Source organism: Salvelinus fontinalis, chromosome 9 (genome assembly GCF_029448725.1).
Source record: "Salvelinus fontinalis isolate EN_2023a chromosome 9, ASM2944872v1, whole genome shotgun sequence".
In the NCBI taxonomy this organism is placed as follows: domain Eukaryota; kingdom Metazoa; phylum Chordata; class Actinopteri; order Salmoniformes; family Salmonidae; genus Salvelinus; species Salvelinus fontinalis.
Window position 1 is genome coordinate 29,420,401 of NC_074673.1, and position 55,076 is coordinate 29,475,476.

General features: G+C 42.9%; 3 protein-coding genes across 4 annotated transcripts; all 3 read right to left on the reverse strand.

Annotated features, from left to right (window-relative positions):
- Positions 1-20,356: 20,356 nt before the first annotated feature.
- Positions 20,357-26,039, reverse strand: LOC129862395 (probable polypeptide N-acetylgalactosaminyltransferase 8). Of its 2 annotated transcripts, none has more exons than XM_055934017.1 (11): positions 25,672-26,039; positions 25,037-25,283; positions 24,698-24,864; positions 24,432-24,612; positions 24,134-24,331; positions 22,835-22,949; positions 22,462-22,647; positions 22,138-22,275; positions 21,348-21,443; positions 21,095-21,262; positions 20,357-20,704 (listed from the first exon to the last, which is right to left on the reverse strand). In XM_055934017.1, exons 1-11 carry the CDS (start codon positions 25,961-25,963, stop codon positions 20,570-20,572), a joined length of 1,923 nt encoding a protein of 640 aa, XP_055789992.1. In that variant the 5' UTR covers positions 25,964-26,039; the 3' UTR covers positions 20,357-20,569. The 2 variants fall into 2 exon arrangements, with proteins under 2 accessions (XP_055789992.1, XP_055789991.1); XM_055934016.1 differs by having other exon boundaries at positions 24,432-24,615.
- Positions 26,040-26,721: 682 nt separating this feature from the next.
- Positions 26,722-32,696, reverse strand: LOC129862396 (NADH dehydrogenase [ubiquinone] 1 alpha subcomplex subunit 9, mitochondrial-like). The gene is made up of 11 exons (XM_055934018.1): positions 32,597-32,696; positions 32,055-32,225; positions 31,282-31,379; positions 31,048-31,139; positions 28,764-28,905; positions 28,554-28,656; positions 28,136-28,206; positions 27,989-28,065; positions 27,531-27,626; positions 27,207-27,273; positions 26,722-27,020 (listed from the first exon to the last, which is right to left on the reverse strand). The coding sequence occupies exons 1-11, from the start codon at positions 32,649-32,651 to the stop codon at positions 26,850-26,852; spliced, it is 1,143 nt and encodes a 380-aa protein (XP_055789993.1). The 5' UTR covers positions 32,652-32,696; the 3' UTR covers positions 26,722-26,849.
- Positions 32,697-34,723: 2,027 nt separating this feature from the next.
- Positions 34,724-48,382, reverse strand: LOC129862397 (dual specificity tyrosine-phosphorylation-regulated kinase 4-like). Its single transcript, XM_055934019.1, has 13 exons — positions 47,645-48,382; positions 44,773-44,847; positions 42,927-43,079; positions 42,333-42,647; positions 40,803-40,939; positions 40,148-40,288; positions 39,164-39,302; positions 38,890-38,971; positions 38,577-38,749; positions 38,382-38,442; positions 37,332-37,461; positions 36,900-37,081; positions 34,724-36,791 (listed from the first exon to the last, which is right to left on the reverse strand). The coding sequence occupies exons 1-13, from the start codon at positions 47,666-47,668 to the stop codon at positions 36,559-36,561; spliced, it is 1,845 nt and encodes a 614-aa protein (XP_055789994.1). The 5' UTR covers positions 47,669-48,382; the 3' UTR covers positions 34,724-36,558.
- Positions 48,383-55,076: the final 6,694 nt, after the last annotated feature.

The following is a 55,076-nucleotide window of genomic DNA, read 5'->3' on the forward strand; positions in this document are numbered from 1 at the left end:
TGCTTAGTTCAGGCTGGGTTTAGAGTGACCGCCGAGTCAGAATGTGTGAGCCGCTGTGAAGCAGCTATTTACTGTTGATAAGTTGACCTGGTTTTTCCCTCTTGTGCTGTTGGTAAATCCTTAAGGGTTAGAATTAATTTGACAATTATTTTAGAAGCGCTTGAATTCACTAGTATATTGTTCCCAAAGGAAATTTCTGAAATGTTTTGGCAAAGTATTTAATTAATCGGAAAAAGTTCAAATTAATCGAAAAAGTTAAAAGCAATAATAACTTTCGAATAAAAGATCCTATAATTGTCATTCCAATTATATCAGGAGCGCTTGAATTCATTAGTATATTGTTCCCAAAGGACAGTTCTGAAATATTTTGCCAAAGTATTTAATTAATTGAATAAGCGAAAAGCAATAATAATTTTTTTAATATAAGTACCTATAATTGTCATTCCAATTATATCAGGCGCGCGTGAATATATTCGTATATTGTTCCAAAAAGTTATAGCTGAAATATTGTTGGAAAACGAAAATAATTCATCGAATACACGGTAATAAAATTCTTTGTGCACGCGGGTCGGACACGAGATTGGTGGGTGTTAGAGCCAAGAATACATCGCTGGTTTCGATCAGTGACGGGCTAAAGTATACAAAGATATTAATAGACCCAGACATAGCTTAACAACAAAATGACTACGACTATCGTCCCCAAACACAAATTCAATGAATACTTAGATCAGAGAATGAAAGACAGAGCCGGGAGGAGATTACATTACAAGGCCGTTAAGAGAGTTTGGGAAGAAGTGAGGCTAAAATGGACGCAGGCAGGTTATCTTAGTGGGACGACCCCATCAAAAGGGCAACTCCTCACTATGGAGAAAGAATTAGAGGAAGCAGTGAAGGAAGGGATAGAAAGTGAAGTTGAAAAGAATAAGAGTCACTTATTTAAGAAGGAAGGAACAAAGCATAGGGAAAAGGCAGAGGCTGAGATGAAAATAGGATTGTGGGCAATTGAAGAGATTAGGAGAGCTCTCCCTTACAGGAAACCTGACACGATGGGGGTGGTCACTGGAGCACCAACTGACACCAAAGAGGGCAGGCCCAACAATAATGATGCCCCACCTACCACCACAGCAACCCCATCGGCCCCCACCCATCTATACCCAGAACTGCCACAGGGAGAGAAAAAAACACCACCTCCCTATTTTCAAAATCCATTCACTCACCTCCCTCAAAACCCTTTTTTGACCCCTGCTGTGGTACAGGCACCAGTGTTTGTGGTGCATGAAGGACACCTAAAAGGAAGCATGACTTTGGGGATCCAAGAAGGGCAACTCGTGTGTGAAGAGAGGCCTGATCATCAAGACAGGGAGGAAAGGGATAGAGCATACACACAGGGACGTGGGGGGGGTTCGAACTCCGCCTCACTACAGGGACACGGTGAGTCTCTACCAACCTACCCACAAGGACGGGGTGGTGGGTCTCAACCAGGCCCTTTGAAGAGAGAAGACAGAGAGCTGATTCAGTTTTCTTCCACTCCAAACCCAGACTGGTTCAGAAACAGAACACGGGGGGATAGTCAAATAGTCTCTGAAGGGTCATGGTCGCCACCAGGACAATGTTCCTCTGGGGCCTCATTAAGAGGGAACCACAGCAAGGACGATGAAGGTGAGAACAGAACAGGACAAGATGAAGAGGAGGAGGAGCGAGACCTCAGGGAGTCACTGGCACGGGCCAGATCTATGATAGAAGATGCTGAACGTGGAGAGGGCTCGTACCATATAAAAGGGGTAATGATGGGGAAGGTGACGGATTTGGTCGAACCTATTAGACAGTCCGTTCGTCTCAGGGAACAGAACAGCAGAGGTGTCTCGTCCAGGGCAGACTGGGATCCCCAACATGGAGGACGAGAAGGGTCGGAGATGCAGATGCCGTTGAGACCCACTCCGGACGGAGGGCATGAAGAATACCAACCCTGGAAAATAACAGACCTTACCACTTTGATGGGACAATTACCCAGCCTGCATGGGGGTGCCTCTGCATGGCTCCTTCAACTGCAAACACTGACGTCAGGCCTACGGCTCTGTCTAGGTGACATGAGGGCCCTTCTGGCTAGAGCAACAGACCATACCACCCTGAGTGCTCTGATAAGAGAGGCAGATCTTGCCACAGCCCCGGCTGCACTGGCCCAGGAAGACTTCCGAGCAGAATTGTGGGCAGTGTTGAGAAGGGCATATCCCACAGAACGAAACCATGCAACCCTTTCATCATTCACCATCAATCAAGGGGAACAACCAGCAGCCTACCTCGACAGAGCGAAGACCACATGGAGAACTGTTCATGAAGAACCATATGACCATACTGGCCCCACGGTCAGCATGTGGAAGGAGATGGTGGTGAGCGGTGCCCCAATTGAGGTCCGAACTAAACTTAGGGCCACGGTGGGGTTAATGGCACTTCCCCAGGCTCAGTTCAATTCCCATGTGCATCACCACATCACCCAATACAATAAGGATAAGGGAGGGGCTGAAACACAAGTCCAGTCCCTACAGGTACAACTTTTGAAACTACAATTGAAAGAGGCCCAGAAAGGAGAAAAACCCAAGAAACAGATGGTGGCTGAAGATCAACAAGACATCTCACAAATCATTGAAAAAACGGTTTCACAAATGATACAGCAACAACAACCACCCATGGCACCACAGGGACCTCCCATGCCAGCACCCGGGATGGAACAACCTGTCCCGATGGCCGCACAACCATACTATTACCCACCACAACCAGGCTATTCGTCTACATGGGGACAACAACCAAGGAACACTGGACCCTGGGGGAGCTGTTACAATTGTAAGCAGACAGGACATATGGCTCGTCTGTGTCCATACCCAGTGACAGCGGCCCAAAACCAGTGGATGGCAAACAGGGCACGAGGATACGCCCCTAGACCAAGAGGGGGAGTAAGGCCAATGATGTATCAACCACGTGCATCCCAGCAACCTGCATACAATCACCCTAACACAGACCTAAACCAACAGCCGCCTCCTCCTTTCCAGGGCATGTCAGATGAATATGCCCCATGGCCCTGAAGCTGCCCACCACCACAGAACGAGAATGGGGGTCAACATTTTCCACTACACACCGAACCAACTATCATGTGTGAGGTGGAGGGAGTGACCCACCAATTTTTGGTAGATACAGGATGTACGTATTCTGCCATAAGATCTCGTCAACCACTCTCTTCGGAAACAATACAGGTGGTGGGGGTATCAGGAACACCCGAAGCACAAAACAAGACCATTCCATTGCTTTTCTCATGGGGCCCTTCCAATTTGAAGCATCAGTTCCTATACTGTCCCAATTGTCCAATCAACCTCCTAGCAAGGGATCTACTATGCAAACTGAAATGTTCAATTTACCTTACTGAGAAGGGCGTGGAGGTCTCCATTGATCCTATTCCCTCAACACCTGCCCACCCCGTCAGTGTACTGATGTTACCTATCATCCCAACCCCTGTGTTGTCAGCAACACAAGAAATCTATTGGCTAAAATGCATTGAGACAGGTCCTGGGACCCCGGAGGTCCAGTTTAAGTTCAATCAACTGAAATCACAGATCTATGCATTACACCCATACAAGACCCCACAAGCTGAAATTCACTGTACATTGAATGTGACAGACAATGACGTGAACACATACACCGATGACTGGGATGAGAACATGATGCACCTAACGCCATCCATCAGGTGTTGCACCATTGTGTGTGGACAAGAGGGGGTGGCAGCACTAGTCATCCTACCACCTCATTTGAAATCCTGGTACCTACTAGGGGAGGAGTCAGCTCCCCATGTTACACTGGCAGTGGGTAACGGTTTTGAAGCAAGGAGCCTGGGCCCTATGATCAGACGAGCATCCAAACTTCAGTGGGAACCCACCCAAACACCGGGAATACACAAGGCCACCACTGAAAACATGTGGAGGTTCATGACTGTTGACACTGAAGAACACTGTCTTCCAGAACGACTGACCCTGCCAAGACACCATGGTAAGCCATACACCGACCACCCATCTACCAAAGCATTGATCTCCACCATAGATGAAAGGTTATGGACTCACACCCCTTTTGATGTGGGCCAACTACAGGTGACACCGGTCACCATCACCCTACTAAATCCAGATCAAATACCTATCTACCGAACTCAATACCGTTTGAAACCCGAACAGATCATGGGGATCCAACCGACCATTGATGGGTTACTGAGAGCACAGGTTATCTATCGAACTGTATCTCCATGGAACACGCCGATCCTACCAGTGCTGAAAGCCGGAGGAGAAACATACCGGATGGTTCAAGACTTCCGAGCAGTAAATGACATTACTGCACCTATAGACCTACCTGTCCCTGACCCTCACATCACTCTGAGCAATCTGTCTCCAAAACACCAATACTTCACGGTGGTGGATCTGGCTAATGCTTTCTTCAGCATCCCATTTGATGAAGCCTCTCAGCCACTCTTTGCTTTCACGTATGAACATCAACAGTACACTTATTTTGTTCTTCCACAGGGTTATAGGTGTTCACCCGGAATATTCAATCATATCCTTAAGACACACCTGGCAGAGTTGAAAATCCCAGAAGGTGTGATACTGATCCAATATGTAGATGACCTTTTGCTGGGGGCTCCCACGTCTGATCTCTGCCTACAGATGACAAAAACATTACTGGACTTTCTGGCCGTCAAAGGATACAAAGTCAAAATGAGCAAAGTCCAGACCTGTCGCAGAACTGTCCTTTTCCTTGGCAGAGAAATCTCAGGAGAAGGAGCAGGACTCTCCAAAAGCCACAGAGACTCGATACTTCATCATCCACGCCCCATCATGGTGTCGGGAATGTTGTCTTTCCTTGGCTTGACAGGTTACAGCCGAACACACATCTCAAACTACACTGCCAGAACTGAGCCACTGAGAGAAATAGTGCGAGAGGCGGGACCAAGGAACCTACACTCGTCATTGACATGGACCACTGAAGCATCAAAGGCGTTTGCACTCTTGAAAACAGATCTCTCAGTGGCAGCAGCATTGACATCACCTGACTACAAAAACAAATTCCATCTGGATGTTTCTGAAAAGGAAGGATTCACATCATCCATCCTTTTCAGAAACAAGAGGGGGAGAGAAGAGTGTTGATGTATCACTCCTCCAAATTGGACCACATTGAAGTAGGACAAACCACGTGTTCCAGGTATGTGGCTGCAGTGGCAAAAGCTATTGAAAAAACAGCCCACCTGGTAATGTGCCATCCATTGGAAATCCACACCCACCATGGGGTTGCAGCATATCTGATGAGCAAAGAATTCACGTTCAGCGCTGAAAGGAAAACGAAAATCCAGAATAAATGCACACAATCACACATCACATTCGTCAACACTGACAAAAACATGGCAGACGCACTCAATGCTGAAGAAGGTCTGCCCCACTCCTGTGCAGAAAGAGCTGCACAAGAACTGAAACTGAGACCTGACCTGGGGAACGAACCACTCACCAACCCGGACCTATGGTTATACACAGATGGATGCTGCTATAGAGGAGAGGAAGGGAACATAGCAGCATACGCAGTGGTGCAGCAGCTCCCGGATAGATCACATGTGACTTTGGAATCTGCCATCATCACACAACCTGCATCAGCCCAGTTAGCTGAAATCATAAGTCTGACACAAGCTCTGGAAAGAGCTGAAGGAAAGACTGTAAACATCTACACCGACTCAGCGTATGCTCATGGAGCAGTCCATACTGATGGACCACAATGGGTTAGACGCAACTTCACCACCACAGGAAACCTGCCAATCAAACACAAGACACAGATGGAAAAACTGATTAAATCAGTCTCACTACCTAAGAAGGTGGCCATCATGAAGTGTAAAGGACATCAACAACTGAAAAACAGAGTCAGCGAGGGAAATGATGCAGCTGACAAAGCAGCCAAGAAAGCTGGTGGATACACCCCGAGACAAATGATACTTCAGATCCAACCAGCTCGGACTGAGCTCACAGGGCAACACATAAAAGAACTCCAGTTTTCAGCAGGACCCTATGAACACTCAGTATGGGGACAGAAAGGGGCCACCAAAGGACCTGATGAACTGTGGAGATGCCATGATGGCAGACTAGTGGCCCCTGCAAACCTCTGTCCAGAACTATTACGAGAAGCTCATGGGCCCACACACGAAGGCAAACTGAAGACTTTACAGAAGGTGTCCCACATCTGGTGGCACCCCCACATGAAAGACATGACAGATTTGTTTTGTGACAAGTGTAGCATTTGTGGTAGCCACAATCCAAAGAAACCATATCAAACGCCCATGGGTTCATACCCAGTCCCAAATGCTTGTTTTCAGGACATCAGCATAGATTACACAGATATGGGGCAAGACAATGTGACAAATGGGAAAAGGTACCTGTTAGTTATGGTAGACAGGTTCTCTAAATGGGTTAAGGCAATACCAACAGCAAGGGAGGATGCAAAATCGGTCATTAAGTGGCTGCAAACCGAACTCATACCAAGGTATGGAGTCCCCAGGCAAATCAGATCCGACAATGGATCCCACTTCAGTAACAAACACCTGAGACAGGTGGAGGAAAGATTTGGCATTGTACACAAATTTGGGTCAGTGTACAAGCCCCAATCGCAGGGCCTCGTGGAACGCTCAAATCAGACCCTTAAGGCTAAGATAGCTAAGGTATGTGCAGGTTCGAAGTTGACGTGGGTTGAAGCCCTGCCCCTGGCATTGATGGCCATGAGAGCCTCGCCAGGTGCAGGCACCCATCTCTCTCCTCATGAGATAATGACTGGAAGAGTCATGCCTGGTCCACCAAGGGAGGGAGGTCATATGCCCGCCCTTGATGTACAACAAATTGTAATGTCTGAATATGTGAGAAAACTGACAGAACTTTCTGCAGCTCTCTCCAAACAGATTCACAAGGTCCAGCAGGGGGAGCTGACGGGAGATCCGGCATCACTGAAGGTAAAATTTGGTGACTGGGTAAGGGTGAAAGTCCACAAGAGAAAGTGGCTAGAACCCAGGTGGACTGAACTGTACGAAGTGAAGGAGGTTACTTCACACTCAGTCCAGGTCAAAGGTAAATCGGGCGCACCTTGGCATCACCTTACACATTGTACACCAGTCCCAACTCCTTCCAGAACTCTGACTGAAGTCAGGGCCGATTTGGCCAATCTCAATTCGACTCCAAACAAACAAACCTTAGTTGGTGAAAATGGGACGCCAGCCCCAGTTTCCACGAACTAAGGCTATTCACTTAGGACCGGGATATCTCACTCCCTGGGAAAGAATGGGAATTTCAGGTCCCTTGTTTGTTATTTTCATAATCATTATTGGAGTGTCCCTAGGAACTTTCACATGGCTCATACAACAGCTCACACATCCACCCCTCTCACATCATACAACCACTAATGTCACGTCTAATATTACCCTCGATCTCACCAGTCCCGTTATACACAAACGTAGCACTACAACCACAGACCAACCATGCACTCCAACAAAGGTCAGAAGCATCACCTTATGTGTACCCTCTAATGCGACCACCACCATTACACTGACTTGGGGAGTATTGGGAAAAGCTATGAATGGCCTGGGAGGGCATGCTTTGGAGTACACCAGATTTAACTGGTATATGACAAAAGGGGGGTATCAGGAGTGGTCATGGAAGAGCCTGGTCGCTGAGACTGGTCCTGATTGGTCCAGATATTCATCAGGGCAAGCAGTTCTTATCTGGCGACAAAGATTATCATTGACTAGGACTAAATTGCGTAATTGTTTTTTTTTACTAATTATCCGACCAGGTACTGAGACGGGTTGTCAGGATTTTATACTAGCACCTCAGGTAGAGTCTAGCAAGGATCTACTCTATTGGCCATTAAAAATCTGCATTACACAGCAGGCTCAGCCCTCTGCTATTTCTGACCGGTTTACTGTTTTAACATCTAAGGGGAAGGGTGAGTGGGGTCCTATTAATATGGTCACCACTCCTACCACCCCTGATGATACCATTCTTACTGTCACCGGAATCTCAGGTTTCACTAACAATTGGCTTTTATTGACTGAACAAGCAGCTAACACAACCCTGAAAAGCTGTGTTGTTTGCATGGGAGCTAGACCATTGCTCCGCATAGTCCCAGCCGCTATTAGCAGAGACTGTCTAATGCCCCTTATGGACAGAGACAACCCACCTGAGAAGTGTTCACACGGGGACGCTGTTTATCCAGTAGTCACCACGGCGGTCAAGAAACCGATATTCTCCTCCAGTGTGGCTAGAGCTAATTTTACATGCATAACTATGACAGGTGGAGGGACATTGTTGGGTAAGCTCCCTGGTAGTTGGTGCTTGTACACTCACATGCTCACGGCAATCTTTAAACCAAGAGCTAGAGCTGATGTGTGGTGGTGGTGTGGGGGAACTAGTCTGTTTGACAGACTTCCCCTCAATGCCACTGGTACCTGTGCACTTGTAACTCTTTTGTTGCCCATCTCTGTTTACCCCATAGGCGTCCAAGATCTGCTCACCCGTATACAAGCCCTGGGTCCTGAATATTGGCCTATCAGGACCAAGCGCACGGTGGGCCCTTCTGCTGGGGACCCAACTTACATTGATGCAATTGGCGTCCCCAGGGGGGTACCAGATAAGTATAAATTGGTTGACCAAGTGGCCGCAGGTTTTGAATCATCATTTTGTTGGTGGTGTACAGTTAATAAAAATGTGGACAGAATTAACTACATTCATTTTAATGTCCAGAAACTGGGCAATTGGACTCAACAAGGCTTCGAGGCGGTCCATGGACAATTGGCAGCTACGTCCCTGATGGCATTTCAAAATAGAATCGCAGTTGATATGTTATTGGCTGAACGGGGGGGGGGGGTCTGTGCAATGTTTGGTGAACAGTGTTGTACTTTCATTCCCAATAACACAGCTACGGATGGGAGTCTGACTGTAGCATTGGAGGGACTTCGTACCCTTAATGGTAAGATGAAACAGCATTCTGGAGTGGACACTTCTATGTGGGACTCATGGATGGATGCTTTTGGTAAATATAAGACGTTGGTTTCCTCCATCCTAGTATCAATTTCCGTTTTTGCGGCCATTCTTGTACTTTGTGGATGCTGTTGCATTCCATGTGCGCGCACGCTTGCTAGCCGTGTTATAACTGCTGCCATAGACCCTAATCAGGAAAGGGCCCAAATGTTCCCATTGCTTGATGATGGGGAAGCTGGACCTGTCTATCTATTTGAGGACTAAGATATTTTTATGTCACGTCTCTTGTGAGACGTGAAGAGAGGGAATTAAAATTTGTCTTCTGACAAATTTTATCCCATAGCTTTGTCTTTTTTATACTTTTATGTCACGTCTCTTGTGAGATGTGAAGAGAGGGAATTAAAATTTGTCTTCTGACAAATTTTATCCCATAGCTTTGTCTTTTTTATACTTTTATGTCACGTCTCTTGTGAGACGTGAAGAGAGGGATTTGTAAGAAATTGTAATAGATACTGGAAACTAGTAATAACAACATTTCAACATAAGCCATCTTTTATACAAAATACACATACTCCTCATCTCTCTTGGACATATGCTGGACTCATTAAGACAACAACCACAGACACACACAACTCCCCTCCCCCATGACAACCACAGACACACACAACTCAAGGTTGGAGCACAAAACAAAGAACTATCTCAGGAACCAATGGAACGTTGACACCAGGCCTGATCAGGACTACCCAAGACCCAGATCGACCAATCGGAAGGCCAGACTACAAGATTCAACCTACTTTGCTTGTTGTCTATATAACCTGTACAAACTTTTTAGACTGTCTCTTTTCCTGACGATTCCATACGAATCAGACAGAAAGAGCCGTGATGCACGATTTTACTAAGATATCTTTACATGTGATTAAACGGCCTTATTATAAAATTATCCACCTCGTCCTATGTCTCCTCTTGTTCTCCTGTCTCCAGTAAACGTTTTATCAACACAAAGTGTGTGGATTCATTAAGAAGATCAATCTTTGGGAGTTGAAATGTGAAGATGGGGATATAAGTTGTTTCCAGCAGCTTGACACCTACAGTGGGCTATATTTCTACAGGTGATGTTGAAAGAGCTCATATGGTGCAAATAGTGAGCTTACAGTTATCCAAAATCAGTGAGTACAATTTCTACTTCCCTGACATTGAAAACAAGTCTGCCAAACTCGACTGGGTGTGTCATTTGTTATTTTTTAACATCTCATGTTGTAATCATGCCGGTCGCACGTGCATGAGGGGGTACTTCAGGCAGGTCAAAGGGTTTTAGTGGTACAGTACCCCAAAAAGTATGGATACCACCGTTCTAGGGCACACTGGCATAATGGAGTTTCTCTAGATCCCCGCAAGGTCAGAGTTCGCGCTCTCTCCCAGCTTGGATAGAAAGTTGTGCGTAAAACCAGTCTATTAATGCTCAATAATAGGCTACAGTCAGTACACCCTCATAACACTGGTGGGCTGCAACACTAATTTACTAGGGAGTGTTTCATTACGCAGTGTAGGTCTACGATCTATAGCTGTATACCGTATTTGGATGCTATTTATACACTTTTTTTTTTTAAACGAGCCATCAAATAGCCAGTCGGCATAGCGGGGCAAGAAAGAGGGTCATGTCAAAAGCAAGCCAGCGCGATGATTCTCACTCATTGAAAAGTATTGCTTTTATTTTTCTAATTAGTCCGTTGAATAGTCAGCACTTTAACTTTTCAACTGTGCTCCAAATCGTTTTCAAAATCGGAGCATCTGCACCTACAACTTAACATCACGAGCTGAACCTCTATCATTGTCTTGTCTTTCCGCAGTACTGTAAATTGCAGCACATTGAAGAATATGATTGGTCTAGTTATGTAAGGGATCAAAGGGACTGGGTGCATGTTTTATACTTCTTAGGGATCGTCTTAGTTGTAAATCATGCAGCGCCTTTTGTCACGATCGCAGATTTTAGAGAAACAACAAATGTCGGTACATATACAGATCTGCATGGTAGAATGGGCCAAAATACCAGCAACAGTGTGTGAAAACCTTGTGAAGACTTACAGAAAATGTTTGACCTCTGTCATTGCCAACAAATGGTATATAACAAAGTATTGAGATAAACTTTTGTTATTGACCAAATACTTATTTTCCACCATAATTTGCAAATAAATTCATAAAAAATCCTACAATGTGATTTTCTGGATTTTTTTTCTCATTTTGTCTGTCATAGTTGAAGTGTACCTATGATGAAAATTACAGGCCTCTCTCATCTTTTTAAGTGGGAGAACTTGCACAATTGGTGGCTGACTAAATACTTTTTTGCCCCACTGTAAGTGTCTTATATCGCCTGAAAGCTTAAATTCTTGTTAATATAACTGCACTGTCCAATTTACAGTAGCTATGCGAAAAAATGCCATGCTATTGTTTTGGGGAGAGCTCCTATCAACACTTTTTTTCATCACGATAGGTTTGATAAATTCACCTCTGAAGGTGAAATGTGTACTTATATTCGGAAATCTTGCTCTGATTTATCATCCAAGGGGTCCCAGAGATAACATGAAGTGTCGTTTTGTTACATAAAGTCATTTTTCATATCCTAAAAAGGTCCATATAGCATGCACGATCGATTTTTTATTTCCACTCGTTCAATTTGCAAAGAAGGGAATCTGTGAAAATCTCACCCTAAACGTTGTTTGAACCAGTCAAATCACGTTCGTATGTATTCCTCAGAGATCCCAGAAGGTAACAAGACTTCACTATTTCATTAGAGGTGTAGTATATCCTATAGAACACCATATTTGTTCAGAGAGCGACGCCTTCATGGCACGCCGATGACGCAGCCGGTCTTCATTTGATCAACTGTATCTTTGTCAAATAACCCCAATCATGGTCAAACAAAGCTAGCTAGATAGCCAATGAAACCCTATATCTGTCGCAAAATGTAAGTGCTAACCTTTTGCAACAGCATGCCTTTTCCTTTTGGACAAAAATTCTACGAATATTTAGAGTTATGAAGTTATGAAAACTGGTTGTTTTGCAAATGTTGAACTTATAATATGGCTACTAATTCTGGAAAAGCTAAATCAAAGTCCAAGTATACATATTTGACGATATTCTTTCAGAAAAATATAATATGAATGAAAATGTCTCCTTCATGATTTGACCAAATGTACCTGGGTGACTGTTATGGGATTTTTGTGTTTAATGAGTAAAATATGTTTACATTTGACTTATAACTAAACAGAATACTACTATATTACTGTAAGAATGAATCTTATTATAATCATAATGTTGAATGTTATGTGTTCCTTGTTAGAAAGAATGGGTTTATCTTCAGACAGGCTAGAATGATGTCTCTACCCAGGGAGGGGAAAGACCTTGGGTTGGTTGCAGATAGTTTAACAGGTTGCAGACAGTAATGAGAAATCTAACTATACTGCCATTGTATCCGAGAGGAGGATGGACATTAAAACCTATGACATCATCTTTATTATATAACCTGATGTAACATGTTTTATGATCAGTACTCTCGAGAATAAACGCTTGATTGATTGATTGATTTTAAGACTGGTTTCTGTCCATTTAATGCTGATAATTATCTTACAAATTCTTATTTATGGGCAGAGTGTTTTAATTGAATTGGTTGATAAAAAGGAATCAAAATTCCTTTAACAATTTGGTCCTTAGAGTCGGAACTCAAGATCTGCCTCTGTCGTTCCAAGAAACTGCTGAAAACCGTGCACGGGCGGATCCAGGATCCGTAAGACAAAGACCTGACCTCTGACTTGAGGGTTTATTTCAGGCCAGTGGTGAACTGGTACACGACAGAGGTGGTGACGAGATCCAACGAACAGTGCTTTTCCCAGTCAGCGACTAGGTCAGTAGCCTATATTCTCGATTCTGGGGGGAATGATTTAAGTTATCCTTGATTTAATGTTCTAAAATGTTTAGAATTGATCAATAATAGGAGCTTTACTATTCCAAACAGATCCAATGGGTTTTGTATGACCAATATACATGTATCGATAATGGGGCAGGTCTGAAATGACCTTAGGTAAGGTGTACTACCATTAAATAGAAATACCTTAATAGATCCGGGTGCCTTAGGGGCCAGAGGGGTTATTAAGATGGAATACTGAACAGGTGTTGACAGGTGCAGTCGTGTTGTGCAAATAGGACAGCCATTCATTCAAAAGACATACCTAAATAATATATCCCTAGAAACACCCCTCAAGATTAGAGCGGAGTTGAATGGAGCGAGAGAATGATCTGTTGAGATTAGAAAACTAAAAAGAGTAGAACGGTAGCGCTGTTTTATGTACAATGTTGTCAACAAAATTAGGTTGCTGATACTACAATCCCTATTGCAGAATGCAGCCTTTTGACAGCATGTACTAAAGTCGATTTAATCCACTTGCATTAGTCCCCTCGTTTGGTGATTGGAATTTAGACTGTGACAACTAAAAGGCTGCAGACAGACCTACATACAGTACGTTTTAGCAGGGAGGTTTGGTAGGGTGACCTGATTTGTAACTGAAAATCATTTTGTCAAACAGATTGTGAACAAAAAAGTGCAAGTTTGATTCTAGAGGAGGGACAATTAATAGAAGCGTGATTTGATTAGGGTGTAGGGGCCGATTTGTGATTTTGTCTTCAAGAGATTTCATTATTTATTTAATTTATTTAGTCTGATCAGTGGAACAATGGGGGATTGGGGGGTGCCCGGCCCTCCTTTTCCTGTAGTCCACAATCAGCTCCTTTGTCTTGATCACCTTGAGGGAGAGATTGTTATCCTGGCACCACACTGCCAGGTCTCTGACCTCCTCCCTATAGGCTGTCTCATCATTGTCCGTGATCAGGCATATCACTGTTCTGTTGTCGGTAAACTTCATGATGGTGTTGGAGTCGTGCTTGGCCAAGCAGTCATGGGTGAACACTGAGTACAGGAGGGGACTGGGCACGCACCCTTGAGGGGCCCACGTGTTGAGGATCAATGTGGCAGATGTGTCGTTACCTACCCTTAGCACCTGGGAGTGGCCCGTCAGGAAGTTCAGTTGCAGAGGGAGGTGTTTAGTCCCAGGGTCCTTAGTTTAGTGATGAGCTTTGAGGGGCACTATGGTGTTGAACACTGAACTGTAGTCAATGAATAGCATTCTCACATAGGTGTTCCTTTTGTCCAGGTGGGAAAGGGCAGTGTGGAGTGCAATAGAAATTGCATCATCTGTGGATCTGTTGGGGTGGTATGCAAATTGGAGTGGGTCTAGGGTTTCTGGGATAATGGTGTTGATGTGAGCCATGACCAGCCTTTCAAAGCACTCCATGGCTACAGACGTGAGTGCTACGGGTCGGTAGTCATTTAGGCAGATTACCTTGGTGTTCTTGGGCACACGGACTAAGGTGGTTTGCTTGAAACATGTTGGTTTTACAGATTCGGTCAGGGACAGGTTGAAAGTGTCAGTGAAAACACTTGCCAGTTGGTCAGCGCATGCACGGAGTTCACGTCCTGGTAATCCCACTGGCCTTGCGGCCTTGTGAATACTGACCTGTTTAAAGGTCTTACTCACATTGGCTATGGAGAGGGAGATCACACAGTCATCTGGAACAGCTGGTGCTCTCATGCATGCTTAAGTATTGCTTGCCTCGATGCGCCTATAGAAGTAATTTAGCTTGTCTGACAGGCTCGTGTCACTGGGCAGCTCGCGGCTGTGCTTCCCTTTGTAGTCTGTAATAGTTTGCAAGTCGTGACACATCCGACGAGCGACGGAGCAGGTGTAATAGGAATCAATCTTAGTCCTGTATTGACGCTTTGCCTGTATGATGATTCGTCGGAGGGCATAGCGGGATTTCTTATAAGTGTCCGGGTTAGAGTCCCGCTCCTTGAAAGCGGCAGCTCTATACCCTTTAGCTCAGTGTGAATGTTGCCTGTCATCCATGGCTTCTGGTTGGGGTATGCACGTACGGTCAATGTGGGGATGAAGTCAGATGCACTTATTGATGAAGCCAGTGACTGAAGTGGTGAACTCCTCAATGCCATCGGAAGAATCCCTGAACATATTCCAGTCTGTGCTAGCATAACAGTCCTGTAGCTTAGCATCTGCGTCATCTGACCACTTCTGTTTTGAGCGAGTCAATAGTACTTCCTGCTTTAGCTTTTGCTTGTAGGCAGGAATCAGGAGGATAGAGTTGTGGTAAGATTTGCCAAATGGAGTGCGAGGGAGAGCTTTGTATGCATCTCTGTATGCGGATTAAAAGGTGGTCTAGAAGTCTTTCCCCTTGGTTGCACAAGGAACATGCTGGTAGAAATTAGGTAAACCAGATTTAAGTTTCCTTGCATTACAGTCCCCGGCCACTAGATGAGCATTTTCTTGTTTTCTTGTGGCCTTACGCAGCCCGATGAGTGCAGTGTTAGTGCCAGCATCGGTTTGTGGTGGTAAATAGACAGCTATGAAACATATAAATGAAAACTCTTGGTAAATAGTGTGGTCTATAGCTTATCATGAAATGCTCTACCTCAGGCGAGCAAAACCTTGAGACTTCACAAATAGACACAGACCGCCACCCCTTGTCTTACCGGAGGCAGTTGTTCTATCTTGCCTATGCACGGAAAACCCAGCCAGCTGTATGTAATCCATGTCGTCGTTCAGCCACTACTGTGTAAAATTTAAGTTATTACCGTTTTTAATATCCTGTTGGTAGGATCGTCTTGATTGGAGCTCATACAGTTTATTATCCAATGATTTCACGTTGGCTTATAGGACTGATGGTAGAGGCGGGTTAACCATTCGCCGTCGGATTCTTACAAGGCACCCCGACCTATGACCCCTTCATCTCAATCTCTTCTTCATGCGAATGACGGGGATTTGGGGCTTGTCCGGTGTCTAAAGTAAATCCTTCGTGTCCGCCTCGTTTTTGTGCGCAACTGTTTGCGCCACAGCCTGTAGGTCCAGGTTGCGGGTCCGACTGTATTCTATACTGACTATTGCCAACCCAGACATTCTTTCCTGAGACATTATGCATTAAACTGTATGTCAATTGCGCTGCACACAATTTAAATTTAGTCTTGAATGATGCATGCCAAGATATACCAGAGATAAGGGACTGCTGATATTGCAACCACACAACTCAAATGCCGATTCACCAGTACGCTATGAACGAAATTGCAAACTGCTTTTTTTCTTCAAGTCCTCAAGAACAGTTGTATGTTGAAGAAGATAATCTGCTTGCCTCTGACAATTTATTGGCTGTCCAGTATGCAGACAACCATTCCTGACTACACAGAGCTTCCTTCCTATATAGTTCATCTCTTTCCGTAATGTGTTGAGTGTCAATTAAAGATGTTACAGAACTGCTGTAGATTGAGTACTGCTAGTGAGACACTTTCTGAAAATGTGCTTTGCGGAACACTTTACAGAATCATCCCATTGTCTTTACCCGCAATATGATAAAGGATTAGGGGTGGCGGATCTAGTGGCGGATCTAACTGCGCAGGTCGCCTTTTTTTGCAGGTAACCTACTTTCTCAAGTGATTTGTTTGACAATCAGATGAAAACATCACACAACAACCAGGATATATGAAACTGAGCCTGTGAAGACAGCAAAAAAAAAGTACATGTTTACATGCCACAGCATGTCCTCTGTGTTTTTATGTGTATGACTCACGTCGGAGAGTTTGTAAAATTCAAGCATAATCCTTTACTCACGTTACACATCCCAATCAGACACTCATAATGCACCTGTTTATATATCCTAGATAGGTGTTCCACTAGAGCCATCTCTGGGTTGGCATTATGCCCATTATCTTAACATTCGGCATCTTATCTGGGTTTCTTATAACCGGGATACAAGCTTTTTCGAGTTATTGTAAACGGGATGACGTTTATATGTGTCAACTAAAAAACAGAATATGTGGTTGAAAACTATGTCAGTGTCACCACACTCACACCAAAAAGTCAAGTTTGGCAGACATGTTTTCAATGTCAGGGAAGTAGGAATTGAACTCACTGAGTTTGGATAACTGTGAGCTCACTATTTGCACCATAGGAGCTCTGTCAACATCACCTGTAGAAATATAGCCCACTGTAGGTGTCAAGCTGCTGGAAACAACTTATATCCCCATCTTCACATTTACACTCCCAGAGTTTGATCTTCTTTATGAATCCACACACTTTGTCATACATGTTTAGGATTTGTTTTTCTTTAACTTGCACAGTTGTTCAGATTGATGAACACATCAGCAAGATGGGCACGGCGGGCTCCCCAGTCTGTGTCGTCGAACACAGCCACAAGAGGGTGTGTGAGTGCTCAGACAGAAAATCATTACTTCAGATCGCAGCTCAAAAAGCCTCTGTAGCGTTTTCCCTTTAGATGTGTTAAGCAGTAGCAGCTGGTGCTCAGTCCCACTGTCATCACAGAGCTTTTCAAACAGTCGGTGATTCAGAGGCCTGGACTGGATGGATAAAGTTCACTGCGTCATTCAAAACATCATGTAACTCAGGACTCATTTTCTTGCTGGCCAATGCCTCTGGGAATGATTTACCTTCTTTGTGTGGGCAATTAATTATTTCACTCTCCCAGGTGTGCACACGAACACAGGATTTCCAATCCAGATTGTGCTCTGAGACAAAGCTGTCAATAATGTGAAACACATCCTCACCTGTAGTTCTCCCCATTAGCTTCTTGCAGAACAGAATGTGCTCATTAATTTCCGAAATGTCTCAATCACAAAAACGCAATCAACTGGGCGAATCAGTAGATTCGTCCAACAACTGCAGAGAAAATTGACCGGAATTATTATAATTTTTTCACCACTCGACAATATTAACTTCATCGATCCTACGGCACACCATATTATTTGACAATGGAACAGTCTTCAGTACATCAGCTGCTGTCTTATAAATCATAGTTTCTGCGAGTACAACAGAAGCATGCGCACGGAGCAAAGGATCAAGTGCACTTGGCACAAGCAGAGGATCAACCATTGAGCCAACGGGTAGACAGAGCAATGCAGACGCACCGAAACTAAACTAAAGAAGTAGGCCTATACATATAAAATAACTAGAGATTTCACACCAGTTGCCTCAGTAAATGTTTTCCTGCCTGTTAAGATTTGTAATAACTTTAACATGTTTTTTGGGGTAATATTTTTCCCATTTTTTTCCTTAACATTTTTTAAAATCATCCCACCTACCCCATGGGGGCTGCCGAAGTACCCCTAGGGCTACGTTTACCCCCGGTTGGGAAACACTGCTCTAGAAGACTAAATTAAATAGTGCTCACCAGAATGTCTTACATGGATAGAATGCAGGGGCGCAACTTTGGATTTAGAAGTGTGGGGGACATACAGTGGGGAGAACAAGTATTTGATACACTGCCGATTTTGCAGGTTTTCCTACTTACAAAGGATGTAGAGGTCTGTAATTTTTATCATAGGTACACTTCAACTGTGAGAGACGGAATCTAAAACAAAAATCCAGAAAATCACATTGTATGATTTTTAAGTAATTAATTTGCATTTTATTGCATGACATATGACATACCAAAATCCCTTACTTTGTGGGCTTACAGTGCATTGCAAAAGTATTCACCCCCTTGGGGTTTTTCTTATTTTGTTGCATTACAACCTGTAATTTAAATAGATTTTCATTTGGATTTCGTGTAATGGACCTACACAAAATAGTCCAAATTGGTGAAGCGAAAAAAATTACTTGTTTCTAAAAAATGTTTTTTAAAGTGGTGCGTGCATATGTATTCACCCCCTTTGCCATGAAACCCCTAGATAAGATCTGGTGCAACCAATTACCTTCAGAAGTCACATAATTAGTTAGATTGCACACAGGTGGACTTTATTTAAGTGTCACATGATCTCAGTAGATATACACCTGTTCTGAAAGGCCCCAGAGTCTGCAACACCACAAAGCAAGGGGCACCACCAAGCAAGCGGCACCATGAAGACCAAGGAGCTCTCCAAACAGGTCAGGGACAAAGTTGTGGAGAAGTACAGATCAGGGTTGGGTTATAAAACAATATTCAAACTTTGAACATCCCACGGAACACCATTAAATCCATTTTTTTTTTAAATGGAAGGAATATGGCACTACAACAAACCTGCCAAGAGAGGGCCGCGCACCAAAACTCACGGACCAGGCAAAGAGGGCATTAATCAGAGATGCAACAAAGAGACCAAAGATAACCCTGAAGGAGCTGCAAAGCTCCACAGCAGAGTTCGGGGTATCTGTCCATAGGACCACTTTAAGCCGTACACTCCACAGAACTGGGCTTTACGGAAGAGTGGCCAGAAAAAAAGCCATTGCTTAAAGATAAAAATAAGCAAACATGTTTGATGTTTGAAAAAAGGCATGTGGGAGACTCCCCAAACATATGGAAGAAGGTACTCTAGTCAGATGAGACTAAAATTGAGCTTTTTGGTCATCAAGAAAAAAGCTATGTCTGGCGCAAACCCAACATCTCTCATCACCTCGAGAACACCATCCCCACAGTGAAGCGTGGTGGCAGCATCATGCTGTGGGGATGTTTTTCATCGGCAGGGATTGGGAAACTGGTCAGAATTGAAGGAATGATGGATGGCGCTAAATACAGGGAAATTCTTTAGGGAAACCTGTTTCAGTCTTCCAGAGATTTGAGACTGGGACGGAGGTTCACCCTCCAGCAGGACAGGGACCCTAAGCATACTGCTAAAGCAACACTTGAGTGGTTTAAGGGGAAACATTTAAATGTATTGGAATGACCTAGTCAAAGCCCAGACCTCAATCCAATTTAGAATCTGTGGTATGACTTAAAGATTGCTGTATACCAGCGGAACCCATCCAACTTGAAGGAGTTGGAGCAGTTTTGCCTTGAAGAGTGGGCAAAAATCCAAGTGGCTAGATGTGCCAAGCTTCTAGAGACATACCCCAAGAAACTTGCAGCTGTAATTGCTGCAAAAGGTGGCTCTTCAAAGTATTGCCTTTGGGGGGTGAATACTTATGCACGCTCAAGTTTTCTGTTTTTTTCCAAAGTGGTAGGCATGTTATGTAAATCAAATGATACAAAGCCCCCAAAAATCTATTTTAATTCCAGGTTGTAAGGCAACAAAATAGGAAAAAATGCCAAGGGGGAGAATACTTTCGCTAGCCACTGTATTTTATGAATGACATAACATGTGGAACAATGACAAGAAAGCAACGCTAAGACCTCCAAAAATATTTTTGTGTGTATGCATTCAATATACAGTGCATGGTACATGTTAGTTTATTATGTACACATTGGTAGCTAAAAGCTGAAAATCAGAACCACCATCAACAAGATTATTTTACAATGCAATCTTTTATTCTGTCTGTTTGTGTCATGTTTTTCAAGAGAAAGAGAATAATGCAATAGTCTACATTGGATGTTTGTTGTCAATCAATTTTGTATTTTCTTTTAGCAAGATATTGTTTGAAACAGTTATGATAGATAACACAAATGTCAAATCTAGAATTTCAGGAATGTGACCCCAACAACTTGTCCATGGCGGTGTTTTAGAACTCTCTTATGACATGTTGAATTCTCCAGTTTTGCCCAGTGCATTGTTGGATGACCAGCATATAGTATGAGTTTTGTCCCTGGGCAATCTCAAGACACCTATTTGTGTGTGTGTTCCTGATGGCTTGACCCTGGAAAAACAAATGTATACATAAAATAACTTTGGATGAACTTTACATGCTATAAAAAAAAATATATTCTCAAAGCTTTCTCTGATAGTATTGTTGTTTGTTCTTTTTCTTGCACGAAACCTGAAAAGTTCCTTCAGTTTATATCAATGTATATCAATGTGAAATAATCTACAGTGGATCTACTGTTTACAATACAGACTGGAACATGGGCTTTGTTTATAATATATTGAATGCTGTTATGAATAAGGCTTTGATGGAACTGTGTTTGGGTGTGGTGCATAGACCACTGTTCTAGAGCACGGCTTAGACAGAACCGAGTTTAGGAAACCCTGCTCCAGAAGATAGCTCTAAAATGTATGATCTTGACCCACAGGTCTGATTACAGGTTACCTGTTGGAAGTCCCAGTGCTTGTGTAGTCCCCTCTCCGTTGCCAGTTTACAATCATGCAGCGTTGGTGTATTTCCAGTGCCAGGATCCACTAGACACCGGTTGTTGTTGTACTTGTGAGACTTAATGCCACCCACGTAGATCTCCCCATCAGTGTTGTAATAACATTGCTGTGGATAAGAACATTATTCAACAGACAGGGAGAACGGATTGTTTGGCACAATACACAGACACATACATAGAATACAAACATACCTGTGGTTGATAGAAATGACATCCATAAAGAAGGGGTATATTCCCAGGGACAGTCCCCTCATCAATACAATGGCTCTGCAGGAGGTCATTCTGCAGCTGGAGGTGCAAGAAGAAGGTGTGTTTAGGCAAGAATATTTGGTGGTACACTAATTCCCTCTTTACACTATCGTGCCCAGCCAAACCAAACTGTACCGGCTCTTGATATTTTCTTTTCACATTGCCCTTTAAACCATGGTGGATGTGTAACCAGGCCTTCTCAATACAGGTAGGTTTGGCTCCATAGTTTGAAACAGTAGACAGTATGCTATGCGTTCACTAAGAAGATCTGTTTCCATAACTCTGCTACATTTAGACTGGCAGCTCAATACTGATTTGTAAAAAAAAAAAATGTGATTATTATTTTTTTTGTTGACAAATCAGATCAGCTCTGAAAAAGATCTGATGTGATTGGTCAAAAGATCAATTAGTGGAAAAATATCAGAATTGGTCTGCCTGTCTAAACGCAGCCTGATTGTTTCATTTTATGACTGCTTAATAAATATCCACCATCAAATTAGAACATTTGATTGTTACAACTGTTTGTAATAATGTGTCTTTGTTTTAGTGTGCTGCTACTGCAACCATGAAAATAATGGAATGGAATTATATACAGTTAGACCTTAAAACTCATTTGGTTAAACATTGTTTGGCATTTACCTAGCATATTTCAGAGTTATAAAGAGTTGTCAAAGTTATAATTCTATACATTGTATTAATCTGGTGAGGGATTTAGTAATAATGTATCCCTTACTCCTCCATAGGCCACTAGCTCCTCCCAGGTGGCTAGTGTAGGATACACATTATCCAGGTACCACTTGAAGGGCTTACATTCAAGCTTTTCTCTGAGCTTCTTCCTCTCTGACACATCACCGATATCAATCCCATGATCCTAGGAGGCATACATCACAAAAATAATACTGTTAGAAAAACATCTCATCAAAATGATTTCCACAGGCTATTTATAGGAAAGAAAGATTGTCTTGTTTTTTCGTTGCTCGACCCACAGTGGTTTATGGGCAATTCCAGTCAGTGTAATCCCATTTCCATGGAATTGCCCTCATCTCAATTTCCCTACCTTCAACGGAAGATTCCAAGCAATGTTCACATTACTTTTGTAGTCATCCATCCAGATCGCAGCTACCCTCAGTGCATTCCTTCTCATGATGTAACTCAGGTCAGGTGCGTAAGGTTTGTGTGCCCTCTCAATGTGTGCGATCTTAGAACAAGGCACTACCTCTATGCTTCCTCCACACAGCCACACCTGGAATAAAACAGACCAGATCACCGCAAAATGTTATTGAAGATATGAGACAAAACATACTCTAATATGTGCTTGTAAAATGACACAAATCTAATACATACCCAACTGAGGACAATTTCCTTAGCTACTTGACATCAGATATTGTAATTTGTGCAGCCATTACGCCATGGTAACCAGCTCAACCTACCCTGATCCCCAGCTCAACATTCTCTCCTCCATAGATTTTCATTCCACCATCAAGTACCCCAATCTCTCCAAGGAAAAGTCGATGTGCCACAAAAATACCCATGACAGAAGGACTCCTATAAAAAGAAAAGTCAGTGAGTGATTATGTGGAACCAATCAGCAAGTAAAAGCACTGCTACAAGAAGCAGGAGCTACAACAGACACACAATACACATCATTGAAATCAATTCTACATTGAAAAAACATGCAACAATTTTAACGATTTTACCGAGTTACAGTTCATATAAGGAAATCAAGTCAATTGTTCACTGTAGCTTATGCCTGCCCATACCAAAACCCCACCGCCACCATTGGGCACTGTTCACAATGTTGACATCAGCAAAACGCTCAACCCACACGACGTCTGCCATCTGCCTGGTACAGTTGAAACCCGTATTCATCTGTGAAGAGCACACTTATCCAGCTTGCCAGTGGTCATCGAAGGTGAGCATTTGCCCACTGAAATCGGTTACGATGCCAAACTGCAGTCAGGTCAAGACCCTGGTAAGGACGATAAGCACGTAGATGAGCTTCCCTGAGACAGTTTCTGACAGTTTGTGCAGAAATGTTTTGGGTTGTGCAAACCCACAGTTTCATCAGCAATCTGGGTGGCTGATCTCAGACGAACCCGCAGGTGAAGAAGCCAGATGTGGAGGTCCTGGGCTGGCATGGTTACATGTGGTCTGTGGTTGTGAGGCTGGTTGGATGTACTGCCAAATTCTCTAAAACGACGTTGAAGGTGGCTTATGGTAGAGAAATGAACATTAAATTATCTGGCAACAGCTCTGGTTGAAATTCCTGCAGTCAGCATGCCAATTGCACGCTGCCTCAAAACTTGAGACATTTGTGGCATTGTGTTGTGTGACAAACTGCACATTTTAGAGTGGTCTTTTATTGTCCCCAGCACAAGAAGCACCCGTGTAATGATCATACTGTTTAATCAGATTCTTGATATGCCACACCTGTCAGGTGGATGGATTATCTTGGCAAATGAGAAATGCTCACTAAAAGGGATGTAAAGAAATGTGTGTATAAAAATTGAGAGAAATAAGCTTTTTGTGTGTATGGAAAATTTCTGGGATCTTTTATTTCAGCTCATGTAACATGGGACCAACACATTACATGTTGCGTTTATATTTTTGTTCAGTGTACATGGTATTCTTCTGCAATTCCTATTGACTGCTACTAATTAATACAGAACATATGAGACAATAAGTCTCATAGTGATGGGGCTGGATGCTACATAGTGGACGTCACTTACTTCCCTGGTTGTGATTCATCATGGAGCTCGTTCCACTCTGGTCTGAAGGACTCGTACATGCACCACAGGGGCCAGTCAAAACCGTGTGCATTGGCCCAGTAATGCTCCACCTGCAGGTCATCAAAACCGACCTTGTCAAACACCGGAGTCACCACAGTGGTCCTGTCTGCTTTGATCCTGGCCAGCAGTGGCTCTGCCCTGTAAGCGTGGACAACAACAAAAGTCAATCAATCAAAGACAAGCAGACAGATGCTGCCCAAGTAATGTATGGGAAACACCATACACACATGGCACTTACCACCCCACGTTGACTTCAATGTGAGCATCCAGAATGGCCACTGTATCGGCGGTGGCGTGCTCCCACCCTGAGATGCGGGCTTGAGTCAGTCCCATCTGCTGCTTGTGTCTCACCCTTTTTATAAGGCCCGGCCTTTCCTTGTGGATGAGCTTTATGTAGGCAGCTAGCTTTTCTCCCAGGTCTTCTGTGGAAAGAAGAGATTCATAATCAAGACTATAGACAAATACTTACTCCACTAGTAATGGAATGGTGACTGTGAGATGCACCATTGGAGCTGTGGTCGTCCACCAGAATGATTTCTCTCAGCAGGTGTTCAGGGGTTCGGTTGATGATGCTGCAGATTGCCCTCTTAATGACAGACAGAGCCTCGTCCAGGTAGATCAATACCACAGCAATACTAGGAAGGTCCTTGGGGTATGTCTTCTGCAAACATCTGAGTGTTGAGAGATTATTTAGAAGGCATACCACCACCTGTGCTTTGTGTCTTACCATTTATCAGAAGTAATATTTAAATGTCCTCCTCATTTCATCAAGTCATGACCAAGCAGCGTAGTTACGGTCATGACCATAGCACCATACAGTCCTGACCATACAGTCCTGATTACCTGTTGTCTCGTGTATCTGGCAGCTCTCTGTTGAGTGGCAGTTGGTCACTCAAGAAGACGTTGTATCCATATCTCTGGAACAGGGCCTCGGCCTCTCTCTGCTCCTCCTCTGAGAGGTCATCACCCCACTTTGTTAACAGGTAGGAGTTGGGATACAACTTGGGCACCACCATCTTCTTTGCCTCTGTTACCACAACTTTGTCCCTTGTTGGGGGGTCCTCCTGATATTTAGATTCTATTAATTCAGCTGTGGACAAAATGCTCACAGGTATTACTGATGCCACTGAGGAAAACTGTGTCAATGTTATTGGCATGAGTGCCATCTATCAGTAGAAGACTAACAACAATACGAACCAATTCCCTTTTGTTCTTAAGTAACACTTCATTTTACAGTATTTCTGAGTCACTGGCAGATTAATTTAATGATTGATTGACAATGACTGTATTAACTGTATTATTTTAGCTCATATGCAGAAGCATATTACCCATGCAACATAACATAAATATTGCAGAAATGCATTACAAGAGTCACAATCCCCCAAAAAATCACTGTGCATATTGTCATGTCATGTACTTCAGTAAAGAATACTGAAATGCAAAGAATGCATGTCAAGATGGCGATTGAGAACACTTACATAGTTTGTTGATGTTCTTTTCAATTCTCTCCAGTCTCGTCATCAGCACAGTATTCTGATCCTTGGCAGTCTCTTTTTGGTGAAGACTTTTTGTATTGGAAGTGGAACTCACTGCCTGTTTCATATAGACAATATACATGATGAGTGGAATAATTGCTCCAAACGTGATTCCCACTCCTCGCAGGACGTTGAGCTTCATTGCTACCTGTCGACAACAAGCCTGGTTATGTCCCTTTGTCATATACATTGATTCGGTAACTGTGCCCTCTAAAGACGTTACAACTCCCCCCATGTAATGCCATAAAATACTTCTTATCTAATCAACAAAGGATACATGTGCCTATTAAAAAAAAGAAAGCGAATCACCAATGATTTACTTAATTAACAGTTATGGAGAGTTGACAAGGTAGATCAACTGTTAAAATAACACATTACAAAAAAAAGGCACAATAATTTAATGCCAAGATTTCAACAGCCACGCTGTCTTCATCAGGGTATAATGGCAAACACTGCGGGTCACTAGTTTATATAGTGTCAAAGGACACATACACAGATGTCTGTAATCATGTGGCTTGATTTCATTGTTTGATTTACAAATATCAATAGTACATATACAAAAGCATGAATGGATAACATACATTCATAAACAATTAGGCTACATCATTTAGGCCTACAAACACAAGCATGATTACACAAACACGCATGTTAACCCAGATATGTGATGTAGAACATCATTGATAATTGCTGAGAGAAACGTGGACATAACAGTTAAAATCTTATCAGTTGGTGTGTAGTGGAACTGTGGGAGGGGCTCCATAAAAACAGATAGTGAGTTACTGGAGGAAAGAATAGATTGCTGAACCTTGCTGACTCAAAGTCCTGAAACACCGTTCAGATGGTGGTTTCAAAGTATATCTCCTCAATAAATAGTGATGCACATGTTACGTTACATGGGAGTGTGTTAAGGTGACTGATTATTTAGACTTAATATTTTTTTTGCTACACAATGAATGCTGTTTTAAATGGATCCATGGAATCATAATGACAAAATAGTTTTAGACGATCATCTGTTATTTATTTATGTACAGAGTATTTGTAAAAGAAGACAGCACAGTTGTATAGGAGGATCAGCCTGTGGCTTTGGTGGTGGTGTTGGGCAGTCAGACAAGACGGGCTACTCAATAGTTGACTGTCTTGGCTGGCTTGGTATCGGCCAACTCAGCCTCCAAGAAGCGGAAGCGGCGATGGCGACGCAGGACCTCGATAGCCTTCTGCTCTATGGAGGCAGGGATAATGCCTAGGTCCTCCAAGCCAGGAAGCCCTGGATACTTCATATCTGTGGTATGGAACTGGAACAAACACATTCAGGTCATTACACAAATCCAAGAGAAAGTTTAAACATATTTCCTTCATTCACATTTCTTCAACATGTGGCCCCAAAAACATGAAAGAAAATTCCAATTTACCTTAATTTGTATAAAATGTGCTTTTTACAAAGATGCTTATAATTTGCTGTTTATGTTGCATTTTCTTACTCGATCTACTTTGTCAGGAGTTGTCCAAGGCTCGAATGGGTTCATTGCAAAGACACGTGCAACAAGACTGAAACCAGAGATAAAGGAAAGACATGTTTATCATACCGTATCTGATAGTATTGCATTTAAAAAACCGACAGGTTCCTTGTTCCTTGCCACCTCACATCCACTGGTCAAACTTGATAAGGCTTGTTGTGTTCTAAACATACTAACAGCTTGGCACACCACTTCATCAGTCATCCTATAATAGTACGTATACAGTTAATTGTCGTCCCGAGGGCCATTTAAGATACCATGCAGAACCAGAAGCCGGTGCCAACTCACTGATAGAGAGGGCGTGGGAGAGGGTAGGGCACAAAGGGCCTGTGTGCCACAGCATACACGTACTCCACCAGGTCATGAAGGAGATAACGGTTTGGTCTGTGTGGCAGGAAAACAAAACTAACCAAAAAACTGACAAACATTTTGGTTGCTACATCTCTAAATTCTGCTCGTTGACGTTTCTAAATAATGTACTGCATGTGTGAACATGAAACTGACATTACACAATCATATATTTTATTCCACACCCTGGGTGAGTACAAGATACAAACCCATGCAATAAAGCAACTCATCTAGTCGATGAACAGTCGTTTTTATGATTTATACTAGGTTCACCTAGTTGTTGATAATGAGCAGTTCAAATTAATGGATAGAATTTTACTTAATTTCCTGAACTGACTGGAAACGCAATTGACATTCCTAAAAAACAGCCAAAAGTCAAGCCCATTTCAAGTCCTTACCCAACTAGTGCATATGTCTTGCCATTGGCATCAGGGTCCTTGATGGCGTTGATGATAGCCTTGGCCACATCCACCACCTGAAAAGAGCAGACAGAGTGAGTCTTGAGTAACAGACATGGCTGACATCATGAGATCAGACACACTCACATGAACAGGCTGCTTCACCGTCTTCTTCCCCATGGAGATGAGAGGCACAGCTTTCCCAAACCAGCGCATGTCTGTGCAACAAAGGAAAAAACAAACATTCAAACAATGACTGAACTCATCCCCTTTTAAACAATAATAGCATTGCATCAAGACCAATTGGAGCCGATGTAGCACCATAAAAAAATCATTATTTTGGTTTGTTTTGCCGATACACTGAACATTCAACTATGCAATAGCCCCCTCAACATTTTGCAGTCCTATACAGTCAACAGATGCTGTGTAATTATGCCAACATATTCCCACAAATACAGACACTGTCTACTTAAGAGTTCTGAAAGATCACATTTAAATCTTATTTAACTTTTTAACCGTTTTTACTCTGGGCCACACGGAAATTAACTATGCTCTGCTGATTTACTGGCAAAATGGTTGAAGAATCTGTCCTCCCTTCCAAACATCTCAGCAGGCTTCATGATGATGGCATCAGGAAATTCATCTCTCACAGCCGTCTCACCTACTGCCTACAAGGTTACATTACACACATTACATGATATTTCTCCACAATGATATGCCAGAAAGAAATATGTCCAAGAAAGAGAGTTCAACAGAGCTCTGCATTAGCCAGTACCTTATTCCTAAGGTATTTGGAGGGGCTGCGGATGTCAGCGTTGAGGTGAGATATATGGATCAGCTTTGTGATGCCTGCCTCCCGGGTGGCTTTGGCAATCTGCTGAGGGATGCTCACGTAGGTGTCCTCAAAGGGATAGTTCCTTTATACAGATAGAAAGAGGAAGAACAGAACACTGAGTAAAGCAAAGTACAACAAACGTTTCGCAGAAAGTCATAATATAAGTGTTCCTAATGGTGGAAGCAGGGTTGAGGTTCTTTGCTCCACTAAGGAGTAATTCAAGCCTCTGGTGTAGTTAACCTGTTGAGGACAGAGGGCGCTGTTTTCACTTTGGGGGAAAATCGTGCCCAATTTAAACGGCCTCGTACTCAATTCTTGCTCGTACAATATGCATATTATTATTACTATTGGATAGAAAACACTCTCTAGTTTCTAAAACCGTTTGAATTATATCTGTGAGTAAAACAGAACTCCTTTTGCAGCAAACTTCCTGACAGGAAGTGGAAAATCTGAAATCGAGGGCTCTGTTCTAGGGCCTGCCTATTAATGTCCTTGATATTTATTAGTATAGATGCACTTCATACGTCTTCCACTAGATGTCGACAGGCAGTGAGAGAAGAAATGGAGTGTGTAACTTGATCTGGTGTCGAATAAAAGCTCTCTGCATGACGTGTCACCAGTTTCCTGTTTTCTGAAGAGCGCGTGAACCTGGACCTGGATTTGCCTTCTGATAAGCTGTCGTTATGGACGACTAATATCTCCGGCTTTGATTTTATTTGATACATGTGACAATATCATCGTAAAGTATGTTTTTTCAATATAGTTTTATTAGATTATTGAAATTTATTCGGGACGTTAGGCGTGTTGCGTTGTGTGCCTTTGTTCAGGAAGGAGAGCTTCGCGCCACTTTGCTAGCTTTCCGTGCTAATTGACTGGAGAAGAGGACATTCTAAATCCAAACAACGATTGTTCCCGACAAAGGACCCCTTGTACAACATTCTGATGAAAGATCATCAAAAGTAGGACCCATTTTATGATGCTATTTCATATATCTGTCGAACATGTGAAATAGTCGTTTGCGGCCAGGTTTTGGGCACGCTCTCGCCATAACGTAAACTGCATATCGTAATGAAGTTATTTTTAGAATTCTAACACGGCGATTGCATTAAGAACTAGTCTATCTATCATTTCCTATACAACATGTATTTTCTAGTAACGTTTATGAATAGTTATTTGGTCAGAATAGTTGGAGTGTCATAAAAATATCCGCACATTCTGGGAAAAAGATGCTACGTTAGCACAATGTATAACCACTGATTTCAGCTCTAAATATGCACATTTTCGAACAAAACATAAGTGTATGTATAACCTGATGTTATAGGACTGTCATCTGATGAAGGTTTATGAAGGTTAGTGAAAATTAATATCTTTTGCTGGTTTATTCCCTATCGCTAACGTGCCTATTGCTATCGCTAACGTGCCTTGATGAATGAATGCGGTAGTGTGGTAGGCTATTGTAGTAAGCTAATATAATGCTATATTGTGTTTTCGCTGTAAAACACTTTTAAAAAATCGGAAATATTGGCTGGATTCACAAGATGTTTGTCTTTAATTTGCTGTACACCATCGATTTTTCAGAAATGTTTTATGATGAGTATTTAGGTATTTGACGTTGGTGTCTGTAATTACTCTGGCTGCTTCGGTTCTATTTCTGACAGTAGCTGTGATGGTAGCTGCAATGTAAAACTGATTTATACCTCAAATATGCAAATTTTCCCAACAAAACATAGATTTATTGTATAACATGTTATAAGACTGTCATCTGATGAAGTTGTTTCTTGGTTAGTTTGGTTGGTTCTTGGTTAGTTAGGTTGGCTTTGTGCATGCTACCTGTGCTGTGAAAAATGTCTGTCCTTTTTTGTATTTGTTGGTGAGCTAACATAAATATGTGGTGTTTTCGCTGTAAAACATTTTAAAAATCGGACATGTTGACTGGATTCACAAGATGTGTATCTTTCATTTGCTGTATTGGACTTGTTAATGTGTGAAAGTTAAATATTTCTAAAAAATATATTTTGAATTTCGCGCTCTGCCTTTTCAGTGGAATGTGGGAGGAGTTGTGCTAGCGGAACGCCAGACCCAGACAGGTTAAAAGTAGGTTGATTCATATAGTGATGGAGTGATGGAGCAACTCTTTATGTGAATGTTCACCACCAGTGGGTTCTTTTTAGGAACCATGTACTTTTCTAAAATATGTTTGTGTATACAGTCAGTTGGGCCATACTTGGTTTCCCACTCTCGTCCCACCAGGTTGATGACCACATTGGAGTGAGCCAATGCTTTTCTGATAGAATCCTTGTTCCTGGCATCCCACTCCTGAAATATAGCAAGGCGGAGTGCACATATGAGGCTTGAGGGTAACCTGGCATGAGAAAAAACAACACTTAGCTAACAAATGAAGAGATTTGAAAGTGAAGTGATTAATGATGTCACATATGATAAATTGTATTTTTCTCACCATAAAGATGATCTGTCCTAGATCCCCCATGGGCCTGAGATACATGAGGTCATACTGGTCACACCGGTGAGGAATCACAATCTGAGAACCCATACGACCTACAAAACCACCAGACAGGTCAACAAACACATAACTGCGCCATAGGAAACACAAGTATGCAGTCACTGCAGTGTAAACAAAGAGGATTGTCACAAAACCAAAGAAATTAATGCATCCCTCACAATCACATATAAACATAAGAAATAAGTTGAAGAAGACCACAGAGCTGCCATGTTTAATTTTTATTTTATTTTATTTAACTAGGCAAGTCAGTTAAGAACAAATTCTTATTTACAATGACGGCCTACCAAAAGGCAAAATACCTCCTGCGGGTAAGAGGCTGGGATAAAAAATAAATAAATAAAATATAAATATAGGACAAAACACACATCAAGACAAGAGACAACACAACACTACAAAAAGAGAAACCTAAGACAACAACATAGCAAGGCAGCAACACAACATGGCAACAACATGGTAACAACACAACATGGCAACAACATGTTAGCAACACAACATGACAACATGGTAGCAACACAACATAACAACAACATGGTAGCAACACAACATAACAACAACATGGTAGCAACACAACATAACAACAACATGGTAGCAACACAACACGACAACAACATGGTAGCAACACAACATGACAACAACATGGTAGCAACACAACATGGTCATTTGAAAGGTTATTATCTGAAGGCTTCGGGACAGATGATGGTGAAACTCACCCAGGCGGTTGACAACATATCTTCCCAGGAAGCCGGTGGCTCCGAAGACAGTGGCTGCTACCCCACTGGAGGAGGAGCGCCCCCCTTTCCCTCTGGGGATGACAGCATGGTGGACCGTTCTCTGCTGGACTGTCACAGGGACGGCTGATAGCACCACAGGGGAGCAGGAACCTGCAGGGGGGAGCAGTACAAGCAAAGGGGGTGGGGTATCTCTGATGGTTGTATTGTATTCAAACTGCCAACATCACAAATGATCAACCTACCAAAAACATAGGCCTTCTTAGCAAAAATGTCTGTGGCACAAACTGATATCTGATATATGAAATGGTGCTAGAAATTAGACAACTAACGTTAGTCGTATTCGTAAGCAAGAGTTAGCTAACCGGCTAACTTAGGTCATATCACAAAAAGAGTCACAGAGGGTAGCAATGTCGCTTAAAAACTATTCTGTGTTCAGATTAAACATTCTTTCAACTATCTCTCAACAGTGCAGTTATCGGTGCATTTCTATCATCTAAAAGTGCATGTCTTGTGTTACTCACTTGAAAACCTGGGAAGGACACTCGCAGGACGTCTAACGAGCGCAGCGGCCGCCATGTTTCTTCTCTAAAAGCGCTTCTTGGTACGGCAAGATAGAAGGGTCTGAGTTTTTTGTGAGTTAATGGATTCGTTTGTTTGAGAGCGTTATAATTTCAACATGTTGGCAATGTAACAGTATTTTGCTATATTGTAATCACTATTCTGAAATATAACCAGCCAGCCAGGGACTAACCTAACATATCAGGCGTAAACTATAAATACTGTATATATATATAAATATATATATTGTTCCCACTTATATTCTCATCCAATAGTGTAACTCTTTAATCTTGTGTGACTAAGCTAGGTTTCCATCCCATTGGCGACAGATTTTCAATCGAATATTCTAAAATCCGTATAAAAACAATATGCTCATTTTCCCACCAGAGATGTGTTTCCATCAAATTGACTTGTTGGGGATAAAAGCTGTGAGTGATGACGTAGTCCACATACAAATACCTTTCGCGGTAAAATTCCCATGTAACGAATAAAAAATACAAGTTAAATGGGTTTCCATCCCATTTCCAACTCTACTGAAGGTTTTCTCACCAAAAAATGTTGCGTGAAATAGAGAGTGTGCCCACACTGGTATTTGCACGTGCTCTCTAGTCTAGCCAACATCTCGCAAATATAGTGCAGGTAGGCCATAGCCTATGATGAGATTATTATGGACTAAAAAGTGAGTTTATTTTTATTTGTCAAACGGCAGCCAAGCATCGATGTTCATGTAACCAGAATAAGACCCTCGATGTTTATTGGAAAGGAGCATCAAGCTCATCATCTTCAGTAGCGGAGTGTGGGTAAAATCATAGGGGAAGCCAGGAAAGAAAAAAGACATAGGCTATTACAATCTATGTGTTGTGATTGTTTGCTCTATAATGTGTTAGTTCATATGCCCCGACACCGTGATATAGGCCTATAGGAATAAGGCTGAGACAATAAGAAGACACAGTGACAGAATAAATTCAACTACATCTTTGTTTCATCACAAAACCGGAGAGCAACTTCTGTCCGGTGAAGTCCACAAAACATAGTGCATGTAACAAACAATTACCTACAGCATAGTCAAGTAAGGTAATGTTTCCAAAATGTTCGGTCTACTAAACAACTATTGATTTAAAACAACGCAGAGTTATCGAAGTCGCAAAGAAAACAGGCGCTGCCTCAACTATTCCAGCACCATTGCAACTTCAACATTTCAACATCATCTAATCACCTATGCTTAGTCTAATACAGTGACAACTAAAATATACCAAAAACTATTTAGTCCAATCAATTTAAGCTATATATGATGTGGCTGTCCACGGTACTGATTTATCTGTGTGTGTTGTGTGCGTGAGTGCTTGCTTGTAGAAAAAAAAACAGGTTGACTCACCCTACCTGTACAGACATGCCAATGCCATCCTCTTTCATGTTACCTAAACCGACTCTGTCATCACCTTGCAGTTTTACCACCCTGTGAAATTCACCATCATTTATTCAATCTATAGCCGAATAAACTGCATGCTTTCGGACCACACAACATGTAATCGCGTGACTCCAAGTTTAGTTCGATATGATTGATGGTTATTACGTTAATATTTGCGCATAAAAGCGTTTCCACGGACATTTCTCGCATATTACCTTTTACCGACACTAAAAGATCTCACCTCGCCCAGCGTATTTTTTTTGTCGACCTTTGTAATGTATACCAACAGATGTTGTTTCCATCAGGCCTGTCATTTATCCGACATGTACTTTACCCACATACGTTTGGATGGAAACCTGGTTACAGTCAATTCATTTAGTTGTCTACCCCATTAAGATACATACAGATTATGGTGCCTCCCTGTAAACTTGTGTAGCCAGGTTATTTATCAGATGCAAGGAAAATGACAGCATACATTTCACAAAACACTGTACCTCATCATTACAGCTACAAAGCGCTTATGTCACCAATACCAGGATGTTCTGGTCTATATGCTCTATTTTCTTTGTCATTATGTTGACTTCTAGAAACTGCCATGGGATAACACAAAATTATGCTATTCCCTCACTGAATGTTTCCTGGCAAGCTATAGTATATCATTGATTACACAACTCTCACTTGATTACTTTTTGGGTAACTTTTTTATGTGCAGAATCTGTCTTTTATCCTAGGTAAATACAGAGCTAAAGTGCAAGGATTATAACACTGCAAGGCACAAACTATTAATAAAATGATTGTCTCTCAGTGTCTAATCGTAAAAATATTTTTTTACAAACACAAACATAATCGAGTATAAAATTATTCTTTCATACATAGATAATACAAGTAAAACCTGAACAAGTAAAACCTTGTCTAAACTTTACAATAACCTGTAACATACACCGTACATAATTTTCTGCATTACATACATCAAAAATCACAGCAGGTACATATATATGTACAGGGAAAACAAGCCATTACAAACATAATTTCTATGTCTGGATAATCATCACCATAATGACCATTATAACTTAGTAATATCATTCCAATAGCATTATTCAATCTAATAAAGATGCAGGACATAAAGGTTTGAATAGAACATGTTTCTTACAGGGCACAGCTGAGCTGAAAGATCAGCAGTGACAAAAATACTTTCTTTGGCTCAGCCTTTACTGCACACGCTCCTTCAGAAACTAATAACCATTCTAGAAGGAATAACTTTTTTTTTTGAAGCCATGCAAAATATTGCACAACGGAGCTGCTTTGGTTTGGAATATCTACACAAAGTACAGCAGTAAAAGAGTAAACCTAAAATATAAATAGTATACTTTAAGAAGTCAACGAACGGAAAGAAGATGAAGGCCATTGAAGGCCGAAACGTTAATCTTTTTAACTTGCTTAAATAAAAAATATTTTTTTAATGGTGAGCGAGCATTGCATCTTTTACTTTTCAAAGAAGTCAATGTACAACAGGTAACACTAGCTGGGGTTGAGGATTGTGATCTGGGCCACAAAAGATGCACATAACAAAAGCATAATGCTGTCGAGCCACGGTATTCCTGAATTGTAACTTTAACTGATCCTGTCTCTGTCTCTGTCTCTCCTTTAAACAGTAAACGAACCATCAACAATAACCCATGCTTGAGTAGCTTGCCAAACTATGAATCTTTGCTCTTCTCCATGACACGTAGACAGTGCATTCAGTGGGATACTCAGAACAGCTAAAGTAACTCTATAGAATGTATAGAATGAATCTCATAGACCACAGGAATATCACAAAACAGGAGGTCCCCTGTACATGACAACAGTATGCATTATCTTCTGTGTCTGGTTGATGATGTTCAAGTTCATAATGCCTAGTGGTGCCCTCCTGCCCCCTCCCTTGTGCTGCTACATGATAGGGGTGTCGTGGAAAATTGTAAAATTATGTTATAATGTTTGTATTACGTTATAATAGTTGTTACATTTGACAGAATTGAGTATTGTGTGTGTGTTCCACTGAGGATGGGCCTCTATGAGATAGCACTGACAGAGGAGATTTACGATGTCTTTGGGTAATAAAGCCTAAAGAGCATTCAAGATAACATGAGCTAATGGTTCTGTTCAGGGAGTATCAGGGAGAGACGGTTCCCTTTTGGAGTGAGGGTGCCAGACACAGGTCTTTACAATGAGAACTGATGACACAGATATCTTTCATACAAATCTTATCCTTTGTGAACTGTTCCTAAAATCTGTGATTTGTCATGTAAGTTGAGAGGGGTGTATCTTGGCTATAAAAGATCTTTGTACTTTTCTGTTGGTACTTTTCAATGGTTCATTAGAGATAGCACATCATTGAACGTCAAAAAGGCTATTGCAAAGCTTATTATTATTAAAGATGGAGTTTAAGTATAACTCTGACTGGTGTGTAGTTTGTAACTCTCCTCATTTAATAAAGCAGAAAAATGCCACCACAGGGGGCAGACACTGGGACAACTCCTAATCTCCGTCAGAGCCCACGTCTAGTTGAGGCTTGATGATGATGTGCACGGACCTCTCCCCACGCGCCTCCTGATTGGTGTCCCTGTTGACCTTGACCACGCCCTCACACAACTCCACCTCTGCAGACGCTCCAATGGGATGCAGTCGCTCGGTGGTCACCATCTTGCCCCCTGCCTTGGCAGAGAGGTCTCTTTTCAGCTTGTCGTTGCTATCGGACCCAATCTTCTCAGCTGCAAAGTACAGAATTATGTGGTTTAATCAATAAATTGTTTTGACACATTGTGAATATTTATTTTAAAAGCGAGTGAGATAAAATCGAGTGAGAGGCCTGGTCTTACCTGTCCTGTTAGTGACTACTTTGCGGTAAGTAGCCTCATAGTTATTTTCTGTACTGCTCACGTTTTCCCTGGGCTTCCAAATCATGGGTCGTGTTTTGGGCCGGGGCTTGTTTAGACGAGCCTCCTGGATCCACTCATGTTGCATCGCTTCGTCTGGTGTCATACGCTTGGTTGGATCCCACCTAGATAGCACAGGAATATACACTGAAGCAAGCTAATAATAATACATCTCTAGGGGGACTATATTTGCCCTGCTACACACAAGTGTGTAATGGAAATGTGTTTCTTGCATATCCCAACTCCTCCCGAGACACCCGCAGGGAGTGGGGTCATTACCAGAAATCTCATGACAACAGTTTTCATGACACTGAAACCACAGAGTAATAATCCTGTGCTGAATTCTAGATGTTTAGTGTGTCAGTGTTGACGTACGTGAGGCAGTGTTGAAGGAAGTCCAGGAAGAGAGGATCGTCGGTCTTCAAAACGCTGGCCAGGTCTTTGGAGTTGGGTCGCCTCTTCCGCCCTTTGCTGTTTGTGATGTTTCTGGGGTTTCCTTTGGAGTCTGCAACAAGTCATCAAACACACTAATTAGAGACTTACCAAACCTCATGGTTTAAACACAACCCAGAGATTCATCTGATTAATTCTGGACCTAATACTTTCTTAAGATGTTTTGTTGTGTCACGAATCCCGCCGAAGATGGTGCCTCTTCCTGTTCGGGCGGCGCTCGGCGGTCGTCGTCACCGGCCTACTAGCTGCCATCGATTCCCTTTTTGTTTCTGTTAGTTTGGGCTGATTGGGTGCACCTGTTTTGAGTTTAGTTTTGTGGGTAGGCTATTTAAGGGCAGTAGGCCCGCTGGCTTTTGTGCGGGCTTGTTCTCTGTTATTTGGTGTTGGATTTTATGTGGATTCTATATTTTCCAGACAGTTTAGTCCTGTGTGTTTTGGACTGGTATTTTCATGCGCCCGTGTGTTTGGGCATGATCGTTTTCCCTGTCGACAGGAAATAAAATCCACGTTCTGAAATACCTGCTCTCTGCGCTTGACTCCTCCACCCAGTACTCCTAGCAGCTCTGACATGTTGCTCCTAATTGTATGCATATTTTTATTTATTTAACTAGGTAACTCAGTTAAGACCAAAAAAATCTTATTTACAATGACGGCCTACCAAAAGGCAAAAGGCCTCCTGTGGGGCCTGGGATTAAAAATAAAATCATGACAAACACACATCACGACAAGAGAGACACCACAACACTACATAAAGAGAGACCTAAGACAACAACATAACATGGCAACAACACATGACAACAACTTGGTAGCAACACAACATGGCAGCAGCACAACATGGTAGCAGCACAAAACATGATACAAACATTATTGGCCACTGACAACAGTACAGACAACAGACAACATCTATACCTTATATATATTTCCGAAGTAAAGAAACACATTCTTACTGTACAAATCATAGAAGGTTCTTACCGAAAAACATCCTTCTCCTCGATGCTGTCTGCACAAAATCATTGGGAGGCATTCCAAGTACCTAAGAAATAAAAGAACAGAATGTTCTTGAATGGTGATGGATAAATGGATTCCTAAAAACATTTAACATCAGATACTCCAATTGGCTAGCGCTGGGGTCTGAGACTCTATGTCTGCAGGTGGTTGGTTCTGTACCTCCATGATGCACGCGATCTGCTCCACCTCGCTCTCCCCAGGAAATAGGGGGAAGCCGGTGTAGAGCTCAGCCATGATGCAGCCCAGACTCCACATGTCGATGGCCATGCTGTAGGGGTGTCCCAGGATAACCTCTGGGGAGCGATAGAAACGACTCTGGATGTAGGTGTAGACTACAAGGGCAGGCAAGGAGAAAGAGAGGGAGTGGAAGGAGGGAGCGGAGTTCAAATTCTGTTATTGTATATGACTGCTGTAGCTTTGGAGATTTTAACATAAGACTTTTAAATCAGGTATTTAATCAGGTGAGACACACCTCTCTGCTGCTCATAACAGCTGGACCCAAAGTCAACCACCTTTATATTTCCTTGTCCTTTCTGAGACAGAAGTATGTTCTCCTTTTGTGAAAAAAGAGAAACAATGTCAATTTGACATTTTCCAAGTTAGCAATCAAAGTGCAACCAACTTATTTCCTCTGCAGTGCACTAGTACTGTGCATTAGCATGTCTGACTTCTCAGCTGGGTATTCTTTTCGTTGTTACTGTTCCATGCAGAGCCATTACAATGTATGGGGATTTGTGGAACCTTACCGGTTTGAGGTCACAGTGAATGATCTTCTCCTTATGCAGCATCTGCAGGCACTTGAGCAGGGAGCGGGTGAAACGACGGATCAGGGCAAGACTGAAGCCCTGGAAGTTGTTCTTCTTGATCAGCTCATACAGGTTGACTCTATAAGAAGACAGAAAGACAAGAATTTAGAGAACTGGTCAAATGATAAAATATCTGTCACTATTCCCAGTCTTTCTCTGCGTTCTCTTTTTCCCACCACTGCATGGAGGGTTTGGCCTCAAATGTAATAGTTTATTAGTCCTCTAGAGGCCAGCACTATACTGCTTTTTGATATCATGGTATAGCTCAGTCAAATCTAGCAAGACCATGCAGTTTAGTAATAAGATATAAAAAAAGGAAGTGGACACCATTATGTTGCATGCTGAATCAGATTACTTAACAGTCTTGAATGTCTTAACATTAAGAAGAGGGTCTCTCAGAGTTATTCTTTGTATTTCTAGATACTTCTGGAAGTACACACTTCTCTGTCCGGTGTAACCGGAGCCTTCACACCTCGAGCAGCCAGAGAAAAGTGATAGAGCCCTAATCAAGACGTTAACTAAGGGACTGGGTGACGGTAATGTTAGACAGGGTGGCAGTCCAAGACGTCTACTAAAGGTCAGCCAGCCTGGAATAGAAGACTATTTTGTCTTAGAGGGAACCTAAGGCTATTTGAGGCAGATTGTTCTAGGCAGGACGCTCCCTTTGCTCAAGTAGTGTAGCATTTTAAGTGACTAGTGATAAATGAGCTGTGCATGTAATAGGGGAGTTGTACCTTGTTGCACCTTGGGAGAGGTGCCTAACCTTGAATATCTTTGATTAACACATGAATTACTCAGGGTTCCATTTATCTTCTACTGGGACTATTTTGATTGTGTGTGTGTGTATGTTTGTGCGTGTGATTGCTTTAATCATCATTTCAGGTGTCTTATAACAGTGTTATACATACCACACACTACACTCACCCTAGCAGCTCGAAGGTGATGCAGAGATGGTTGCGGAAGTAGAAGTATTCTTTCATATGGATGACATTGTGGCACATTTCCCTGTCTTTCCTCCTCACAGCATCCAGGATCTTCAGTTCCACTAGGGCCTGGTGGTGAAACCTACAGTCCAATGTAAGAGTTAGTTAGAGTTAGTCATGGCTCCATTCTGGATTTAACCATTCAAAATCAGAAATGGAAAATCTCCTAGCAAATATTTTTCAATTCCAGTTATAATTTACTTTGGTGTGAAAAAGGATGACAGATGCAAAGAAGGGAGAATCTCCTCTCCCAGGAGAAACAGGATCTTTGAGAGGGTTTAGTTCAAGACAAGGCCCCAGTGGCGAGACCAAGGCAGCCCTATGGCGGTAAGCACCCATTTTGTTTTCTGCATTATTGAAGAGCATTAAGCCCTGATGACATTTGTATCAATCAAAGTCAAAGAGGAGGAGGCGGACTTCCATTGACACACAGAGTGCATTGGATCACCTGAGAGAGGACTGGTAAAGCAATACCGAGGTAACTCCTTTGGAACACTGACCTGACGACCTGTCGGTACTGACCTCACACAAGAAGGTCAGTTTCAGAGTCTTTGAGCACTGGATGCTTATTAAAGAGCAAAATGTTTTGTTTGTACCTTTTCTTGTTGCGAATGACCTTGATGGCGACCAGCTCTTGGGTCTTGTGGTCCAGACATTTCAGGACCTGTCCAAATGATCCTTTCCCAATCACCTCCAGCACCTCGAAGCGGAAGCCAATGTGGTCGTGCAGAACCTGGATACGGAACAGAGAACATTCAATTGGAAATGTTTGTATGGTATGATGGACAATACTTTTGAATACAAGAGCCTCACTGCATGTACTTAAATGGCAGTTCATGATACAATGACATCCTTCATTATGGTTTTCTATAATGACTACTATAATGACTAGTGTCAAACACTAATTCATTTACATTGACATTTTAGTCATTTAGCAGATGCTCTTATCCAGAGCGACTTACAGTTAGTGCATTCATCTTAAGATATTTGTATTTATTTATTTTATTTAAACTTTATTTAACTAGGCAAGTCAATTAAGAACAATTTCTTATTTACAATGACGGCCCACCAAAAGGATAAATACCTCCTGCGGGGACGGGAGCTGGGATTAAAAATAAAAAGACATTTAATCAAAATATAGGACAAAACACACATAACGACAAGAGAGACAACACAACACTACATAAAGAGAGACCTAAGATAACAACATGGCATGGCAGCAACACAACATGACAACAACATGGCAGCAACACAACATGGCAGCAGCACAAAACAGGGTACAAACATTATTGGGCACAGACAACAGCACAAAGGGCAAGAAGGTAGAGACAACAATATATCACACAGAGCAGCCACTGAGTGTCCATGATTGAGTCTTTGAATTAAGTGATTGCGATAAAACTGTCCAGTTTGAGTGTTTGTTGCAGCTCGTTCAAGTCGCTAGCTGCAGTGAATTGCAAAGTGATAGCTAGGTAGCTAAGATAGCAAGGTGAGACAGTATATCACAGTCGTAGCAAGTACATTTTTACTTAATAAAGTAATTATCAGCAAAGTCAGTGCTAGTAGGAAAAGTTAGTTCAAAAGTTAGTTAAAATTAGGTATAGTTAGTTAGTTAAAAAGTTAAAGTAAAGTTAAGAAAAGTAAGTTCAATTTAGGTAAAGTTAGTTAAAAGTTACTTAAAGTTAGGTAAAGTTAGAAAAAAGTTATTTCATAATAATACTGCTCCTGTATTGTTTCATTTGGTTATTTAGCTGAGCATCTGTCATGACTTAACTAGTTTTGTGTGACCTAGAGGTTACCATGAATGGGGGCATAGGGCCATGAGTCTAAACAATGTTCACAGTCAGTCTCCCTGTAACAGCACATTCATACAGGATGGAATAAGACACTAACTGCCTGTGGATAGTCAGTTAGACTCACATGGCAGTTTGGCTAGCGTGCATGGGACTTCTGTTCTCATGCCTTAACATCATTTCACTGCAGTTTATTGTGAAATTGAGAGAAAGGTATGTTTGATGGTCTGACTGGTTATATCACAGCAAACAAACAAACAAACAAACCTTCTTACACCTTACCCCAAGGAGCCCCAAGAATAATTTCAATTAAAATCATTACTGTAACTGTACCTTGTTGTAGCTGCCGTGCTCGTCGTCGTAGCCTGCATTCTGAGGAATTCCATGAGAGGCCTTGATCTTCTTAGTCTCCAGACCCAGGAACCAGATCTCTGAGTAGTCCATGATCTCCTGCTGCTCAAACTCTGTCAGACGCCCTTGGAAGTGCCTCAGTGCCTCTGTGGGAGACATGGGCAGCCTCTGTCCTTTATAAAGCTTTGCCTCCTCCAGCTTGTTGCTGAGACCCTTGGTGGTGATAGAGTCAGATAGGTGCTCCACTGAGGAGCCAAACCATGTGGAGAACTGGGAGGAGGGCTTTGGTCTCTCATCCTGCCAATCACAAAAGGGATCAAGAGGTCAGTTGATCTGTCCTTTCAACCCTTTGGCTCTGTCACTAAGCGTAACCCTGATGAAACTTGCTCTCACTTCCTTTTACATTACTGGGATATTGCATGTCAGCTGAGCGGTTTCACCTGAAGATGTATAAACAACCAAGGACTTACTATCATGTACAATTTACATGTGCATTTACAATTGACAACTGGAGTCAAGTTAACTACTTTTGGATACCAACAGTATAGTGTGACACAGTGTGAAATGTAGCCTCACCTGGTGTGTCTGGTAGTTGCTCTGCACCCCCTTGTTGGCGATGTGGGGCAGGATGCTATCGGACTGCTGGTGGGGGAGTTTGGCATTGCTGACAACAACCTGTATAACCGCAGGCTCCAGCTGGGGCAAGGTCACTACGCCAGAGTTCAATTTCTTCAAGAGAGAGAGAAGGGTTCAAATAAATAAAGTTTTTTTTAAATATGCAGATGAAAACATTAAAAGTATAATAACATTTTGTATCGTCATAACTAGTCTCACTTGCCAGACCCATGGTGCTCTAACCCCAGTTGTGTCCGAGTTACAGCGACTGTTGGAAGAGACTATGTGATCACATACTCTATGGACAAGGTTGGGGAAAAGGAGGGAGAGTGGGAGTTGGAGGGAGAAATAAAGGGAGGTAGAGAGTGCTACATCTGTTCTAATTGTGGTGGCTCGGGTAACCAGGACCCCCAGGGTTGAGGATGGAATTACTCAGCAGGGTGAGTGTGAGGCTGGGACAAAAGCCTGGAGACTGGGCCATGACAGTCTGTCAACGCTAGCTGCTGCTGTGGGGGAACAGAACTGGAGTAGGCCTTTCTCTAGCTGCCATGCTGCTTGCTGTAGGAGCACGTTTACATATGTCACTGGCTGCCTTGCAGGCATAGCTAAATGAATGATGGGGAAAGGAGACCTCTTACCTAGGCTACGACAGAGATCATGAGTTTATTGTAAAATTGTACATGCCAGTAAAATATTGAATGACTTCCTACATGGTAATGGCAATGTATCTGCCAATATAACTAACATGTAAATACATAGGTATTATTATGGACAGTTATTGTAAAGTGGAACCAGTACTTCTTTATCCCTTTGCTTTGGTAACAGCAAGCACAGAAGCACAAAACACCAGCCCAGTCTATACATAGCAGTGATATTTAATCGCACGTGCACAGGCTGCTGCAGTAGCTTCCAACTTAGTTATGACGCATAGAGACACAGGCTAAATATAGTTCCAAGCACCTGCTACAACAAGCAAATGGTAAATACAGTATTATACCAGCACACAACTGGAGTCAGGGCAGGCTGATTAGGTAATCAAAAGAGAACCATCATGTTCTCCCAGAAGCTTAGCAGGTGCGTAAAATCCGCAAATTCAGTCAAAGAAAGAGGTGGAATGGGTTTGCACTCCCAAAGATGTCACATAAAGCTTACTTTATCATTTTTTACTGCATCAAGTATAGTGTACACAGATGTTTCGAGTTTACAGCATTCTTCAGTGTGTAGGTACAATTTCCTTTAATTCAAAACAGCATTTGTAAAGAACAACAGATGACCAGCAGGCTGATTAGATATACTCTTAGAAAAAAAGGTGCTATCTAGAACCTAAAAGAGTTCTTCGGGTGTCCCCTTTGAATAACCCGTTTTGGTTCAAGGTAGAACCCTTTTAAGTTCCATGTAAAATCCTTTCAACAGAGAGTTCTACATGGAACCCAAAATAGCTCTACCTGGAACCAAAAAGGGTTATTCTATTGGGACAGCCGAAGAACCCTTTTGGAACCCTTTTTCTAAGAGTGTAGGCTACTACACTGTGTTCTTAAACACATCCTGGTCTATTGACAGTGAGGACTGCTTTAAGTTCATCACTGTAAATGGAAGGCCAAAGTTATCCCCTTGAGTTGTCATTCACCAACAACATTAAACATTTACTCCAATAGCATGAGTTAGCTCGGGTAGTGACGTTTGGTGGAGTGAAGGGGGAGGGCACTGCACAGTCAGAAAGATACAGGATTGAAAGAGAGTGGGGCTCAAAAGAGACAGGGGCTCAAATGCTCTACAGGTCAGGGGTCACCAGTGCGTAAAGGCTCACCTGTGAATAGGGTCGGTTGGTTCCCAGTTGGGTCTGGAGCCTGTGTGAGTGGGGGAAAGCCTCTCCTCTAGAAGACTGCGGAGGAAATGAATATGGGAGACTTCACTTAACATTACATTTACACACAGAACTTCTCTACACCTGTATAAGTCAGTGTGTGGGCGTTGGATGCAGCATTGCCAAGGGAATCTCTCTCAAATCAGATTCAGTTTTAGTTAAATAGATTCAATATGACTCATAACAAGTCATTGAGGTCTGAATCTGCATTATGAATCGCATATTTTTAATAACCGAAACTGATGAACTTCAAAGTATCTCTGTGAATGAGGAGAATAAATAGCCTGATTGTTGTTGGTGGGTGTTTCAGGCCAAGCACAGCGGTGGGTCTCACAGATAGATACAGTAGTGAAGTAGGATTACTACCATGCAAGCAAAGATGATGCACACTCTCCAAAATTAGAGTATCTTATGCAATTAGCTACCACAGTAGCAATGGTCTCTTTATCATCCGTTTTTCCACAAGATGCATTCCTTTACTGGAGCATAGGCTTGTTAACCCTCTGATGTTCTATGAAGAGAGTAAGGGTGTGGTAATGATGGTGAGAGTAGAGGGCTGTTTTAGCCTGGCACCAGAGAGATCCTTCACTTCCTTTCACAAAGCCCAATTCAGTCTGATGCTAGGCTTCATGGGGTCATATGATTCACTGAGATTCTATTACCTCTGGTGCCACTGTGGCAGAATAGCCAGTTTTACACATGCCTTAATCAGATGGGAGTGTGTCAACTAACACAGTGTGTTGAATGAGAGACACTATATGGGTGGACTGAAACATCCAGCCCAGATGAGCACAGGCAAAACTCAGAGAGCCAGAGAGGGTTATACAACGGCTGGCTGGTTAGCAGAGCAGATTGAGAATGGACTTGACCTAAATAACACTATTGGATTAAAAGGTCAGAAGAATAAAACAGTGGAAAAATATACTGTTTCTCATGCGTTCACTAAATAAACATCCATATGCTCCATATTCTTTATGAAATGGCCAATTGCCTCTTACTGACCCATATGTGTTCCTTGACAAGAATATGACCGTATTTTGATTCACATACATACCCAGGGCAATGTATAAAAGGATTTAGCATGGGAAGACTTAGAGTAGTGGAACACCAGTGCCCACCTAGGATTGCCTTCACATTGGCTCGGTTTGGAATCTGAACAAGTCAGCAAGCACTCATTGAAATATGAACACATGCAGGATTCACATGTGTAACAAAACCAAATCCCCTGGGAGGATTGTGAGAGTGAGGGTTGTACTGCGATTTCGGCCACTGTGGTAGGGCACTAAACAGGTACTGTACATCTGCTTACTGTAAGCAGATACAATCCCACAAAACCGCTCATCCATTTGAAATGGGCACTCAGCAGACGGGGATTCAAACCAGCGACTTTTCAGTTACTGGCCGAAAGCTCTGAAGAGCTAGGCTACTGCCACCAATTCTAAGCATGCAATATATAGGCCTACTGTAGTATTACAATAGTCCAGCATCTGATAACTGAAGTCACTTTTTTTCTGAGGTCACTTGTAGTGTTATGATATGTGTTACCCTGTATTTCTACTTGGGTTATGGTCACGAGAGGGAGGTGTGCTGGGGGTGTGCTCGTCCCCTGAGGGAGGTGTGCTGGGGGTGTGCTCGTCCCCTGAGGGAGGTGTGCTGGGGGTGTGCTCGTCCCCTGAGGGAGGTGTGCTGGGGGTGTGCTCGTCCCCTGAGGGAGGTGTGCTGGGGGTGTGCTCGTCCCCTGAGGGAGGTGTGCTGGGGGTGTGCTCGTCCCCTGAGGGAGGTGTGCTGGGGGTGGGGTCATCCCCTGACGTGTTATCAAGGGTCTGGGTGGGTCAGTAGAGCAATGATGCCCGAGCAACAAAGAAGCTGCCACTAGTTGCAGTGCACATCTCACTGGATACTGGAAAGAGCTTTTGGATTGTTGACATCATGCAGGTCCTTGAAAGGGAACACAGCATTCCTAATATGTGTTTTCTGAGACTCGCACAACACCAGTTATAGAACAGAATGAGGAAAGTAAAGCTTCAACTCCAATGGTAAGGAACGTATTGCAAATATTAAATTGGCAGCGAATGGAAACAGTCTAAGAGTTGATAAGCATCAACAACGGATTAAGTTTTAGTAGCTATACAGAAACGTACACATTTTTTGCTCATGAAAAGTAGAGCATCAATCCCACCCAGAAAAGCTGACAGAGTCTCAAACTTGATACAGAGAAAATACACTGACTGATTTATAGATGGCTGCAGATCAATGTGACAATGATATTGCAAATAATAAATGACAGATGTCAACAAGGCTAATGTTATTTGTAAAAAGTGGATGAAAGAGTTGCTGTTTTCCTGTCCTTGGTCATGTGTGATACTGTTTATGATAAAGCTATAGAGCTTCTGTCAACACCATAAATCTAGCCATAAAGTGTAGACTAAAATAGTTTTGGATCATATTTATCTTGAATACCTCCTCAGATAATCATAAGAACCCATAAGCAAACTACTAAATGGGTCATAATATTTAGCCCCTACTACTGTTTACTTATCATAATATTCTGTAATTGAAATCAATGGGAAACGTTCAGTGGGAAAGAAAAGTGAATCTTCATACAATTTCAACTACAAAATTAATGTTATATCAGACTTCAGTGGCATAAAAAATACATAACTCTGATGTTCAAGCAAAGGATAAAATAAAAGACAATAAGAGAGAAAACATAAATGCTGTAAAAAAAATGCATTGTCAACATATGTAGCCTAAAGATTGAAATAAATAACGGATTGTATGGATATAGATACTCAAAATGGATTATTGACCTCACCTTGTTATTAATTTCGGGAAACATACCGCTTTGAATGTAGCCTACGAGTGAAAGTAACTACTGTAAATTCCTGGTAAATACAAGTCGCGAGCACATCTTCAAAAATCCAGACGGCATGTCACGTTCAGATTCTCTTTAACTTCAGCAGCCCAAGTCAAACCGAGGAGCGATTGTCTCTTGAATCAGCACAAACTGATCGGGTCATGAAACTCAAACTGCAACAGTCATAATTTTAAACATAGAGTCAGTATTGCTGTCGTCAGGAGGAGATTAGAGAAAGAAGCAAGCTGTAAACTGTCTATTCATCTGACGCGTGAGTCTCTGGAGAGGCCGCCTATTTAGGTTTCTGCAGCTGACAGCTGGGTCTACCCGACATTTGTTTTTTTTCCGGTTAGGCTGCATATCGTCACCTACATTGGACTAGCACTCCTAAAATTCAGTAGTGGCCGGTTAGTGTGCGCCATTACGCGCACAGTAGCCAATAATCCACCGCAGAGGCTGCATCCCTGTGGATAGCCTACACAGACAATCGCCGTAGGCTACTGAGCTTCTCACATTGCAGTCCTGATGTTTTCAGAGATGCTGATGTCTCTCACATTTTCTCACCTCACAATTTACCATTCACAGACCATTTCACATATTGCTATAACATTTATCGGGTCAGACTATTGCAATAAAAACTCTGTATTGAGGCATAATCACAGTTGACCGGAGATGGGGCAGACAATCTTTTTGTAAATACTGTGAATCATACATTAACCCCTATAAAGCTTTCTCCTATTTCGACCCTCACACGTGTTAAAGATTTGATGAAATTGTAGGTTTGCACTGGCAGACACAAACAGTAAAGGCGTACTGAATTTCATCTCTCCCTGTCTGTCACGCACGCACACATGTACACAAAATAAACCAATTGACAATGTAAAGCCTGTTTCATAATAGGTTATACAACTTGATAATATGTCAAAGGTTTTAGAACACCTACTCTTTCAAGGATTTCTTTATTTTTACTATTTTCTACATTGTAGAATAATACTGAAGACATAAAAACTATGAAATAGCACATATAAAATCATGTAGTAACAAAAAAAGTGTTAAACAAATGAAAATATATTTTATATTTGAGATTCTTCAAATAGCCACCATTTGCCTTGATTACAGCTTTGCACATTCTTGGCATTCTCTCAACCAGCTTCACCTGGAATGCTTTTCCAACAGTCTTGAAGGCCAGCATCTCACTGTTGACGTTGAGACTGGTGTTTTGCGGGTACTATTTAATGAAGCTGCCAGTTGAGGACTTGTGAGGCGTCCGTTTCTCAAACTAGACACTAATGTACTTAGTTGTGCACCGAGGCCTCCCACTCCTCTTTCTATTCTGGTTAGGGACAGTTTGCGCTGTTCTGTGAAGGGAGTAGTACACAGCGTTTTACAATATCTTCAGTTTCTTGGCAAGTTCTTGCATGGAATAGCCTTCATTTCTCAGAACAAGAATAGACTGACGAGTTGCAGAAGAAAGTTCTTTGTTTCTGGCTATTTTGAGCCTGTAATCAAACCCACAAATGCTGATGCTCCAGATACTCAACTAATCTAAAGGCCAGTTTTATTGGTTTAATCAGACCAACAGTTTTCAGCTGTGCTAACATAATTGCAAAAGGGTTTTCTAGTGATCAATTAGCCTTTTAAAATGATACACTTGGATTTGTCACGTTCGTTGACGGAAGGATCGGACCAAGGTGCAGTGTGGTAGGCGTACATCTTTCTTTTATTAAATTACACCGAAAAAACAACAAAATACAAAATGAACGTAAAGCTACATGCAGTGCAAAAACCAACTACACCCAAACAAGATCCCACAAACTAAAGGTGGAAAAAAGGCTGCCTAAGTATGATCCCCAATCAAAGACAACGATAGACAGCTGCCTCTGATTGGGAACCATACCCGGCCAACAAAGAAATAGAAAAACTAGAATGCCCACCAAAATCACACACCGACCTAACCAAATAGAGAAATAAAAAGGCTCTCTAAGGTCAGGGCGTGACAGGATTAGCTAACACAACGTGCCTTTGGAACACAGGAGTGATTGTTTCTGATAATGGGCCTCTGTACGCCTATCTAGATATTCCGTAAAAAATCTGCATTTTCCAGCTACAATAGTCATTTACAACAAGGCTAGGCATCCTGTTAGCGGGACACCTGTCGACAACATCTGGTTGAAATTGGAGGGCGCACAATTCAAATAAATAATCGTAATATTAAACATTTATGAACATACAAGTATCTTATATCGTTTAAAAGCTTAAATTCTTGTTAATCTACCTGTATTATCCAATTTACAATAGGCTTGACAGCGAAAGCATACCATGCGATTGTTTGAGGACGGCGCCCCACATCAACATATTTTTCAACCAGCACACGCTTCATAAAATCAGAAATAGCGATTAAATAAATCACTTACTTTTGAAAATCTTCCTCTGTTTGTAATCCCAAGGGTCCCACCTACAACATGAATGGTCGTTTTGTTAGATAAAATCCTTCTTTATATCCCAAAAAGTCTGTTTAGTTGGCACCATCGATTTGAGTAATCCACTCATTCAACATGCAGAGAAAGGAATCCAAAAAGCTACCGCTAAACTTTGTTCAAACAAGTCAAACTACGTTTCTTTTTAATCATCAGGTATCCTTGTCACGATCGTTCTCCTCCTCTTCGTCTGAAGAGGAGAAGCATGGGTCGGACCAATACGCGTCAAGGTATGCAGTCATAATGAATTTATTTAAATGAAAGACGAACACTTAATACAAACTATACAAAATAACAAAACGACCGTGAAGCTACAAACGTTGTGCATAGACAGACAGGCTACAAACGTTCTGACATAGACAGACAGGCTACAAACGTTCTGACATAGACAATTACCCACAACCAATGAGAGCCTATGGCTACCCTAAATAAGGCTCCCAATCAGAGACAACCGAAATCAGCTGTCTCTAATTGGGAACTCATTCAGGTAACCATAGACTCTCCTAGAATACTAACCACCATAGACAATGCTAAACATCTACACTCAACACAAAACCATATACTACACCCATTAACCCCTTTACCAAATAAACACCCAAAACAACAAAACATAAACATTCCCCATGTCACACCCTGACCTAACTAAAATAATAAAGAAAACAAAGAATAATAAGGCCAGGGCGTGACATAACCCCCCCCTTGAGGCGCGAACTCCGGGCGCACCATACACAGTCTAGGGGAGGGTCTGGGTGGGCTCCCCTCCACGGTGGCGGCTCCGGCTCTGGTCGTAGTCCCCTCGTCACCACAGTACCTAAACACCTCCTAGGCTTTCTCCAAACGACCCCCCTCCACATTAACCCCATTGCATTCAGGGGCAGTTCCGGACTAAGGGGCAGTACCAGGGTAAGAGGCAGTACCAGGGTCAGGGGCAGTACCAGGGTCAGGGACAGTACCAGGGTCAGGGGCAGTACCAGGGTAAGGGGCAGCACCAGGGTAAGGGGCAGCACCAGGGTAAGGGGCAGCTCCAGGGTAGGGGGCAGCTCCGGACTGAGGAATGGCAGCTCCGGACTGAGGGACTGCAGCTCCGGACTGAGGGACTGCAGCTCCGGACTGAGGGACTGCAGCTCCGGACTGAGGGACGGCCCATGGCTGGCTGACAGATCTGGCTGCTCATGGCTGGCTAACGGATCTGGCTGCTCATGGCTGGCTGACGGATCTGGCTGCTCATGGCTGGCTGACGGATCTGGCTGCTCATGGCTAGCTGACGGATCTGGCTGCTCATGGCTAGCTGACGGATCTGGCTGCTCATGGCTAGCTGACGGATCTGGCTGCTCATGGCTAGCTGACGGATCTGGCTGCTCATGGCTAGCTGACGGATCTGGCTGCTCATGGCTAGCTGACGGATCTGGCTGCTCATGGCTAGCTGACGGATCTGGCTGCTCATGGCTAGCTGACGGATCTGGCTGCTCATGGCTAGCTGACGGATCTGGCTGCTCATGGCTGGCTGACGGATCTGGCTGCTCATGGCTGGCTGACGGATCTGGCTGCTCATGGCTAGCTGACGGATCTGGCTGCTCATGGCTAGCTGACGGATCTGGCTGCTCATGGCTAGCTGACGGATCTGGCTGCTCATGGCTAGCTGACGGATCTGGCTGCTCATGGCTAGCTGACGGATCTGGCTGCTCATGGCTGGCTGACGGATCTGGCTGCTCATGGCTGGCTGACTGATCTGGCTGCTCCTGTCTGGTTGGCGGCTCTGGCAGATCCTGTCTGGTTGGCGGCTCTGGCAGATCCTGTCTGGTTGGCGGCTCTGGCAGATCCTGTCTGACGGACGGCTCTAGCGGCTCCTGTCTGGCTGGCGACTCTAGCGGCTCCTGTCTGGCGGACGGCTCAGTGGGCTCATGGCAGACGGGCGGCTTTGCAGGCTCATGGCAGACGGGCGGCTTTGCAGGCTCATTGCAGACGGATGGCTCAGATGGCGCTGGGGAGACGGATGGCTCAGATGGCGCTGGGGAGACGGATGGCTCAGATGGCGCTGGGGAGACGAGCAGTTCAGTCAATGCTGTGCAGACGGCAGACCTCTGCCGGCTGAGGCGCACTGTAGGCCTGGTGCGTGGTGCCGGGACTGGTGGCACCGGGCTGGGGACACGCATCTCAGGGCTAGTGCGGGAAGCAGCAACAGGACGCACAGGACTCTGGGGACACACAGGAGGCTTGGTGCGTGGTTTAGACACTGGTGGTAAAGGGCTGGAGACACGCACCATATAGCTAGTGCGTGGAGGAGGCACTGGTGGTACTGGGTTGGGGCGGGAAGGTGGCGCCGGAAATACCGGACCGTGCAGGCGTACTGGCTCCCTTGAACGCCGAGCCTGCCCAACCTTACCTGGTTCTATGCTCCCCGTCGCCTGACCAGTGCGGGGAGGTGGAATAACCCGCACCGGCCTATGTAGGCGAACCGGGGACACCATGCGTAAGGCTGGTACCATGTACGCCGGCCCGAGGAGACGCACTGGTGACCAGATGCGTTGGGCCGGCTTCATGACATATGGCTCAACGCTCAGTCTAGCCCGGCCGATACGTGGAGCTGCAATGTACCGAACCGGGCTATGCACGCGTACAGGAGACACCGTGCGCTCTACTGCGTAACACGGTGTCTGCCCGTACTCTCGCTCTCCACGGTAAGTACAGGGAGTAGGCGCAGGTTTCCTACCTGACTTCGCCACACTCCCTTTTAGGCCCCCCCCAAGAAATTTTTGGGTTGTACTCACGGGCTTCCAGCCTTGTCTCCGTGCTGCCTCCTCATATCGCCTCCTCTCGGCTTTCGCTGCCTCCAGCTCTTCACGAGGGAGGCGATATTCTCCAGGTTGATCCCACGGCCCCTTACCATCCAGTATCTCCTCCCATGTCCAGAAATCCTTTATGGGTAGGTCCTGTTGCCTTGTTTTCCGCTGCTTGGTCCGATGGTGGGTAATTCTGTCACGATCGTTCTCCTCCTCTTCGTCTGAAGAGGAGAAGCATGGGTCGGACCAATACGCGTCAAGGTATGCAGTCATAATGAATTTATTTAAATGAAAGACGAACACTTAATACAAACTATACAAAATAACAAAACGACCGTGAAGCTACAAACGTTGTGCATAGACAGACAGGCTACAAACGTTCTGACATAGACAGACAGGCTACAAACGTTCTGACATAGACAATTACCCACAACCAATGAGAGCCTATGGCTACCCTAAATAAGGCTCCCAATCAGAGACAACCGAAATCAGCTGTCTCTAATTGGGAACTCATTCAGGTAACCATAGACTCTCCTAGAATACTAACCACCATAGACAATGCTAAACATCTACACTCAACACAAAACCATATACTACACCCATTAACCCCTTTACCAAATAAACACCCAAAACAACAAAACATAAACATTCCCCATGTCACACCCTGACCTAACTAAAATAATAAAGAAAACAAAGAATAATAAGGCCAGGGCGTGACAATCCTAAAATGTAAATAAACTATAATATTTAATACGGAAAGAAGTATGTTCAATAGGAAACTATAATTAGTAAGCGTGCGTCCTCTACATTGCGCGCCAACAGACTGATATTGTACCGGGACTCTTTCTACAAAACTTTAAAATTCTTGCTTGTTTTTTAAGAAACAAGCCTGAAACAATGAACAAAGACTGTTGACATCTCGTGGAAGCCATAGGAATTGCAAGCTGGGAGCTGGAATTACATAGAACCCATAGCTTTCCATTATAAACCCATTTCCAGTTGGTTTTTCTTTGGATTTTCACCTGCCATATCAATTGTGTTATAGTCTCATACACTATTTAAAAATTTCTACAAACTACAAAGTGTTTTCTATCCAATGCTACCAATTATATGCATATGCTGGCTTCTGGGCCTGAGTAACAGGCAGTTTACTTTGGGCACGTCAGTCAGGTGGAAATTGAGAAAAATAGACCCTATCCCTAACAACGTCTACACTGTATTTCTGATCAATTTGATGTTATTTTAATGGACAAAAAATGTGCTTTTCTTTAAAAAACAAGGACATTTCTGAGTGACCCCAAACTTTTGAACAGTATTGAATATATATATATATATATATATATATATATGATTGTAATGAACACGAGGGGAGACAGAGAGCTGGTTTCAAGCGCAGGTGTTTATTGCAAAGGACCACAGGAGAAGGCAGGTAGCTGGGTCCAGGGGCAGACAGAAGGTCATACACAGGAGGTCTAAAAGGGCAACAGTACAGGCAGGGAAAAGGCTAGTAACATAGTCCGGGAGATCAGGCAATAGGTAGATAACAGGCAAAAACTATTATACACGGGAGGAGTAAATCAAGGGAAATCCAGCGCTCCGAAAGACATGTGTCACAAAACAAACAATACCTCACAGTGATGAGGTGCAAAGAACTGAACTAAATAGTGTGCGATAATGACATACAGATGTGTGAACAGGTGATTAGAATTCAGGTGATTGGGATCTGGAGAGTGAGCTGCGTTCAGGGGATGTAAGTGTTTGAGAGTGTGAGCTGGAAAGTGGGCTGAAAAGTGAGCTGCGTTCAGGGGATCTACGTGTTTGAGGGTGTGAGTTGGAAGCAGACTTTACAATGATAATCAGTATGAGTTGTCCTATGCTGGAAATGAACTGCAATGGAGGCTCATTATGTACCAGCACATAAATGCTTGTAGGTGCACAATAAAATCACCCCATCTCTTATACCCTGGAAACAGCATGTTTTATTGGCGTAATGGGAGACAACAAAACTCGGTGCCCTTCACACCCAAACTTCAATGATGTAAGTGTAAGATGTTTTTCCATTGTGACATTGGGCCAAGACTGAGTCACTAATCACAGATGGGGTGAGGCAGGTCAAAACCAAATCCATCCCCT

Excerpts from the sequence above, each read along its gene's own strand:
- LOC129862395 (XM_055934016.1), bottom strand. The coding sequence starts at position 25,963 with ATGGGGGGAGTTGTAACGTCTTTAGAGGGCACAGTTACCGAATCAATG. Across the intron at positions 22,648-22,834 it reads ATGTTGAGCTGGGGATCAGG|GTGTGGCTGTGTGGAGGAAG; the intron begins GTAGGTTGAGCT and ends GTTTTATTCCAG. Across the intron at positions 20,705-21,094 it reads AGCACTGGGACTTCCAACAG|GGTCAAGCCATCAGGAACAC; the intron begins GTAACCTGTAAT and ends TTGTTTTTCCAG.
- LOC129862396 (XM_055934018.1), bottom strand. The coding sequence starts at position 32,651 with ATGGCGGCCGCTGCGCTCGTTAGACGTCCTGCGAGTGTCCTTCCCAGG. Across the intron at positions 28,906-31,047 it reads GGACGAGAGTGGGAAACCAA|GAACTATCCCTTTGAGGACA; the intron begins GTATGGCCCAAC and ends ATCTGTATAAAG. Across the intron at positions 28,207-28,553 it reads ATTCTTCAACCATTTTGCCA|ACATGCGCTGGTTTGGGAAA; the intron begins GTAAATCAGCAG and ends TTTGTTGCACAG.
- LOC129862397 (XM_055934019.1), bottom strand. The coding sequence starts at position 47,668 with ATGTTTCCCGAAATTAATAACAAG. Across the intron at positions 38,750-38,889 it reads CTGTTATGAGCAGCAGAGAG|TCTACACCTACATCCAGAGT; the intron begins GTGTGTCTCACC and ends CTGCCCTTGTAG. Across the intron at positions 37,082-37,331 it reads TTCCTTCAACACTGCCTCAC|GTGGGATCCAACCAAGCGTA; the intron begins GTACGTCAACAC and ends TGTGCTATCTAG.